The sequence below is a fragment of the Esox lucius genome, chromosome 5, assembly GCF_011004845.1.
Source record: "Esox lucius isolate fEsoLuc1 chromosome 5, fEsoLuc1.pri, whole genome shotgun sequence".
In the NCBI taxonomy this organism is placed as follows: domain Eukaryota; kingdom Metazoa; phylum Chordata; class Actinopteri; order Esociformes; family Esocidae; genus Esox; species Esox lucius.
In genome coordinates, this window is record NC_047573.1 from 5,516,166 (window position 1) to 5,588,254 (window position 72,089).

Consider the following 72,089-nt stretch of genomic DNA (forward strand, 5'->3'; position numbering starts at 1 on the left):
GATAATACAACATCCAGTATTAGTGGTTCATGTGTGGTTTAGGTAGAGATTATACAACATCCAGTATTAGAGGTTCATGTGTGGTTTAGGTAGAGATAACAGATGTGATGGCAATTTCTAAAGTCCAAATAGACAATATCCCCCACATTCCTCTACCTATCTAAACAGTGGGACTCAGTCCTTTAATCAGTGAGAATACATTGTATAAAGAAATTTCCACAACACAGAACATCCAGAATTAGTGGTTCATGTGTGGTTTAGGTAGAGATAACAGAACATCCAGAATTAGTGGTTCATGTGTGGTTTTGGTAGAGATAACAGAACATACTGTGGCAGATTACAAGGAGAGGTGAGGGGAGTGGTGATTGAAGGAAGGTATCTTGCGGCTCGTTGGCTCCACCCCCGAGCCTTATATGGACTTCCTCTTCCGACACAGACAGGCTGGGATCAATTGGGTAATTAGGTATTGGAGGGTAAAAGGGAAGCAGCTGGTTTTAGGGAGAGAGAGAGGGTAGAAGAAGGTGGGACAGTGCGAAGAGGCGAGAAAATATAGAACTGTGTGACTACTTGGTGTGACCCGGACTGGCTGACTAACCCCCTGTGTACCGAACTGATTTGGATGAGAACCTGTTGGTGGATTACCTGTGGACTCCCCGAGGATAGAAGACGATGAGAATGGAGTGTGGACCGTGAAGCAGTGGACGGTGAAGTAGTGACAAAATCCCCTCCTAAGCTGTGAATTGTGCTTAATAAACTTTTCCAACTGTGTTCAACTGTACTCCTGGTGCCGGCTTGTGTTATTGTGCTGGTGACGTGGAAGCCCACACCCCTGGGCTTGCCACAATACATACTTCTGGACACTCATCTAGTATCCGTTTCCTGTGTCTCTCCCTGTTATAATAGTATAACCAGACACTCTGAGGCTTCAAAACGTCAAAGGATTAAAGGAAAAGGGGCAGAGCAGCGTTTGATCAACTGGGTTTTATCACTTGCCTTTTCCAAAGCTTCTTGTAAAATGCAGCCTTCCATAGTTGTTCAATACCTGACCACTTCCAACATTATAATTTAGAGAACATTTTCAGTTCAAACAACTATTCCTTTTAGCGTATCACATGTTACTCTTGCCCTGGTCCAAAATATTAGAACATATGCAGAGTTTAAAAAAAGGAACTGGAAAGGCAAGAGGAACATAGGATAAAGGTCCCTGCATTCCAATTCCGCTTTGCTAAGCGCACATCTTACCATTGCATCACAAAGTCTTGTTGAATGTTATGCAAAAAGCAGAGACGGGCACAAATCCATTAACTGTTATTTAAGTTCATTTTTCTGTTAACTCAAGTACGCTAAACCAAAAACTTCATAAACATACTTTTAAAAACCTCTAGAATCTAAGCCAATTTGCTTCAGTCAGTGGGGAACGAGACCAAATCTAATGCTTGCTGACAGTAATGGCTCTAGCCATTTGGGGCCCCAAAGATACATTTGATTTAGGGCCCCCTCTCCCCTATCGGTCTAGGGCCCCCTAGCTGTCGGAGGGCCACTTATGTTGCTTATGACTGGAGCCGGCCCTGCTTCCTGTGCTGAATCTTTTGGGGAATAGGGAGTGTGTAGGTGGGGGGCATAATATGGTCCTGTTGGTTGTCTGGTAACCTATGACTCTGAATAAACACGGTCTGTGATTGGTTTTCTACATTGTCCGTCATTGTAGAATAAAGTTGAGTACCCTCTGCATAGAGAGTGATGGTACTCAACTGTTTTGAGAGGGGGCCTTGTAGATCAATTAACCAAAATGCTCCTTTTTTCACTGGAAAAAAATAAGTCTTTAGGTTCAACCATTCGGGAGATATTAGGCACTATGTCACCTTGAAGACTGTAGTTGTTAAAAAAGAAAATATTGACTTCAATTGATGTTGAAGCCACTATGAAATCCGCCTCTTTTGACTGTTAAGCAAAAAGCTATAGTTTTTGGATTCTAATGAAAGCTCTTAAAGATACCTAAAAAGGCTTTTTTTGTTTTTAGGTGTTTTTCCAGCAAAATAATAAATCAGTTTTTTAATAAACAATTTGCGTTAACGTTTATCGCTAACTTCTGTTACATTTTTACCGATTTAACTGATTAACGGTTTTCGAAGTTAACTTTTTGGTGAATGGATTAACGGTTAACAAAGTTCACTTTCTGAATAACCGTGCCCAGCTATGCAATAAAGAAAACTACAATACATTTTATCATATGATATTTATTTCTGATAAGTAGTTACCACTTTGCAGTGAGCCTCGAGAGAATGAACCCTTTATCAGACCAATTTGACAACATTTCCAAGTGCTTCAGAAAGCCCTAAATGCTCCAGAAAGCCTTGATTTCCCATCCCTACAATTTCTGGCTACGTGGTTAGGTTTTTAGGGTAAAACAATAGGAAAATAATTCTATGACAATTTCTTGGTTACACTCAGGCTTATACTAGGGTTTGTATTACTAGAGTCACATACTACATATAACTCATATGCTAAAACTTGCACTCAATGTTGGCATATATATATACATTTAGTCTTATAATCTTCTATGGAATGTATGTAATATAGTAGAACATAATGAACCAACACTGAATCGTAGGAGCTTAACTACAAGCTATGTAGAAATTGGACGGAAGAACCCAAAGTACTGCATACCTGAGATGTTCGTAGGTATATAAAACGTCTACACACCCCTGTTAAAATGCCAGGTAATTGTGATGTGAATGAGACAAAGATAAATCATGTCAGAACTTTTTCCATGCTAATAGACTCCTACCCAAAAAGACAGTGCTGTAATAAAATAAAATGGAGCTTCAACAAAGTATTAGTTTAAGGGTGTGCACACATGCAACCAGGTTATTGTGTGTTTTTTATTTTTCCCCCTCAAAGATTTCAGTTTGTTTTTCAATTGAATTGTTCATGTTATAGGTCACATTAAGGTGGAAACATTTCTGACATGATTTATCTTAGTCTCATTCTTCTACATCACAAGAACCTGGCATTTTAACCATGCCACGCTCAAAATTGCTTAAATCACCTTTCTTTCCCATTCTGACATTCAGTTTGGAGTTCAGGAGATTGTCTTGACCAGGACCACAACCCTAAATGCATTGAAGCAACTGACATGTGATTGGTTGATTAGGTAATTGCATTAATGAGAAATTGAACAGGTGTTCCTAATAATCCTTTAGGTGAGTGTATGAGAGGAAAAAATAGGATATATTACTGTCGGATTTCCCGTAATTATACAATTTTACTTTGCACTCTGCAGACCTACAGGGACATATACCAAAAAATGCAGCGTGAAGGAACGTTGGTGCAGTTCTGTGCTTATCAGGTGGGTTAGCCAATGTATTATGGATGCAAAAGGAGAAGAGTGGGTTTATAATTCCAATATTTATACTAGTTTGACTGGCTAGCTTCGCACGTGCACAACTAGTGAAGTTGTTTATTGAATGTTAATCATCATGTTTAATTTTGTTTTTACATTATAAAAATATAGCCTAATAATTACAACAAGAATAATACTGCACACAGATGAGAAGTGTAAATAAAAATCTGCATGCCTAGACAATTACATGAACTATTTAAAATGAACACAGAAAAAATACAATTTGCTTGGCTTTCATTTTTATTTAATTTACAAAAACATACAACATCTGTAGGTGAACTTCTAGACGACATACCAAAACATAACTCCGCCAGATTGGTGTACGGTAGACGGGTTTTTCTCGCGGTGCAGTTCGCTTACCACGGCCCGTGTGTACGCACCTTTATAAAGAAACTTAATATAGCGTTATTCATATTTTTATTTTACCACCAGAAAAAATTCTACTTTTATTTTTGTTGATGGTTTGCTCTTCCCTCCCCACCTGAGCCCCTCAAGTACTTGGTACTAAATGTGTAGTCAAAACAGGAAAGCCTAGCGCCAATATTAGCATAAATCACTGGTGTAGCCCTAGTACCGGGGTAAAGCACCAGTGGAAATGCGGCACAAATGCCCCCTTCAGGAGGTTGGACCCTGTCCAACGATGAGCAGCAGCAGTTTGGAAAACACAAGAACACAATAAAATATGCAATGAAATCCTAAATAGCTAATTTAATTTCTACTTAGTAGTACTGCAATAGTCTCTGATTACAATTATTACAGAGATTATTAACACACAGTTACATAAGCACACAGAACAATTGCACACAATAAATGTGGTTAGAAAACACAGTGATCTAATGATGGAGGACTGCCTTGTTTGATTTAAAACAGTCAGTCAGTGACATTACAGGACAGATGACCAGTGGGTTGTTTGATTTAAAACAGTCAGTCAGTAACATCTACAGGACAGATGACCAGTGGGTTGTTTGATTTAAAACAGTCAGTCAGTGACATCTACAGGACAGATGACCAGTGGGTTGTCTGATTTAAAACAGTCAGTCAGTAACATCTACAGGACAGATGACCAGTGGGTTGTTTGATTTAAAACAGTCAGTCAGTGACATCTACATGACAGATGACCAGTGGGTTGTCTGATTTAAAACAGTCAGTCAGTGACATCTACATGACAGATGACCAGTGGGTTGTCTGATTTAAAACAGTCAGTCAGTAACATCTACAGGACAGATGACCAGTGGGTTGTTTGATTTAAAACAGTCAGTCAGTGACATCTACAGGACAGATGACCAGTGGGTTGTTTGATTTAAAACAGTCAGTAACATCTACAGGACAGATGACCAGTGGGTTGTCTGATTTAAAACAGTCAGTCAGTAACATCTACAGGACAGATGACCAGTGGGTTGTTTGATTTAAAACAGTCAGTCAGTGACATCTGCAGGACAGATGACCAGTGGGTTGTTTGATTTAAAACAGTCAGTCAGTAACATCTACAGGACAGATGACCAGTGGGTTGTTTGATTTAAAACAGTCAGTCAGTGACATCTACAGGACAGATGACCAGTGGGTTGTTTGATTAAAAAAACAAAAAAACATCATCAAGTTTCAAATATCCCTTAACGGCCTCCCAGCGTGAGTTTTTTTGCAGCTGATTTCAGCACTCACTCAGTGTTCTAGAATTTAATTAAGATTTAATTAAGTCACAACACATTTCATCCACAGTTGCCCAAAAACACCACACTGCTTATTAGTTATGTTTCTAATTTCTAATTTTGACTGGTTAAAATTATATTAGCAAACTACTAATATAAGCAAACTACAGCAGTAAAGGTACTGGCACGCTTCACTTGTTGTAACAATAAAACATACGCTAACTATCAAACAATATGTTGTGCGTTAATCATTTATTTACGTTATTATTCAGACGCTCTCAAAAGTTTGACAAATTATGGATTCCAGTTCATATTTAGTAATAGACAAATAATTGGTTTTTGAAGGTTACATTGATTTACTGTCTATATTGAAGGTTACATTGAATTACTGTCTATATTGTCCCGTATGCGCAGCCATTCATTTGCATTGCACTGGATATTGGGAGTCGCAAGCAAATGTAAATGACAATCCGGTCGCAGAGTAACTAACTCATCATTTTATCTTTATCTTTGGTTGATAAACAAACTTGGCAGTGCCCACAAACGTTAGCTACCTTCGGGTATGTAACTTCTAGAACGTTTTTACACAATGATTTTGACCAGTCGTCAGCTGACATCTACAGGACAGATGACCAGTGGGTTGTTTGATTTAAAACAGTCAGTCAGTGAAATTTACAGGGCGGATGACTAGTGGGGCTGAGTTTTGACCATCATCATTAAGACCAGGGGTGAGGAATGGATGGAGTTTCTCGGTGAAGGTGCAGCCAGTGAAAGAGTAGATGTGACACCTGGCCTCCACATTGAAGAAGGAGACCTGTCCCGCCTCATAATCCACAAATACCCCCACCTTCTGGGGCTTCTTTCTCAGGGAGAGGGGGACCATGGGCTCAGCGATAGCCCTGAACTTTCCATCCCTCAGCCTCACAATCCAGAATCCATCCTCAGGGTTCACTGTAATCCACCCTTTTCTCTTGACAAACTCTTGGGCCACTCCTACAGTCCACCAACGCTTCCCCTTCACCTGAACCTCATAGTAGAATCTCCCTGAGGAGAAGCCCTCCTTACCCAGGACACTGGGACTGTAATCAAACCTCTTTGGGATGTCAGGGAGATCTTGTTTTATTTCTCCAAGTCTCACTTGTTTCCCGTCCTCAGACAGGATGAGTTTGGGATGTGCAGTATCAGGGTCTAGAGTCACATCCACTGGGGAGAGAAAAACATACACTATGGTAAATACAATGACATCATGACATCAACATCAACTTACCTGTTCATGCTGACAGCTGTTAAAGACACATGGCTGTTGATCAAAGTACAACATTTAGGTAAAAAATAATGATAGTTAAGACAGGTTAATACTCTGTATTGTAGAGTATTTATGTGTTTAGACCAGATGGTCCAGAGGTCAGTATGAATACAGTCACATAGTAACTCTGGTGGAGAGAAACACACTGACCTGCATGTCTTCTGATGTCTTGAAAAACTGAAATATAAATAGTCTGTTGGTTATGACAATGAGCAACATAATGATGAAGGACATTATAAACTACTGTGTTCATAATGAAATATAAACTACAGTGTTTATATTGATTAATGGTATTATAAACTACGGTTTTCATAATGATAATGATTTTATAAACTACTTTGTTTATATTGATTAATGATATTATAAACTACTGTTAATGATGTTATAAACTACTATGTTCATCCTGATTAATGATATAATAAACTACTGTGTTCATCCGGATTATTGATATCATGAACTACTATGTATTTGTGTCTTGCAATCCAGACTATAACTACTTTGAGTGCTCTTACCCAAGCAATTTACAGTTCACACATTTATCTAAACGGATCAGTACAGTTAAAATAGTTCTCCTGTTACTTTTCATGGTATGAAAGCAAAACAAAATTCTTGAAAATAATGGTGTTTTTTGTTGGCGTAAAAATTATGGAATTTCAGTTTCTTCAGATAGGATTGAAATTCTGCTCCACAACATGACTTCATGTAGTCTGTTTAGTAAATCCTTCCAGTAATGTGTGTATAATCTGGGTTAGAGACACTGAAACACTACTGACCCAGCTGTTTGAGTTAAACTATGGTCACACCAGTTTGTGTGTGTGTGTGTGTGTGTAATTCATGTCGTAATATTTAAGATCGTTACGACCTGACAATTTGGTGCTCTGGCTATTTTTAGATTTTTTAGATTTAGGGTAAACCTTACAATAAGAGTTAGTAGTAATTTTTGCTATAATGGCTAGAATTAGGGTTAGTTTATTTTTAAGTTTATGTATACATTGACATTAGAAATAGGATGAGGTTAGCGGATAGTGAAAATAAGTCAATATTTCTTCTGATACCCACATCACTGGAAAAACCAACCTGTGTGTTTGTCATGCTACTTTCAAAACTGCCGAAGCATTCTTATGTACAGTCATGGTCAAAAGTTTTGAGAATGACAAATATACATTTTCACAAAGTCTGCTGCTTCAGTGTCTTTAGATATTTTTGTCAGATGTTACTATGGTATACTGAAGTATAGTTACAAGTATTTCATAAGTGTCAAAGACTTATTGACAATTACATTACATTTATGCAAAGAGTCAATATTTGCAGTGTTGATCCTTCTTTTTCAAGACCTCTGCAATCTCCCTTGGCATGCTGTCAATTAACTTCTGGGCCACATCCTGACTGATTGCAGCCCATTCTTGCATAATCAATGCTGGAGAATTTGTGGGTATTTGTTTATCCACCCGCCTCTTGAGGATTGACCACAAGTTCTCAATGGGATTAAGGTCTGGAGAGTTTCCTGGCCATGGACCCAAAATGTGATGAAAAACACATTTTTCATCACCAAACTGTTCTTGGAAGGTTGGGAGAAGTTGCTCTCAGAGGATGTGTTGGTACCATTCTTTATTCATGGCTTTGTTCTTAGGCACAATTATGAGTGAGCCCACTCCCTTGGCTGAGAAACAACACCACACATGAATGGTCTCAGGATGCTTTACTGTTGGTATGTGTTATGGAAATGTACTTACTCCTTTCAAGAGTTCCTATAGATGGAATTACCATCACACATGACACAGGACTGATGGTAGCGCTCCCCTTGTCTTCTCCGGACAAGATTTTTTCCAGATGCCCCAAACAATCGAAAAGGGGATTCATCAGAGAAAATGACTTTACCCCAGTCCTCAGTAGTCCATTCCCAATACCTTTTGCAGAATATCAGTCTGTCGCTGATGTTTATCCTGGAGAGAAGTGGCTTCTTTGCTGCCCTTCTTGACACCAGGCCATTGTCCAAAAGTCTTCGCCCCCTGTGCGTGCAAATGCACTCACACCTGCCTGCTGTCATTCCTGAGCAAGCTCTGCACTGGTGGTGCCCGATCCCACAGCTGAATCAACTTTAGGAGATGGTCCTGTCGCTTGCTAGACTTTCTTGGCTGCCCTGAAGCCTTCTTCACAACAATTTAACTCACTCCTTGAAGTTCTTGATGATCCAATAAATGGTTAATTTAGGTGCAATCTTACTAGCAGCAATATCCTTGCCTGTGCAGCCCTTTTTTGTGCAAAGCAATGATGACGGCACGTGTTTCCTTGCAGGTTACCGTGGTTAACAGAGGAAGAACAATGATTCCAAGCACCACCCTCCTTTTAAAGCTTCCAGTCAGTTATTCTAACTCAATCAGCATGACAGTGATCTCCAGCTTTGTCCTTGTCAACACACTCACACTAACGAGAGAATCACAGACATGTCAGCTGGTCCTTTTGTGGCAGGGCTGAAATGCAGTGGAAATGTTTTTTGGGGATTTAGTTTGCAATTCATCTGATCACTCTTCATAACATTCTGGAGTATATGCAAATTGCCGTCATTAAAACTGAGGCAGCAGACTTCGTGAAAATTAATATTAGTGTCATTCTCAAAACTTTTGAACACTACAGTAGTATCCCTGTTCTTGCTGCCCCGGATTTCGAGCAAACTTTTAAACTGGAAGAAGATGCTAGTGCCAGAGGTGCTGGTGCTGTTCTGCTACTGGCAGACCAAAGTGGAGTGGACAATCCTGTCTGTTATTTTTCTCGGAAATATAACAAGTGTCAGACTAACTATTCAACCAAAGAGAAAGAAGCTCGCTTTGTTGTTATCTCTGCAGTACTTCGAAGTCTATGTTGGTTATAGTGCACTGCCAATGATAGTGTCTATGGACCATTACCCCTTAGTTTCTCTCCACCGTAGGTGCAACCAGGACCAACGGCGTATGCATTGGGTGCTAATTGTGCAAAATTATAATTTGGAGATCCGTCACAAAAAGGGTTCTGATAGTGCGCTGGCTTTTCTATCATGTGGATGCCATTGCTCTTTGAATCTGTTCTGTATGACACTCGAGTCGCAAACCATTGTAGGTTTGCTCTTTTACAGGTGGGAGTGTTACGCATGCAGTATGTGCGTTTATGTTTTTCCCCTCCTGCCGTTTCTCCAGGTGTCCCTTATGGTCCTGATTGTGCTTGTTGGTGTTTCCCACCTGTCAGTCGTGAGAGCATCACCTGACTGCTGAGGTGGACCAATGAGTGGACACTCCTCCTGATTGCACCACCTGTTCCTTTTATCCATTACCCAATCATATCACACATCCCTGGTTTAAAAACCCAGTCATGGTATTTTTGTATACTTAGCAGTGACCTAAGCGGTTCGTGAGGCAGGCAAGATCCGTTTACGGGTTTTTGGAATTCATTAATTAATTACTTGAGTCCAGCTCAGCCACTTTTCTCAAACTGTTTACAGTGTGTTCATAATAAACGTTTTGTGTTTGACTGCAGCGTTAGTTGTTTGTGTATTTTGTTCTCACTGTTCCTTTACACTATTACCATTTGCATGATTTATGTTACAGGTCTCTTCACCATCCACCCTAGTCTTCTAGAGCCACAGGGCTCGTAACAGTGTATGTAAGATGCTACTCACCGTACTTCCTGAGGTCAACTGTAATGTATAACATAGACGAAAGACAGAGAGAACATCATAATGTCAACCAGTAGGTGTAGTTTGTTTCTTAAATCCTTACAATCATTAGTGAGTAATCTGGGTCATCAAGGACATTAAAACACTACTTACACAACTCTTGTTTTAGTTCACCTGTGGTCGGTCACACACACACAGACACACAAACATAAAAAAAAACATTTGTTAGTAGTGTAAACACAATCAACTACAGATGTAATACACTAGACTTTGTCCATAGAATATAATGGGTTGAAAAATCATAGCACACAAATTTCAAACAGATAAACATTAATCTCATGCCTCCATTACCTTTCTTCATATGTATCCCGTATACAGTCAGAGCTGACCCAATCACAGTGATGACTCCCAAACAACATGACACAATGAAGGACCGTCTCCATGTGGTTGCGTAATCAAACAACTCACCTAAACACACAAATCATTAGACCTGAACAACACGGTTTTACTTTAATACACCACATCAGTAGAAGTGTATTTGATATACTCAACTACCATCTTTGTCTTAATATTTCCTGTTCTCCTGTCACATGGACGTTCATCTCACTCTTTTTCCCATAATTCCCTGTATGTTGGTGGTAGCGACATCATTTTCTTTCACTGTGGGCAGCAGTATTTTGTGAATCTGCCAATGTAAGCCATTCACCTATTGCATTGCCAGAATGCAGCATCTTTTTGCAGAGTTAGACTCCCAGAAGTGACATTGATGTCTGCAAATATCTAATCCTATTACAGACGTACAGTGCTGCTAGAAAGTGGTATGTGAACACGACAGGGATGGTCATTGTTTTTGTATAAAATATTAAATTAAACCCATAAAATCCTTATCTAATCACCAATTTGTCATGAAGACTTTCCAAACAAAGGACACAAACAAAAACACATGCTACAGTATATTTGCATTGTTTATTTACCAAAAGTGGTTAACTTGAAATGTGTGCAAAGTTTTTTTGGTGGTAGGCACCAGGTTTGGGATTTCGTCATTTTAGAGGCAAGGCCATTTGGGCTTCGGTTTCACAAAAATGTTTGCGGCACAGAGGCCACATGCCAGGGCACAAAGGCCGTTGAGTGAAATAAGAGCATTTGGAGCTTACAAATAAACAACTTGACTTGTTGATAGGAAAAAAACAAGCATGGCATAAAAACATACATTACTAACTTTTTTAATATCATGTTTTGAATAATAACTTATATCACAGAGCAAGTAATTCTTGTTTTCTAATCTTTCTTCACAAACGCTGCCATGTCAAGTAATGTCAAACCTAACATTACTTCTCTGAGTTTTCAAAAAGTGTTCAGGTGTATTCTCCCACACGGAGATCGGATCTTTCCCACCTCCCAGTTCCTCATGAACGCACCTCGCAAAACAGAGAGGTTTGATCAGCTATCTATTAATAACTAGTTAGCTTGCTTGCGAGTTTTTCAACCAGAGCAACGGGCAAAGACGGCCATGGCCATTGTGGCCGCAGTACAATTCCTACGCTGGTAGGCAGGGTTGCAATCTTTGTAAACATACAGTAGCGGTTTTGATTCTGATCAAAAAGTTTACTTTTGGACTAATCTGACCAGTGAAAAATAGATTAATAAATCTTCAGGTTTGTCCAGGAGATAAGATAGGCAGCTTAGTTTTATTTTTGACAGCAAAGGTTTCTTCCTAGCAACCTTCCCATGAATGCCATATCGATTCAGTGATATTCCTATTGTTAAAGCACACACAGTAACCTGAAATGCATCCAGGGAGGTCTGTAAAAGCTCCAGATTTAGTGTGGGTTGGCATTTAGCAGATTTATAATTTTTCGAGTGACTCTTGGGGATATTTTGGAAGGGCGTCAAAATCTTGTCCGAGTTGCTGTAATGTTGAAATTCTCTGCATTTCTAAATGATTTGTCTTTCAGTGGACTGATGGAGCTCAAATCTTTTTGATATATGATTGTTTAGCCATCCCCAGACTGTTGTGCTCTCACTAACCAGTCAATAAATCAAATTTATTTTATAAAGCTTCTTTACATTAGCATTTGTCACAAAGCGCTTTTACAAACACATCTGCTACACGCACAGGGTCCAAAATTAGCACCCGCCAAGTGTCAAATGCAGGTAGATTTTCCATTTGGTGAGTAAATCTCTGAGGGCTATTATTAAATTACCATGTTTGTACCAAAATGGTAATTTAATAAAAAATATGTCTTGATGGCTTTGAGGAAACTCCTCATGTTTGCATTACATTGAAATCCAGCATTACTTCGGTGAGAAAATATGCATGCATTTTTGAAGGAATATGGTATGGAGCGAAGTTGGCTGTCTGATAGCTAATCCGGTCTTAAACTTGTTCTTCTAAATCTTGAGCAGAATTCTCTGGTAGCTGCTATAGCTAGCGCCGTAGTAAGACAGATGTTTCTGTACTGACAGTGAAACGGTAAGGGTATTTGAAGTGAGAGAAATCTCCCAGACTGAAGCCTGCATTAGCTACGTTGTCTATACGTTTAAAAGTTAAGTATGGTAATGCTACCCCCCATGTTTTAGTTTTGTGAATGATTAGACAGGTATCTAGATAATGGGTTCATATTTTGCCTGTAAAACTATGGAAAAGGGGCAAATAGCGTAATTCTTCCATTCTCAGAGTAAGAGGCCATGAATAGAAACAACGTTAACAAGGTGACCAGAAATCATAAACATTTCACTGTCAAACATTTTTAACAAAGTGTTAAATATAAAGGAATAATATTTTTATCATTTCAATAACCCCCGGCAACTGCTTTATACAGTTCAAGTAAGTTTTTAGTTTTGGAAAATGAATTGTAAACTAGTGAGCCAGTGACTGAAGCGTTAGTCACCGGGAATGTAACTCTGGTTATATGAGTGGAGCTCCACCCCCTAGAGGGAATGTAACTCCGGTTATATGAGTGGAGCTCCACCCCCTAGAGGGAATGTAAGTCCGGTTATATGAGTGGAGCGCCGCCCACTAGAGGGAATGTAACTCCGGTTATATGAGTCTTCGTCTAACGATTCACTTGACAAGAGGGAAAAAAAGGTAGCTCATCTTCTCTAGCTACGCAAAATAGAGTGACTCAGCCAACAACGTGATGCAGCTCCATGTATGGGAATGGAAGATCATAGCAATTACAATACTTTGGCCCTGTGCATCTTAGGTGGGCAACACATGCAAAAGGTACAAGTGATTTAACAGGCTCAGACACCGCCTGAGTCTACACAAAACCACAACTTACACCCAAGCAACGTTTAGCTTGTTTATTGAAAGGAAAAGTTAGTCGGGCCAAATCTGCGACGCCGTCAGACTCGGCCATTTCTCTGCTGAGGGAGGAAGAGACGGGGGCCGTGAGGGAAACGTTGCCGCTCACAAGCAGGAAACACACGAACGGTGAGGGACCTGATCCGGTGACAGGTCGGTGCAATGGCGAAACATTTCTTCATTATGAGATGTCGAACTAAAGAATGCAGACGAAAAAGTAATCAGTAGAACTCAGCAAGCGTTTGCCAAATAAAAAGGGAGCGCATTCTCTGGGCTCACGGGTCCTATATAGGGGCGCTAACTCTAGGGGGCGGAGCTCCACGACATATAACTAGGGTACAGTGTACTCATGATTTTCCGTACACTCACGGTACTCCGTAGAGTTAGCCTTGTGTACGTCAATAAAAAAAATTATAGAAATGTTGACCTGAGAAGCAATATAGAAATGTTGACCAAAGAGTGTCACTTTATGATTTGAATAATGGAAAAACAATTCCGTAATATTCAAATCTTTTGAGATGTACCTGTACTTTTAAGCTGCACTGTATTTTAACTATGGTATCTGGAACAAGGTGGTGTTTTTGCTCTATGATGGCCACAGCTGATCTACAAAGGTAAAAGTAACCACATAATAGAAATTAGATAAAAAAAGTAAAACAAATGTAATTATTTGGATACAAAATGGGCAGTACTTCTAAATAACCTTTTTGTATATTCTCATTTTCCATTATTTTTGCCGGAAATCTACATATCAAATTTAAATGTTTTTTTTGTTTTTGTTATTCTAAACAATTACAATTAAATTAAACAATAACTAAAATGACTGGTTTATTCAGTAACATTTAGGTATGAATATATTTGGACAATTCAAAATGTTGGCTCTATACGCCACCCCTATGAATTTGAAATGAAACAACAAAGATGCAATTGAAGTGCAGACTTTCAGCTTAAATTCAGTGGGTTGAACAAATATTGTATGAAACGTTTAGGAATGGCAACCATTTTCATACACAGTCCCCTTATTTCAGGTGCTCAAATGTAATTGGAAAAATTAACACAATCATGAATAAAATGTAAATTTTTATAACTTTGTCGAGAATCCTTTGCAGGCAATGACTGCTTGAAGTCTGGCACGCACGGACATCACCACACGCTGGGTTTCCTCCTTTGTGATGCTTTGCCAGGCCTTTACTGCAGTGGTGTTCAGTTGTTTGTTCATGGGCCTTTCTGTCTTAAGTTTTGTCTTCAGCAAGTGAAATGCATGCTCAATCGGGGTGAGATCAGGTGATTCACTCTGCCATTGCCAAATATTACACGTCTTTGCCTTAAAAAACTCCTGGGTTGCTTTCGCAGTATGTTTTGGATCATTGTCCATATGTAAAGTGAAGTGCCATCCAAATTCACTGAGTTTTTTTGTCATCCTGTTCAGACAGGAAACACCACATATGAGTTTAACCATATATTAGAGAACTTGTGTACAGCCCTGTATATGCAAGTCTTGCCGTTAGGTTCTGCTCCTTTAAGGTAACTAATTGCCATCACACCACAATAACATACCTTGTTATTATTTATGCAACTCCCATGGCAATGAGCAAGGTAAGCAGCACCGACCCCCCCCCCCCACAAGGATCAAAGAATCGAACTGGTGAAGGCAGGGGTGGTGGTGGGGGGGGTGCACCCGCTTGCTAGTACAAGCTCAACAAGCGACTGAGTGAGTACCTGATGGTTATATAGACAGGTTGCAATCTGACATGAGAAAAGAGCAATCCTGCAAACGCTGATGCGTTGCTGTCCAATTACCACTCGGGTTCCCTGGCTGAACTGGCTACGCTAATTCTTTTTAAGGTGTATTTAATAAATAGGCACTCAGGCATCACTTAATGTAACTTCATCCAGCATTCCTTGTTGTGCTCCATTTCAAAATATATACTACAAATTAAACATCAAATTATCTGCAGTGTTTCATGTCACCTAAATAATCCAATGTTGTGTTACTCACTAGGGATGTGAACCTCTGTCACCACCTCCTCATTGATTATATTGTATTACTCACTAGGGATGTGAACCTCTGTCTCCACCTCCTCATTGATTATATTGTGTTACTCACTAGGGATGTGAACCTCTGTCTCCACCTCCTCATTGATTATATTGTATTACTCACTAGGGATGTGAACCTCTGTCTCCACCTCCTCATTGATTATATTGTGTTACTCACTAGGGATGTGAACCTCTGTCTCCACCTCCTCATTGATTATATTGTATTACTCACTAGGGATGTGAACCTCTGTCTCCACCTCCTCATTGATTATATTGTATTACTCACTAGGGATGTGAACCTCTGTCTCCACCTCCTCATTGATTATATTGTATTACTCACTAGGGATGTGAACCTCTGTCTCCACCTCCTCATTGATTATATTGTGTTACTCACTAGGGATGTGAACCTCTGTCTCCACCTCCTCATTGATTATATTGTGTTACTCACTAGGGATGTGAACCTCTGTCTCCACCTCCTCATTGATTATATTGTGTTACTCACTAGGGATGTGAACCTCTGTCTCCACCTCCTCATTGATTAGTCTCTGTTGGACTCTGCAGGTAAAGCGGTTGGTGTCAGTCTCCTGGACAATGACATGTTGTTTGACTGTGTAGAATCCCTTTAAGTCTCTGTGTGTCTCAGGAGGTCCAGCTGAGAGACTGACTCCTTTACTGTCCAGCCACACCAGATCAGGTTCAGGGTGCCAGCCTTCAGATTGACACACCAGACCCATCCCTCCCTCTCTGTGTCCTTCAATGGACACCACTGGCCTGGATCCTACAGCTACAGACACACAGATAGACTGGATGTTAACTGATGACAACAGACTCAGACTGTATACAGTATTATAAAGGAATTATGTGGCAGTCATTGTACTATAGTAATTATATGAATAATGAATCTCACCTTTAACAAAGACTTCCATTTTAACGCCATCATACCAGCTCGTTGTCTTAGTAAAGCATTCATAACGCCCTTCATCAGTGACTTGTACCCTGGTAAGCTTTAAAGAGATGTTTCCCCTCCACAGTTCCTCTTGAAAAAGTGATGTTCTTCCTCTGTAGGAGGGAACCTGATCCTTTTGTATAATTTTGCCATTTTGGTAGCTATAGAGAAGATCATCTATGAAGTCAAGGTTACGCCAGTCCACTGTCATGTCTTCAGCACTGATGTTGGGTTTGAGGTAACAGGGTAGAATGATGTCATCACCAGTCACAGCAACAATGGGTTCAGTTGGACCAAGAACCTCAAACCTTTCTGAACAGAAAAGAAATATAAGGAACATTCTATGTTATACATAAGGATGTACGGAAACACGTAACCACTCCAACACACAAAACGAAGTGATTTGTAACATCAAAACCACTGGCATGTAAAGTGACACTAACTAAAAAAAACTTTGAAGTTTACATTTGATGTTTTGAAACAGATAATCTTTTGAGGTTCTTAAATATATCACTGTCTGTTGTAACACCACTTAATAAAGTGTTGCTCAAGTGTTGGACATTTTCACTTTTTCACTTTTGTACTCACTTTTGTTGCCAGCGGTTTAGACCTTAATGGCTGTGTGTTGAGTTATTTTGAGGGGACAGCAAATTTACACAAGCTGAAAACTCACTACTTTACATTGTAGCAAAGTGCCATTTCTTCAGTGTTGTCCCATGAAAAGATATACTCAAATATTTACAAAAATGTGAGGGGTGTACTCACTTCTGTGAGATACTGTATATGTCAGCGGCCGTCACTGAAAATGTATTATGCACATGGCTCAGCCAATCGGGGCACACCTGCCCCTATAAATGACCATCAGTCCCGTGCACACCCTCTCTTTATCTCCACATCAGCTGAACGTCACTTTGCACTACCAAGATATTTTAGCGCCGGTTTTCTTTACACCGAGGTCTTGGAATTAATCACGAAGACATTTTCCGCCGCTGCCTGCCGTTGCGCTGACCTGGTCTCGAGTGAGGACACCCTCAACCTGCGTGTGTCCTGCTTGGGTCCCTAACATGCACGGGACAGACTTACTGACTCTCCGGCGTGCTCCAGCTGCGCCGCGCTGCACCTCTCAGTATGTTAACGTAGAGCCCTTGTGTTGGCTTGACTCCACTGGCCCAGATACCCACACCCCCCTAGGGGGTTTGAGTGGCAGGATTTATTTTCCTGAAAATTGTCAGATCCTGACTATGTTTATTTCCCTAATGTGAGTTAGGGGAACTCTGCAGTCCCTCCCTCCTTGGGGTTTGTGGAATGCATTGTTTTTTTCCACAAAACTCCTTCATCGAGTCCAGAGGTCTGAGTCTATGTTACTGTCTGCTACCCATGATGGGGACAGTTTAGCACTTCCTTGGGTTCCTAGCGTCGCACCGGTTAGCTCCCTACTTGTTAGCGACCAAGGTTCCCTTGGATATGAGCAGCGGCATTCTGTGGACAGGTTTCTTCGCACACGCCCTTTAGCTTAGGCCTGATGAACCCCGATTGCTCTCGTTGCCCACGTAGTGGCGTAGTGAGTAGTTTCCCTGACTCCTGTGTGGGAGACTGAGGTTTGGATCCCCAGTGTGGCTCTTTCCCTCCCTATCTGTGGCGACTACGGTTCCTTTGGGCATGGGCCATGAAGCTGTGTGTGAACAAGTTCCACACACAAGCCCAGTAGCGTTAGGTCTCATGAACCTGCCACCGATAGCTCTCGTTTTCTCCCCTTTTCGGCGGAGTGAACATAAGTAGGTGATCGCCGGTAGTTCAACGTGTGAATCTTTACGGGGACGTTATAGAAATAACTGTCTCTGAGTGCACTACACCTGTCCAATCAGATAGAGGACAACACCAGGCAATGGGCTCTGCAGCTGGAAACGGCGCTGTTAATTGGCTCAGAGCCACGTCGCCATAACTATGGCTTGTGCGGACTGGTTCAGAGCTTCGTTGCCTAGGGAACGTGCCTGCACCAGCTGTAAAGCAAGCTCACATGACTTTGCCTTATTGCCATTCACTCTCATTGACTGCTATGCCATCATTGTTACAGACAGTGTGGTGGAGTAATGGGTAGCATCTCTGACTCCCATCTGGGAGATCTGGGTTCGCGTCCCGAGTGAGACTCTCCTTTTCGATAACACGGTTCATTTCATTACGTCGCTCTTCACAGCATTGTGTGAATCAGTATGTGTAACCGCTGTTCCGAGCAGTGTGTAACCGCTGTTCCGAGCAGTGTGTGCGGACCAATGCGGATCAGTTAGCTTCAGTTATAGACATAACCGTTGTGGCGTGATCCCCATTGCTCATTTCAGCGCCTACTCCCACGCCTTGTGGCATTATAAACCAGCTCAGAAGCTTTAATTTCCTCCCGCCTGGGGGTTAGACAGACAAGAGTGAAAGGGTGCTTCATGGCACACTACGGTCTGTGTCTACTGACAGCTTGTTACAAGTTAACGGCTCCTGTAGACATTGGTGTTCTTTCTCGGGCTTGTCAGCAGAATAACACTGTTTGACAAGCGCTGTCTTCAGCCCTGCTTTTCAGCACTTTGTTGTCATGGAGTGGTTGTTATGCGATTTCGTCAGATTCTGCCGGGCTGTCTCTCTCCCTCCAGAGCTGAGGCCCATGGCTAAGGCCTCAGTGGGAGCCTCAGTGGGAGCTGTCCAAGATGCTGCAGTTTGAAACTAAACTCCTCTCCATGAAGACGGCTTAACACCTCGCTCTGTGTTCTGTCAAGCGAGTGAATGATCTGCGAGCGCTGTCTGTAAACCCTTGAATATGGGATTGATATTCAACTGTAGGTTATAACAGGCTGGCAAATTCATAAAACAAAACATGGCAACAAAGAAAAAAATGCCCGGTATAGCATCAAAGACAGTGAGCAGTCTTTTTTAATTGTTGTCTATGAGGCCCCAAATTCTTGCAGGTGGTACAGCTGCCCATTGATCTTGGCAAAATGCCTCCAGGTCCAGTCTTTGGTCGTCTTGCATGAACCGCACATTTGAGATCCCCCCCAGAGTGGCTTGATGATATTAAGGTCAGGAGACTGTGAAAGCTACTCCAGAACCTTCACCTTTTTCTGCTGTAACCACTGAAGGGTCAACTTGGCCTTGTGCTTAAGGTCATTGTCGTGCTGGAAAGTCCAAGAGCGTCCCATGTGCAGTCAGTACTTGGTACCTCCATTGATACAGACTATACCGTACAGTATCAGTAAATTACGTATTTTTGCCTTAAATCAATTTGTCAGTGTTGCAATTTGGGAGTACTCACTCGTTAACTGCCATAGCTTTTCTAGTTACCTTTACTGTTGACAATTTTTGAGTTTTCGAAATGGTATCTAGTTCAATTGGAAAATGCGGGTAGGGAAGCTGACCTCAGGACCCGTAGCCAGTTAGCTAGATTTCTCATTTAAAACCTTTCAGCTTTCATATGGCCAAGAGTGGATCATACCGTACATAGCTTGTTATTTTAATACAATATTGCAATGTTGTGGTGTAAATTGGTCATCTTAGTTGCTCTTGTACTATAAATTACTGAGTATACTGTATTTTTTGTTCTTCATAGACACCAATGATTGGTCAGACCTATAGACAGTAAAGTAAGATTTACTATAAAGTCCAGAAACCTCTGGTTAGGATGCAAGAAACTGGGTAGGTTAGAATAGATCAAAGACTTAATTTCCAATGCATCTACATGGTGATAGACAGGGATGGGCAGTATTTATGATGCCAGTATTTATTTCAAATACAAAATAGAACTTTGTCATTTGTATTTGATGAAAATCCAAATCCACAAAAGCATGGCTTCACTAGAAGAAGATTAAAATTTTAGAATGCCCCAGCCAGAGCCCAGACCTGAATCCTATTGAATATCTGTGGGGTGATCTGAAGAGGGCTGTGCACAGGAGATGTCCTCGTAATCTGACAGATTTGAAGCGCTTTTCATCTTGGCAAAGAAGAGTGGGCAAATATTGCCACGTCAAGATGTGCAATGCTAATAGACTCCTACCCAAAAAGACTGCGTGCTGTAATAAAATCAAAAGGTGCTTCAACAAAGTATTAGTTTAAGGGTGTGCACACTTATGCAACCAGGTTATTGTTTTTAATTTTGTCACCCTCAAAGATTTCTGTTTGTTTTTCAATTGAATTGTTCACGTTATAGGTCACATTAAAGGTGGAAAACATTCTGACATGATTTATCTTTGTCCCATTCTTTTACACAAGAACCTGGCATTTTAACAGGGGTGTGTAGACTTTTTATATCCACTGTATATTCTGCATCTCTCAATAGATTCCGTGGTTGGAGTTGGGTTAATAATCCTTGACAAGTTCTATTGCTACTTTCTGATTACATTTCTGGCTACATTTAAAATCACAACATACTGATCATTTAAAAATTGTTGACAAAGTGCTGAAATGCTTGTTTTCAACTTCCAAATAGGTGTCCAATGATTGATAAATAAATAATGATGATGGTACCCTAATTGTGGCTGTTAAATATCCTATAGAAAATTTGCTGTTTAACAGGATCATGATTTTGCATACCATTGCATGAATGACTGCCTGACACATAATTTATTATTAGATTCAAATGATGAATTACTTACTTGCTATGAATAAAGGTGTCATCAGTTGTCTTCATAGGAATTAATTTGAGTCAGTGTTGCTGATGCAAAGTAGGCCCTTCATTACCAAACACCAAGTAACTAAATTAGGATACAATTTTGAGTCATTAGCAAAATCCCAGGATTTTCACTCTTTTCCAGGAGGGTCACGTTGACCTGCCTGTAATATTGGGGGGGTCATGTCCCCCCGTCCCTCCTAAATCTATGCCCCTGATTACAGTATACCCATTTCTCCGGGTACCACTACACCACTGGGTAAGCATAGTCAGAGGTGCAGGCTTCGGTCATAAACAGAATGGCACAGACACAGGCGGAAGTACACAAGGGCTGGGCAAGTCTCAAAAACACAGGCAGGCAAAAAGTTAAAACATGGCAGTCCAAAAGGCAGGCAAAAGTACAGACAGGCTAAACTAGGAGTCAAAGGAAAACTAGGCTAAAGCAGGTCAGTACACAAAAATCCAACAACGGTAGTAATTATGAGAGACACTTTGCAAAGACTGAAGTGTTCATTCTGATGAATAATTTGAATAAAAACATTTGTTACATCATAGCGTTTGTGTTTTATTGCTGTTTAAATGTAGGCTAGTATATGGCTAGGCCTATTTAAAACATATGCCCGGTAGCTGATCTATACGGACGGAATTGGTCGTCAAAAAAAGGTATAGCCTACACTCTGCACTGAGGTGGAGCGTGAACCCAGCTTCAAATTCCTGGGTGTTGTCATCTCCGAGGACTTCTCCTGGACCCTCAACCCTGGTCAAAAAGGCACAGCAGTGCCTGTACTTTTTGAGGAGGTTGAAGAAGGCCCACCTGTCTTCAAAGATCCTTGTGAACTTTTACCACCGCACAATCAAGAGCATTCTGACTAACTGCGCCAATGTGTGGTTTGGCGGATGCTCCATGGCTGACCGGAAGGCCCTGCAACGGGTGGTGAAAACTGCTCAGCAGATCACTGGTGCCTAGCTCCCAACCATCATTGACCTGCCTTTGTAGCAATGTCTGCAAAGGGCGTGGAGCATCATTAGGGACCCTTCACATCCATGTCACAAACTGTTTGCCCTCCTACCGTCAGGCAGGCGGTACAGGTCTCTTCATTCCCGCACCATCAGGCTCAGGAACAGTTTCTTCCCTACTACTGTAACCCAGCTGAACTCTGAAGACCCAACACCCGCCCACCCACCGCTTAGTACTGCCTCTCAGGTACCTTGTTGCAATACTCTCCTTGTATTTCTTGACTCTCTCACTGCTTTACAAAGTCTGATAGGGACGTTTTTCAGTTGCTACTGTTGCTACTATATGCAGCTCCGGAAAAAATTAAGAGACAACTGCACCTTTTTCTTTCCTTTCCAAAAAAGTCTAAAAGGAAGGTTTTGAGTGAGAAACTGAAGGGTTAAAATTAAGAAACCACTGCAAATTGACACTTCTCAAAACTTTTGTTCTTTTGGATAGGAAAGAAAAAGTGCAGTGGTCTTTTGTTTTTTTCTGGAGCTGTATGTCTACCTTGAGAACCTTTTTCTGCTATCCCTGCATTTCAGTTGCACATGCTACCTTCAATTTGCCTTCACTGCACAGCTATTCACTCACCTAAAGGATTATTAGGAACACCATACTAATACTGTGTTTGACCCCCTTTGCCTTCAGAACTGCCTTCATTCTACGTGGCATTGATTCAACAAGGTGCTGAAAGCATTCTTTAGAAATGTTGGCCCATATTGATAGGATAGCATCTTGCAGTTGATGGAGATTTGTGGGATGCACATCCAGGGCACGATGCTCCCGTTCCACCACATCCCAAAGATGCTCTATTGGGTTGAAATCTGGTGACTGTGGGGGCCATTTCAGTACAGTGAACTCATTGTCATGTTCAAGAAACCAATTTGAAATGATTTGAGCTTTGTGACATGGTGCATTATCCTGCTGGAAGTAGCCATCAGAGGATGGGTACATGGTGGTCATAAAGGGATGGACATGGTCAGAAACAATGCTCAGGTAGGCCGTGGCATTTAAACGATGCCCAATTGGCCCTAAGGGGCCTAAAGTGTGCCAAGAAAACATCCCCCACACCATTACACCACCACCAGCAGCCTGCACAGTGGTAACAAGGCATGATGGATCCATGTTCTCATTCTGTTTACGCCAAATTCTGACTCTACCATCTGAATATCTCAACAGAAATCGAGACTCATCAGACCAGGCAACATTCTTCCAGTCTTCAACTGTCCAATTTAGGTGAGCTCGTGCAAATTGTAGCCTCTTTCCTATTTGTAGTGGAGATAAGTGGTACCCGGTGGGGTCTTCTGCTGTTGTAGCCCATCCGCCTCAAGGTTGTGCGTGTTGTGGCTTCACAAATGCTTTGCTGCATACCACGGTTGTAACCAGTGGTTATTTCAGTCAAAGTTGCTCTTCTTTCAGCTTGAATCAGTCGGCCCATTCTCCTCTGACCTCTAGCATCAACAAGGCATTTTCGCTCACAGGACTGCCGCATACTGGATGTTTTTCCCTTTTCACACCATTCTTTGTAAACCCTAGAAATGGTTGTGCGTGAAAATCCCAGTAACTGAGCAGATTGTGAAATACTCCATCAACCATGCCACGCTCAAAATTGCTTAAATTAACTTTCTTTCCCATTCTGACATTCAGTTTGGAGTTCAGGAGATTGTCTTGACCAGGACCACACCCCAAAATGCATTGAAGCAACTGCCATGTGATTGGTTGATTAGATAATTGCATTAATGAGAAATTGAACAGGTGTTCCTAATAATCCTTTAGGTGAGTGTACATCCCACTTGCAACATATATTATACTTAATACTTGTAAATGTTCTGCCCCCTTCTATTGGCACTTCTGCTTAGATGCTAACAGCATTTCGTTCTACTGCACTTGTACGGTTCAATGACAATTAAAAAAAAAAGTTTAATCTAATCTAATACACTGATGAGCCAAAACATTATAACCAACTGCCAAATATGGTGTTGATCCTCCACAAGCCGCCAAAACAGCATTGACCCGCCGAGGTAGGGACTCTGCAAAACATTCGGTCCATCTGGCCTCAAGCAGATCCTTCAAGTCCTGTATATTACGAGGTGCAGCCGCAGTGAATCAGACTGAGATCTGGGGAATTTGGAGCCCAGGGCAACACCTTGAACTCTTCATCATTTTCTTCAAACCATTCCTGAACAATGGGTGCAGTGTGGCAGGGTGCATTATCCTGCTGAAAAAGGCCATTACAATCACAGAATACCATTGCCATGAAGGGGTGCATGTGGACTGCAAACAATGTTTAGATAGGGGACATGTGTCAAATTGACATCCAGATGAACGCCCGGACCCAGGGTTTCCTAGCAAAACAATGCCCAGAGCCTCACACTCCCTCCACCGGCTCGTCGTCTTCCCACAGTGCATCACTTCCTCAGGTAAACGGTGCACACGTAAACGGCCGTCCACGTTATGGTAAAGAAAATGGGGCTCATCAGGCCAGACAACCTTCTTTTACGGCTCCAAGGTCCAGTTTCGAAGCTATTGTGCCCATTGTAGGTGCTTTCTATGGTGAACAGGGGTCATCATGGGCACTCTTACCAGTCTGCGGAAACGCAGCCCCATACACAGCAGGGTGTGATGCACTTTGTTTTGCGACGCATTCCTCCTGTAACCATCAGTAAAATGTTATGTGACTTGTACCACAGTACACATTCTGTTGGTTCGGACATGACGGGATAACCTTCATTGCCCTTGTGCATCGATGAGCCTTGGGCGCCCAACACCCTGTCATTGGTTTGTCCCTCCTCGGGCCACTGTCGGTAGGTACTCGCCACTGCTGACTGGAGGCACCCCACAAGCCTTGCCGTTTCAGAGATGCTCTGACCGAGTCGTCTGGCCATAACAATTTGGCCCTTGTCAAAGTCGCTTAGGTCTTAACTCCTGCCCATTTCTCCTGCATCCAACACTGAGTATGAGTATTGTTCGCTTACCATCTAATCTACCCAGACCTTGACATGTGACATTGTCAGGAGAAGATCCACATTATTCGCTTCACCTGAGTGGTGATAATGTTTTGGCTCACCAGTGCAAGTTTTGGTCAGGGACTGATTTACATTAAGCTATGGAATGAAAAGGCTACTGGTAGGAGACTTAGTGTGAGCTCAGTCTGAAATGTAGATGTTTCCCAGAAATGGTTTTGAGTGATGATTCTTTATATTTGTATTGATTGTTTTGATATTCAGCCAAATTTAAGAATGGAGAATTTGAAAGAATACACTTTTGCTTGTGGATGTGATTGGATCTTTCCTGAGTAAGCCTGCTGGGTAAACTAATATGTTCATGGTAGGTCTATGACGTGCTTCCCTAAACACTCTTAGTATAGGTTAGACCAGCAAAATGAAAAGTTTGCTAAAAATTAGATCTGTATATTAACTTGTTCAGAGAGCCCCCAATGTAATCTGTAGACAGGGTCATATCAGTTCATAAATAGGTGGACAATTATACATCAGTATTGATGGTGCATAACTATCTAGTACCTATTCAACATTTAACCAGAGAAAAATACCATAATTCAATGCCTGTCACAATAAGAATTAAAACATTTTAGTATGCCATTAAACCGGTAATAATTTAAATTTGCTTATACAAAAAGACATTATTAATGTCATAACTTCCTGGTAATGACACTTAACACAGGCTAGTAGAATTGTCCCTATAATGATAATTTTCCTGTGCCAGATATACAGAATTAAAAGGGTCAAAGTTCTAAATGTCCAGGAGACTCTCCAAAGGATGTCAGTTGAGTCTGGCCCACCCAGTACTATTCATAAAGGATGCTACATGTTCTCACATAGATACAATTATTACAGTCTAACATTTTAAATGTAAAAAAGGAAGGACTGTTCAACATACTTATTGCAAACCAATACAACAATAACAAAGTCTTTGTCAATGCAATAACTCTCTATGTTTACTGACACATTAAGTGGAACAGCTAATATATAAACAAAGAGAAGTAATGGCTGTAGTTACCAGACTCAGAGGTTAAACTGTAGAGGAGAATCAGCAGAGTCACAAACAGACTATCTGGCCCAGTTACCATTATTCCTGAAGGAGACAATTGGCCTAACAAAGAAACAGACATCATGAAGATCAAAAACACATCAACCAACAGAACTAGCATTATTAGCGTGCCTCTGCCCCTGTCAGGAAACACCATGTACTTTATTATTCTGTAGCCTGAATGATTTCACTATGTAACAACATTTTTGTTCCTGCCGACTCCTTATCTAGAGCTCTGACAAATTGTTTCATAAGACCCAATTTGATGTGCATCAGCACCTTCTGGGTGTCCACCTGACGTTCCTCCCCACAGAGAACTCTGTCTGCTGTGGCCAGTCCGGCCTGTGGTAGCGCACCTTGGAGTCCCTGCTGTCCCAAAGGCAAAGACAGCAGGGAAACTTGGTAAAACCGGCTTGGAGACCCATCAGGAATGCCACCATTTTGAAGTTTCCTATGCCCCCGATTTATGTTACTGGAATTTATGTTACTGGCTCTATGAATGTATGTTTGTCTTATTTTGCCAATAAGGAATTGCTTATAAATATTTAAAAACCCATACCGTCATTACAGCACGTCGGTAAAGATCAGTGAAAATGAAAGTAACAGACCACCTCAGCCAACGCCGCATTAAATTGGGTTTTAATGTTAGATATTCTAAGTTGGTCAACGGCTCTCTCACGAGAGTGATATAGATAGAATCAGGTGAATATAGAGAGCAGAGTACTCACTTTGGCTCTACAGTTTCGTTCCGTTTTCTTCAAATCTGCTGTGGCCTGAATTGGTGCAAAATGTCAGCTGACTACAGTTGACCAATGGGAATTTAGGGGAAGGTATACGTTTAACACGTTTAGCCAAGAATTCGATACGGCCAGAATGAGGGAGGGAGGGAGGGAGGGAGGGAGGGAGGGAGGGAGGGAGGGAGGGAGGGAGGGAGGGAGGGAGGGAGGGAGGGAGGGAGGGAGGGAGGGAGGGAGGGAGGGAGGGAGGGAGGGAGGGAGGGAGGGAGGGAGGGAGGGAAAATATGTATATATCTGACTTTACTGCCACTATTTACACATTAAGTGTTTCAATCAGAATGATAGTCAAACTGGAAATGTCCCTGCTTTTCTCCCTTTTTGGGGATTATGTTCCCATTTTTGATCTCAGACGTCTGGTCACTTTATATCATATATCTGAATATTCTATTACTGTTAAGCCCACTATGAATTTTAAAATACGCCGAACCATGTGCCCTGTATCATAGCTACATGAATGACCTTTCCAACAAAAAAACCCGCGTGAAAATCAGTAAGGTATTCCTTGAGGTATGATTAATTAAATGCGCTGACAGCTCATTTCACCTGCCAAAATAGATTTCACTTGAGTGGAGCGGCTGAGCGGTCCAAGATAGCGGCCCCATGGCTCGTCAGCGCCAGTAGGCAGTAACGGTCGATGCCACGTCTACTCTTTAGTATGTCTATGGATTGAATGCCCCTGCTTGGAGCAGTTTAGAAATGCAGCGTAAGTTGCCATGACAACATACCTCGGGTAAAACGTATTCACCTTTTGTAGGACGGATTAATTGGGAAGTTACACCCGACGTCACCAAGTTACTCCTGAGTTACCTCGGTAAGCCAGTTACCTCGCTTTGTAGCATACCCCTCAGAATTGTTCAATCTGTTTTTAAACCTTAAATTAATTTAACTGTATATTGATTCTTGAAAGATTTTAAGAAATACCATATATAAATAACTAATTTTAAGTTCAACTGTTACATTTAATCAGAATAGAAAATATGTGCTTTTTATTCTGCATTGTGGAAAACTAAGACATGGTTACCTTAAAACAATTATTTGGTTTTATGGATGGTCAGTCCTTCTCAAATAGCTCCCTCTATATGTTTCATGTATAGTCAGTCCTTCTCAAATAGCTTCCTCTATATGTTTCATGTATGGTCAGTCCTTCTCAAATAGCTTCCTCTATATGTTTCATGGATGTTCAGTCCTTCTCACATCCCTCTATATGTTTCATGGATGTTCAGTCCTTCTATCCATATCTCCCTCTATATAATTGAATGTATCTCTCCACTGACTTGACTGGGTACTCATTTTCCACTATATGTAATTGATAAAGTTACAGGTGGTGCTGGGACCATTACATTCCCAATGCCTGAGAAATTCAACATTCAAACTGAATTGAGTTGTAGAAATAATTTTTTACAGCATTAAATATAACCTCATTAAAGGAAAGTAATACCACTAGGTCCCATTTGACCATCTGGCTACAGTATGTTATACTGGTGCACAGTACAGTCTGTTTTGGAAAACTATGGACTGTCAAATATAAGGGACTTGAATAGCACTTGAGCACAGGGATGAGAAAGAAAATATGTATAATCTGCTAATTAAAATAAACACTGAGAAGCTCTCTTTCCAAAATCCTGCAATCCAATCATGGTAGTTATACAAGACTTTCATCACAAAGATAATTTTGTGTGGTCTCCTTTTTTAGTAAAAAAAAAAGAAAAATATTTTTCAATTTTGTTGTTGTCTTTTCTGGATCTGTTTAGTAATTGTCTCATCAACTGCCACTGAAAATTTTTAATTTTAACAAACATTTTCCTCACTATTTTTGTTGACAAAATTAACACTGCATAACACACATTAACCTGACAACAGAAACAATATAAAGTATGGATACTAGAAACATCCAAGGTTTTTGCAAATCTGAGAACTCATTTGCAAATGAATGTTCCCTCATATTTCATCGTCTTGCCAACTGTCTCTACCTCCCTGGTTTGATTTAAAACAGTCAGTCAGTGATATCTACAGGACAGATGACCAGTAGGTTGTCTGATTTAAAACAGTCAGTCAGTGACATCTACAGGACAGATGACCAGTGGAGCTGAGTTTTCACCATCATCATTAAGTCCAGGGCAGAAGAAAGGATAGAGTTTGTCAGTGAAGATTTGTCTAGTGAAAGAGTAGATATGACACCTGGCCTCCACATTGAAGAAGGAGACCTGTCCCTCCTCATAATCCACAAACACTCCCACCTTCTGGGGCTTCTCTCTCAGGGAGGGGGTGACAGGGGTGTGTGCACAAGCCTTATACACTCCATCCCTCAGCCACACAGTCCAAAATCCATGATAAGGGTTCAGTGTAACCCCCCCCTTCCTGTTGATTGACTGTCTGACCACTCCTAAAATCCATTCAGTCTTCTCTTTCACCTGAACCTCATAGTAGAATCTCCCTGAGGAGAAACCCTCCTTATCCAGGACATTGATATTACGTGTAAACCTCTTTGGGTTTTCAGGTAGATTCTGGTATTTGTCTCCATGTCTCACTTGTTTCCCGTCATTAGACAGAATGAGTTCTGGATGTGCAGTATCAGGGTCTAGAGTCACATCCACTGTGGAGAGAAACACTATGATAAATACAATGACATCATGACATCAACATCAGTGGAGAAAATACAAGTGGAGGACAACATTTACTGTGATGATCTCTGACACATGAGTCTTCCAGTATTAGTGGTTCATGTGTGGTTTAGGTAGAGATAACAGAACATCCAGTATTAGTGGTTCATGTGTGGTTTAGGTAGATATAACAGAACATCCAGTATTAGTGGTTCATTTGTAGTTTAGGTAGAGATAACAGAACATCCAGTATTAGTGGTTCATGTGGGGTTTAGGTAGAGATAACAGAACATCCAGTATTAATGGTTCATGTGTGGTTTAGGTAGAGATAACAGAACATCCAGTATTAGTGGTTCATGTGTGGTTTAGGTAGAGATAACAGAACATCCAGTATTAGTGGTTCATGTGTGGTTTAGGTAGAGATAACAGAACATCCAGTATTAGTGGTTCATGTGGGGTTTAGGTAGAGATAACAGAACATCCAGTATTAATGGTTCATGTGTGGTTTAGGTAGAGATAACAGAACATCCAGTATTAGTGGTTCATGTGTGGTTTAGGTAGAGATAACAGAACATCCAGTATTAGTGGTTCATGTGTGGTTTAGGTAGAGACAAGAAAACATCCAGTAACAGGTAGGTCTTGGGTGAAAGCCTCTTATGTTAATATATTATTCATTATTACTTGACCATGCTGACAGCTGTCAAAGACCCATGACTGATGATCGAAGTACAGCATTTAGGTAAATAAATGATAGTTAAGACAGGTTTTTAAGAGTTCTGACCAGATGGTCCAGAGGTCAGTCTTACTACCTAATATATGGTAACGGTCACTCTGATAGGACGTAGGACACTGACCTGCATGTCTTCTGATGTCTTTGAATTCTGAAATATAAAGAAATAATTCATTTCAGTTTTACATAGAGAATTTTAGAATGCGCGTCTTTCATGCACCCAAATTCTTGGCATTTTAGGAAATGTTGGGAAACTCTATTCAACTATTACCCATGACCCTTGAGACATGTTCAACGTGTTCGAACTTTGAGAACTCTATTCAACCACCACATTCTCAAAAGGACGGCGCACGTTGATGATTCTGCACACAATTCTGACACAAATTGGATGTGGTCCTTTTCACATTTCCATAATTTCATAGAATATTGTGAAGTATTGCACTTGTGAGATTTCTAAACTTGAAAAATGTATGCGTGTTTGGACAAATAATAGACAATGTACTGAATAAATGAATGAAGAAAAATGAAGAAAAACATGTCAGACAGGAACCCTACATAGACCTGTGTCCCACAGAGGTATGGAATATTATGATTTTCAGGGAAAGGCTACTAGGCCTTAAGGGGCCGTCTAACTTGTCAGGGCACCCTAAGGCCAATCAAACCATATTGCCAATTACATTGCTGTTAAACAAGAAAAAACATTTCTGTTACCAATTGCTGTAGAAAAGTGATTTAATAAAGATTGTGTAGGGCCCCATGTCTTAGTGACTAAGACACAATGACTTCTATTCTGTCCTTCTTCTGCTACACTTTGTACGGGTAGGACAATCAACTAGAGATTACGACCATCTACCAGGACACTAGGACCATCAGTCAGGATGCAAAGACCATGAGTCTGTCAATAAGACTTACTCAGAACTTTCCAAGATGTATTTTTGAACAAGACAGTCTGCATGCAAAAGGGCACTGTGCCTAGTGCTGGACAAACAAGTCTGATCCACTGCGGCTCCACCTCGCAAAGTACAGGACTTAAAGGATCTGCTGCTAACATCTTGGTGCCAGATACCACAGCACACCTTCAGAGGTCTAGTGGAGTCCATGCCTCGACGGGTCAGGGCTGTTTTGTTTTTCAGGTGGTCATAATGTTATGGCTGATCGGTTTATGCTACTGTATTCAACGTTTTGAAAAATACAAAATATATTTATATATAACGTTACATTTATATGAAAATGTAAAAACAAAGTTACAACCTTTGGCTGTTCTGAAACAATGAATATACGCGGATAGAATATATTTCTGTGATATAGCATTCTAGAATGCTGCGTTCATTCCACCAAAAAAAGACTAAGACCATGAGCCAGGAATATAAGGACCGGTTTCACAGACAAAGACTAAGCCTAGTCCAAGACAAAAAAAATCAAGAGAGGTGGTGTTTGCCTACACAAAACACAGACTTTTGTTACAGTTCCATGGGGACCTTAGGAAACAGCAGCGGCCTCACACAGCACATGATTGACGCCCAATCAGACACAACCGTGGGCACCTGGGAAATAATTGTCTGTCACCCTATCCCCTGTAATAGGTGCCCATTCCCAGTACACGTAAGTGATTTTTTCCATTACTAGAGAGAGAATAAAATGCAAAATAGATTTATTAAAGTTTGCATAATCATTTCCATAGGGTTTGATTTTCAACTGGCATGTTAGAAAATGTACCATTCTGGATTGTGGGTGTCAATTGAGGGCACAGAAACAGTACATATCTAGGGCCGAATGGGGGCAGTAATTATTACAGAGGAGCCAACATCTGCTAGAATGGCAGGTGGCAGGTGGGTAGGGAAATGGCTTTTAAAAATTCAGTATGGAGTAAGACTGCTATTTACATTAACTGAAGGACAATAAAGTGATGCCCAGCAAATATGCGTGTGTAACCCTGTTACAAATTTGGATGATAACAATAAATATTTCTTTGAATCCGTCCATTAAGATTTTCCAATGGATCAAGTTCCGCCTCTGTTTGAGGATGATTGGTAGCTCTCACATGCCTAGCTAGAGAATTTCGACCTGTAGAAACAGAGACTAGTGATGGGAAGTTCCACTCTTTTTAATGACTCTGATCTTTTCGAGTCATTCAGTAAAGAGTTTTAATCTTTAGAGTAATTTCCTTCATTTGAGTCAATAATGCACATAACGCCCTCCCCTGTTCCTGCCTTGGTCAATTTTTCTCTGCTGATTGACATTGATCGGATAACTGAGCTGGAGGACCAGGTATGAAACAAAGGATCATGTTGTAGAAATCCGCTGCTAAATGTTCGAATGAATGATACAATTGAACGAGTCAATAGAAACAAAAGACTTGTGAGTCCTGAGTTACCAAATAGATTAATTCAAAATGAACAAATCGTTTGTGAACTGCACATTCTAACCGCCAGATTGTGAGTAGTGAACGGTCAGATAAAACTCAGTAAAAGTTGACAAAAGTTAAGAAAACATCATATTCAATTCAGGAAAACGTAGTGGAGCTAACACACTGTTGAGAGTTTGGATGAAGTCCCGGTTGAACATTCTTTCACGAGAGTAGAGCTTCCATCTGTCTTGGAGAGTAGTCGAGCAGAAATTAACCTTCTTAACTGAGCTTGCCGTATTCTTACTTGAGGTTAGCTTCTCTAATATATATATATATATATATATATATATATATATATATATATATATATATATATATTTGGAACTTATGGGAAGCATTGAGAATTGTATTTAAACATACAGTTTAAGTACTTATTGCTACGTTAGTAGAATGTTTACATCGGTTTTATAATCTGAATTATTTTGTTACTCACAATGCCATGTGAGGAAAGTCATGTTAATGATAGCATTTCCATGTGGATTTCCGCAGGGCCTAAGGCTACACGTAGCTGAATCATTTGTTTCAAGTGCAATATTTTCTTATCAAAACTTATCAAAAATCCTTCATATGGATTACATACTAGATATGAATGTGCTTTTATGCCATATTGTAATACTTTTCTTTTCTATGATTAATACAGTTTATAATGTTACTTTCTCCTGTAAATGGAATGGTTAATTCAGTCAATTTATTCATGAAGTCATTTAACAGTAACTAAGATATTGATTGATAAGTGAAGAATACAACTAGTGTATGACTAACAGGCCTGTATAATGTTATTCTCTGGTATTGTTGTACAATGGATGATTAAGCCCTGTTTTGTAAATACAGGTCAGGTCTTATAGAGACCCCATCTTTGAGACTTGAATTTATGAGAGCTCATTTATATTTTTAGTATATCAAGTATATCAAAGGCCTTTTTTATATATTTTATATTTTCTATTCAAATGACTTAGTGATTGTATATTTTCATGCTGATCCTAATTTTCTCACTAAAGAAATATTGTTTTTATTACTTTTCAAGTTTGGTTTCTCTGTCATTCATTTGCAGGATATTGTCTTCCCTTAACTCCTCCAAACCTTCACATGGATTTTTACGTGGAAACAGTTTATGACAACAACAACATGGTTGTCATAAACATCATCCTGGTATATGGGGTAGGGGAATGACTTCCATAAAGATAAGAATCTAAGGACACTTCTAGCTATATTCAAATAAAAGTTATTTGCTGAAGTGTTACAGTGTCTGAGATAAAAGGAAGGCTATCTTGAGCTATCAATATCTGCAAGTTCACACGACAAAAGAATCTAGCATCTCAATCTTCTTCGATATTGTCTGGTCTTGACTATTGGTATGCCTCTAGGCATCTCTGCGTTGTGATTTTGGTTGACCCTAATTTGAGGCATCTCTGCCCTGTGTTGCCTCTATTTGGGGATCCTATTTAAGTTCGGTATTTCTTCACTGCTGTGTGTATCATTGTTTGTGCAATTTTTGGCCACCTTGCTATTTTGTTGGAAAGCCCCCTAAAATAGGTCTAGCGACGTCCCTGGTACTCACCCTTCTTCATTAGGTAGCCTGTAAATACACATAGTATACAGAATACAGTCAGAACATCATAAACATGTCAACCAGAAGAATTTCTGCTTAGTAAATGCTTCCACTCTTGTGTAATCTGGGTTAGATACACTAAGAATACTGACCCTGCTGTTGTTGGATTTGACGGATTATTGCACCTGCAAATTAAAATGTCCATGTAATATAACCACTATGAAGTAATAATGTGTTAAGGTGGGAAAATAATAGAAAACATTTATTTAAAACAATTAAACATTTATATAATGTTTACCTTTCTTTTTATGTATGCAGTAGACTGTGAGAGCTGAAGCAATCACAGTGATGACTCCCAAACAACATGAAACAATGAAGGACAGTCTCCATGGAGTGGTGTAATCAAACAACTCACCTAAACATACAAATAATTAAACATCAAACCACTCACTTCAACACAGAGCCTTATACATCAACGACTCACCTAAAAACTAGTGCTGTCAAATGAGAATTATTTTGTTGTTTAAAAAGCAGTGCGTTACGTTAAATACATACTATTTATTTTTGTAAATTATGGACTGTTCTTTACTTTAAATTAAATAAGTGCAGGACCTGTCTTTTTCCAAGTTGGTCCTAGAGGGGGATTTTTCATAAGAATGCAGTATACTCTCACACTCAATGAATATATCAGTAAGTTCACATAACACATAAGACTAATTAGTATAATCATCAATATACAATGTATAAGTCTCCAGAGTCTCAAGCAAGCCTCCAGAAAATTGGAGCGAAAGTGGCACTCCACCAAGTGGGAAGTATTCAAACTAGTCTGGATAGACAGTACACTACAATACCGAAAATCATTCACATCTGCTCGATCAGCTTATTTCTCCAACCTGATTGAGGCGAACAAAAACAATCTTCAATACAGTTGCAAAGTTAACAAAAAAGCAGCAATCAACAAGTGAAATGGGTCTTCACTTTAGCTGTAATGAATACATGAACTACTTTGATGAAAAGATCATACCATTAGAAAACAAATAACTGACTCCTCCTTAAATAGTTATGGTCCTCAAAATCTCAGTTGTCCTGAGAATGTCCTGAACCTCCCTGACCAGGTGTCAATGGGGACACTTGAATTTTTTGATACCGTATCGCTCGACACATTTACCTAATTTGTAATGAGTTCTAATCCCACACACTCTCAGCTAGACCCAATTCCAACAAATTTACTTAAGGAGCTATTTCCTGTGCTAGGTCAGCCAATGTTGAACATAATAAATTGCTCCCTTTCCTCCGGATGTGTACCAAACTATATAAAAATAGCGGAAATTAAGCCTCTTCTAAAAAATATTGAATCTGGATCCCGACATATTAAACAATTATAGGCCAATATCAAACCTCCCGTTCCTCTCAAAAATCTGTTGTTGAGAAAAATGTGTTTCCCAACAACTGAATGCCTTCCTAAAGACAAATAACATTTATGAAATGCTCCAGTCCGGTTTCAGACCCCATCTTAGTACTGAGACTGCACTCGTGAAGGTAACAAATTACCTTCTAATGGCCTCAGACAAAGGTTCTGCATCCGTCCTGTTGCTTCTTGATCTTAGTGCTGCTTTTGACACTATTGATCACTCACTTCTCTTAGAGAGACTGGAAACCCATTTTGGGCTACGTGGACATGTTCTAGCCTGGTTTAAATCTTATTTATCTGAAAGATATCAGTTTGTTAGTGTGGATGGCATACCCCCTGACAAGTCAAGGTACATTTTGGTGTTTTTCTTTATGAGCGCAAAAACATCTGTTATCGTCATGTGTTACCTGGGGAGGTGTGAGACATTGGGAAGGAGGTCGCCTTTGAGTTTTGAATGCAGAAAAAAACCTGTATATAGATACAGTGGATCTAAAAAGTCAACACACCCCTGTTACAATGCCAGGTTATTGTGATGTAAAAGAATGAGACAAAAATAAATAATGTCAGAACTTTTTCCACTTTTAATGTGACCTATAATGTGAACAATTTAATTGAAAAACTAATGCTAGTAAGAGTGACTGCATAATACGCAACAGATGATTTCTACCCGCATTTGGTGGGAGGGAGGGTGGGTGGGTGCTAATGTCAAGCCCTGACTACAACCTTATTATAATATCCCTATCTGTTAAGTTTTTGACAGACTGTTCCTGCTGACAGTGTGATCAAATCCTGTATTGATATTCTCAGTCACCTGGGAAAGATTTGCTCTACTCTTTTTTTTCTTACATATCGTAGTAATGCATGGGCATTAGGGTCATTAAATGCCCACTTTCGACCACAATTTCTGACCTAATATACAGATGTCTTTCCCATCGATCTACATGTAGCTGTAAGTGTAGTCACTGCTTTAGTGGTCAATTTACTGAATGGATTGACATGATGGATTGATGGATTCCACAAATGTATAGAGGAATTATACGTCGAAGTTTTGAGTTTTAGTACAGACTCATTGTGTCTCGACAAGAAGTGGAATGGCGGAGGTGTTGGCAGTGTTGTATACTGTATGTGGGAAAGGAAGAATGAGGTGTTGATGTAGATGTAAACATTTTGTCAAAGTGGGGGTAAGGACAGATCAATGAGTTTTAGGACAAAAGATAAGGGATAAGGAACGTGTTGTTTTCACAGAATGTCTATGCAAACTCCTACCGCAACGGTTCTTGCAATACTGGACTAAACTGGAAATGCTAATAGTATTTTCATGTCTTGGCCTGAGTGTACAGCAAAAATAGCACATTTGACTTTATAACTGTTGTTATAGAAATGTATTGAGCTGAAATATTTTTGGATTCTACAAAAATTTATAGAGGAATGCTACAGGAGGTCTGGTCCTCGTTTATTTGTGACACATGTCTGAATGATATCTGTGGATCCTTGGGTCCTCTGACAGTTTGCTAACCTGAATAAACCATCAGTGTGTGTGTTCTTTGTTTTTCAGGAATGTGGCCAGCTGTCTTGAAAAGGTCATTTGCAATGTTTAAGAATGTTTTGATCTCTGCCTTACCTAGAAGGAGTTGTAATCGGTAAATTTATACCACACTGTCCAAATTCTTTTGGAGGCCACTGTATGTCTTGTTTTTCAAACATAATCATAGTGTATCTTCAGTCTTTCATGTCACCAAAATATTATGTTACGTTACTCACTTGGGATGTGAACCTTTGTTTCGAAGTCCTCATTAATCTGTTTCTGTAGAACTCTGCAGGTAAAGAGGTTGGTGTCAGTCTCCTGGACAATGACATGTTGTTTGACTGTGTAGAATCCCTTTAAGTCTCTGTGTGTCTCAGGAGGTTCAGCAGAGAGACTGACTCCTTTACTGTCCAGCCACACCAGATCAGGTTCAGGGTGCCAGCCTTCAGACTGACACACCAGACCCATCCCTCCCTCTCTGTGTCCTTCAATGGACACCACTGGCCTGGATCCTACAGCTACAGACACACAGACAGACTGGATGTTAACTGACAACAACAGACTCAGACTGTATTCAGTCATATAAAGGTAAGAGGTGACAGTTATTGTACTGGAGTTAGTTTTACATGAAATATGAACCTCACCTTTAACAAAGACTTGAATAGTTATGTCATCATAGTAGTCTTTTGACATGATAAAGCATTTGTAACGTCCCTCATCAGTGCCTTGTACCCTGGTCAGTTTTAAAGAGGTGTTTCCCTTCCACAGTTCCTCTTTAAACAGTGATGTTCTTCCTCTGTAGGAGGGAATCTGATCCTCTTCTATGATTCTTCCATTTTGGTAACGATAGACACGTTCATCTATGTAGTCAAGGTTACGCCAGTCCACTGTCATGTCCTCAACACTGATGTTGGGTTTGAGGTAACAGGGCAGAATGATGTCATCACCAGCCACAGCAACTATGGATTCAGTGGGACCATGAACTTCAAACTTCACTGGAGAGAAAATGCATAAATGAAGGAAAATATGTAAAAGTACTAGGGCTGTCAAAAGTAACGTGGCAACACATGCAAAAAAATAATAATGCGTAACGCCATGGATTTTTTTTTGGCACCATTTACACCTTTTTCTTTCATTGAGCTTCAGAACCATAGTTAGTCCTTGACTTGAGCGGGAGCTGTCACTTAATCATTTGCACCAGTGTACGGGAAACTTTATTTGGCACTTGACATTATGTAGCATTATGTGGGTGCACTTCATGAAAAACACTGAAGGGGGGATGGGTCACGTAATCAGGTCATGTTACTTTATGCCAACATTCCAAACATTTGTTTCAAAATACCCCTCCAAGAACTGCCACCTTAACGTGGTGGAGGGGTTTGAGTACCCGAGTGACCCTAGGAGCTATGTTGTCTGGGGCTATATGCCCCTGGTAGGGTCTCCCAAGGCAAACAGGTCTTAGGCGACGGGTCAGACTAAGAGCGGTTCAAAACCCCCTTAATGAAGAAAAACATTTGGAGTACCGTGACGTCGCCCGGTATGGCGCGGCCGGGGCCCCACCCTGGAGCCAGGCCCGGGGTTGGGGCTCGTATGCGAGCGCCTGGTGGCCGGGCCTTCCCCCATGGGGCCCGGCCGGGCTCAGCCCGAACGGGCGACGTGGGGCCGCCCTCCCGTGGGCTCACCACCCACAGGAGGGACCATAAGGGGCCGGTGCGAAGAGGATCGGGCGGCAGTCGAAGGCAGGGGCCTAGACAACCCGATCTCTGGACACGGAAACTGGCTCTAGGGACGTGGAATGTCACCTCGCTGGCGGGGAAGGAGCCTGAGTTGGTGCGTGAGGTTGAGAGGTTCCGATTAGAGGTAATCGGGATCACCTCTACGCACGGCTTGGGCTCTGGAACCTCACTCCTTGAGAGAGGATGGACTCTTCACCACTCTGGAGTTGCCCATGGTGAGAGGCGGCGGGCTGGTGTGGGTTTGCTTATAGCTCCCCAGCTCTGCCGCCATGTGTTGGAGTTTACCCCGGTGAACGAGAGGGTCGTTTCCCTGCGCCTACGGGTCGGTGATAGGTCTCTCACTGTTGTTTGTGCCTACGGGCCGAACGGCAGTGCAGAGTACCCGACCTTCTTGGAGTCTCTGGGAGGGGTGCTGGAAAGTGCTCCGACTGGGGACTCTATTGTTCTACTGGGGGACTTCAACGCCCACGTGGGCAACGACAGTGACACCTGGAGGGGCGTGATTGGGAGGAACGGCCCCCCGGATCTGAACCACTCGGGTGAAGAGAGGGGCGGAGCTGTCAACTGATCACCACCTGGTGGTGAGTTGGATCCGATGGCGGGGGAGGAAGCTGGACAGACTCGGCAGGCCCAAGCGTACTGTAAGGGTCTGCTGGGAACGTCTGGCCGAGTCTCCTGTCAGAGAGATCTTTAACTCCCACCTCCGGCAGAGTTTCGACTGGATCCCGAGGGAGGTTGGAGATATTGAGTCCGAGTGGACCATGTTCTCCACCGCCATTGTCGAAGCGGCCGCTCGGAGCTGTGGCCGTAAGGTCTCCGGTGCCGGTCGAGGCGGCAATCCCCGAACCCGGTGGTGGACACCGGAAGTAAGGGATGCCGTCAAGCTGAAGAAGGAGTCCTATCAGGCCTGGTTGGCTTGTGGGACTCCTGAGGCAGCTGACGGGTACTGACAGGCCAAGCGGGCTGCAGCCCGGGTGGTTGTGGAGGCAAAAACTCGGGCCTGGGAGGAGTTCGGTGAGGCCATGGAGAAGGACTATCGGCTGGCCTCGAAGAGATTCTGGCAAACCATCCGGCGCCTCAGGAGAGGGAAACAGTGCCCTACCAACGCTGTTTACAGTAGAGGTGGGCAGCTGTTGACCTCAACTGAGGATGTCGTCGGGCGGTGGAAGGAGTACTTCGAGGATCTCCTCAATCCCGCTGACACGTCTTCCATTGAGGAAGCAGAGGATGAGGGCTCAGAGGTGGACTCGTCCTGGACCAGCTCTATACCCTCTACGGGGTGTTGGAGGGTTCATGGGAGTTTGCCCAACCTATCCACATGTGTTTTGTGGATTTGGAGAAAGCATTCGACTGTGTCCCTCGCGGCATCTTGTGGAGGGTGCTTGGGGAATATGGGGTCCTGGGTCCTTTGCTAAGGGCTGTCAGGTCCCTGTACAACCGAAGCAGGAGCTTGGTCCGCATTGCCGGCAGTAAGTCAGACTTGTTCCCAGTGCATGTGGGACTCCGGCAGGTCTGCCCTTTGTCACCGGTTCTGTTCGTAATTTTTACGGACAGAATTTCTAGGCGCAGCCAGGGGCCGGAGGGTGTCAGGTTTGGGGACCACACAATTTCGTCTCTGCTCTTTGCAGATGATGTTGTCGTGTTGGCCCCTTCTAACCAGGACCTTCAGCATGCACTGGGACGGTTTGCAGCCGAGTGTGAAGCGGTGGGGATGAAAATCAGTATCTCCAAATCCGAGGCCATGGTCCTCAGTCGGAAAAGGGTGGCTTGCCCACTTCAGGTTGGTGGAGAGTGCCTGCCTCAAGTGGAGGAGTTTAAGTATCTAGGGGTCTTGTTCACGAGTGAGGGAAGGATGGAATGGGAGATTGACAGACGGATCGGTGCAGCTTCTGCAGTAATGCAGTTGATGTATCGGTCTGTCGTGGTGAAGAAAGAGCTGAGCCGCAAGGTGAAGCTCTTGATTTACCAGTCAATCTACGTTCCTACCCTCACCTATGGTCATGAGCTTTGGGTCATGACCGAAAGGACAAGATCCCGGATACAGGCGGCCGAAATAAGCTTTCTCCGCAGGGTGGCCGGGCGATCCCTTAGAGATGAGAAGCTCGGTCACCCGTGAGGAGCTCAGAGTAGAGCCGCTGCTCCTCCACATTGAGAGGGGTCAGCTGAGGTGGCTTGGGCATCTTTTTCGGATGCCTCCGGAACGCCTTCCTGGGAAGGTGTTCCGGTCCCGTCCCACCGGGAAGAGACCCCGGGGAAGACCTAGGACACGCTGGAGGGACTATGTCTCCCGGCTGGCCTGGGAACGCCTCGGTGTCCCCCCAGAAGAGCTAGAGGAAGTGTCTGGAGAGAGGGAAGTCTGGGCATCCCTGCTTAGACTGCTGCCCCCGCGACCCGGCCCCGGATAAGCGGAAGAAGATGGATGGATGGATGTTTCAAAATACTAAATGGCAGTGTGTGGACAAAGACACTGGCCATGAGGTACGTTTCGTAACTTTTCACATTTCATATGCTCTTGTTGAAAAATAATTAATTACCTTTTTACAACTTTGATAATCAGGTATTGAATGTCTGTATCCGGATACAAAGCCCACATTAGGGTATAAAACAGAGATTATCACTATGTTTTGAGGCCTATACTCTACACATAATAAGAAAAAGGTGTGAAATACCGATTACTCCATTTTACTCTTTAATGTGTGTTATTGATAAATTCAGTAGCAAATATCATGCCAATCAGGAGGTACAAATGTTTATCCAGTATGCTCCACACAGTCCCAAGTGAAGATTGCCTGGTGAAAATAAGGCCTGTACTTGACGACATGAAGAGCAAGTGAACCGGTGTTCAATTGACAAGATGATGGTTCCTCACAAAAGCAAAAAAGCTGGAAGTCTGTGGCAGTATCTACCCAGCAAACCCCAACTATTGGGGTTCAATATCTTTGTGCTAGCTGGTGTGTCTAGCTTTGTGTTTGAATTCATGTGTTAAACAGGGAAGTCTACATGTGATGGTGCGACCCCAACTCTATAGGCAAAGAGTTTGGGTTAGGTGCAAATGTTCATCACAAACCGCTACGACTGAGTTGTCTACTATCTCTGAGTTTGATAACTCATCTGAAAGAGTCTGTGGACATCAGAAGTTTGGCCACCGTTCGAAGGAAACGCTTGATGGGTTGTAGTTTGGAAGTAGATTGAGACCTCCTACGAAGAGGCAGCTCTGACATTCGTGTAGACAACGATGCAAAGTTCTCCGTGGTGGAATGAGCAGACAACAAAACAGACTCCCTGGTGAGCTCCTGCACTTCTGACCACCCAGTATCGCACTCCAGGAGTGGGAGTGGGACCAGGTCCCACGGGTGGCACCTGGGCATATTTTGACAGATGGTTGACATTGCTGTCATGGCTTCTCCACTGGGGTGATGCAGCAGCACTGGGTCAGAAATACCAGCATCTGAAGGACTTTAGGTTGGATGCTGCGGGGGGTCATCAACATCCCAAAACACACAGCCAGGGCAACTTAGGAGTGGCTCCGTAAGAAGCATCTCAAGGTCCTGGAGTGGCCTAGCCAGTCTCCAGACATGAACCCAATAGAAAATCTTTAGAGGGAGCTGAAAGTTCCGTATTGCCCAGCGACAGGCCCGAAACCTGAAGGATCTGGTGAAGGTCTGTATGGAAGAGTGGGCCAAAATCCCCGCTGCAGTGTGTGTAAACCTGGTCAAGAACTACAGGAAACATATGATCTCTGTAATTGCAACCAAAGGTTTCTGTACCAAATATTACGTTCTGCTTTTCTGATGTATAAAATACTTATGTCATGCAATAAAATGCAAATCAATTACTTAGAAATCATACAATGTTATTTTCTGGATTTTTGTAAGTGGGAAAGGAGAAAAACGTGTAAAATGTTCAAGTGATCCTGTCATAAACAAATATCAGCAGTAACAGACTGCATGGTCTGTTTGAAAATGATTTCTAAATATTTGTTCTGTGACAGAAGGTGAGAAGAGAGAAATCGTAACCTCTAGATAGTGAAGGAGATGGTAAAGAAAATTTTTAGAGGACTATAATCCAGGCACAGGAAGTAATCATTCACTACCAGACAAGAGAGACTGTGACAGTGGTGAGAGACACTAAACAGTCAGTTGATTCATTTGACTTTCAGTCAGTGTTACAGACATGAAGACACATTTACCAGCTCACTGAGAGAGGTAATGAGTGTCTCTGTGTAAAGTAGTGTGGTTAGAATGACAAACATGCTGAATCAATCCAGAATAACCTGTTTCCTCCTAACCTGCTCCTGTCAGCCCCACCCAGAGTTGGCAGAACTCCACCATTACACACTGACAAATGAACCACCTCTGTTGTTGCTTGGTCTTTGGGGTTTCAGACTGGGTATCTGTAAAAGCACTTTTTGACAACTGCTAATCAATTGAACCACCTCTGTTTTGTCTGTAAGGGGTCAACCTACACGAGGACCCAGTAACCCACTTCCTCTTCATCCATAAACCACAGACCATCAACACCATAGACTCTCCTTCTTCCTGAGAGGGAAACTGAACAGTCTACATTATGAGAGCAGTGTGGGTCTAACTCAGAAAAGGAGGTAAAATATGAGTGATCTTCGAAGTCTAAACTCTGGGATGTTACCTGAGTTTTATAGTAGGAACTCCAAGGTTAAAGAAATTACTTGTAAAACTATATAATCAACATTAAACAGGTTAGTAAATTTGACCTGTCATGGTATTTTAATGTTAATTTCTCTGAAACAGATTTAATATCAAAGGTTAAAGGCTTGGGCACATATACAGTAGGCACTTGGTTTACGTTCAGATGTGACAGAAATTAGCATGTTGTCTCAGTTAGCGATTGTCATGTTCACACTGACTACTTCTCAGCAGCGAACACTATGTACACAGCTTTGCGCACATGCAAGAAGTACAGTACCTTAACCCTAAACTTAACCAAGAATGCCTGGACCTTAAGGTAACCCCAATTCTAACCCTAAAGTTATTGTAAGTTTGACCCTTAACCTAAACCCTGAGCCGGAAATTGACTTTTTTTGTTTCGTGGGGACCCGAAATATTTCCCCACAAGTTACATTGTTCAAGTTTTACTATACTTATGTCCCCACAAGTGATGAAAACAAGATCACACACACACATCTTACCAAGCTATTTAAATGGGCACACTGTTTACTAGCCTTGAAAAAAATCCCAAAATTAATCTAACCACAATCCCCAAAACCTAAACACAAACACACACACATAGTTATTAGCTAATATATACACACAGACAGAAGAAATGACCGTAGTTACCAGATTCAGAGGTTAAACTGTGGAGGAGAATCAGCAGAGTCACATACAGACTATCTGGTTCAGTCACCATTATTCCTGCAGGAGACAGTTGGTTTAATGAGGAAACAAATCCTAGTGATCAATACCAACAAACAGCATGTTTAAATATTGACGATTGATTATAATACACACCAAGATTCTTACCCTCTTTAAAGCAAGTCCATAGGGAAGAATGTATAGGAGTGAAAATGAAAATAACAGATATGACCTCATCCAACAAGACATTCACAGATTATTCCAACAGAAGAGTGCATTCCCACAATCACTGGCTGAGAACTGGAGTTCTTTTATGTAATTTGTTTCTTACTTATTTAAGAGTCTTTTTCTTCAGTAGCTTCATGACTTTATAACATGTAATAAATAATTAAGCAAAACATTTTTTTTGCTAAATTCCTACTGTAGGCTATCAGTAGGAATTCATTATTTTATATTTAATCTATGAAGTAAAAAAGTGGACCGTAAGTGCTTTTCTTGCACTGCATATAATTGAAGGAGGAGTCTGTATGTTACAGCTGATCTTTCCTGTTATTCTGGTTGTCCCACAAAATGTATCAAACACATTGTGCAGGAAATAATGACAGAAATAGTATTGAAAACAAGCCTATTTCAAGAAACTATATAAAAGAGTATCCAGTTAATTTTGATTAAAGACATTATTTCTATAATAAGGTCATTCAGTTGTGATTGTGGCCTAAGAAGAGCTTTTTTAGAGTCATAATCTCTGACATAGTACAACCGAATACCAAAGAAGTTGGGATGCTGTGGTAAATGCAAAGAAAAACAGAATGCAATGATGTGCAAATAATTCAAACTCTATATTCAACAGAAAATTCTACAAAGACAAAATATAAAATGTTGAGACTGAGAAATGTTATTGTTTCTTGAAAAATATATACCCTCTATGAATTTGATGCCAGCAACAGCAACAAAAGCTGGGACAGCAAATTAATGAAAATGTTGTGTAATGCAAAAAAAAACATTGAGGAACATCACATAACTAAGTAGGTTGTTAGGCAACAGGTCAGCTACAGGACTGGGTATAAAAAGAGCATCTCAGAGAGTCTTTCAGAAGTAAAGAGGGGGAGGGGTTTACCACTCTGAAAGACAGCGCAGGCAAGTAGTGCAAAACTTTAAGGATAACGTTTCTCAACGTTAAATTTCTAAACGTTTGGGGACCTCATTATTTACAGTGCATAATATAATTCAAAGATTCAGAGAATCTGGAGAAATCTCTGTACACAATAGACAAGGCTGTATTGGATAGCCTTGATCTTGATCTTCTCTGTTTTGGACATCACTGCAAGGGCTCAGGAGCACTTCCGAAAACCCTTGTCTGTAAACACAGTACGTTGCTGCATCCACAAATGCAAGTTAAAACTCTACCATGCAAAGAAGATCCATATATAAAAAAAAGATCCAGAAATGCCGCCGCCTTCTCTGGGCCCAAGCTCATTTAAGATGGACTAAGGTAAAGTGGAAAACCGTCCTGTGGTTTGACGAACCATTACTGCTAAACAATATATACAGGTTTTGGAGAAACATATGCTGCCATCCAGACAATGTCTTATATTATATGCACATTGTTGCATTCTCTTCTTAATTGCATTTTTTGCAGCGTCCCAACTTTTTTGGAAGCAGGGTATATTAATACCAATTCGATACGTTTCGTTTTGAGGAATTCATGCGCAAAAAACACTCAAGCATGTTTAACATATTTGTACTAATAGTGTAAGTCAACCTTTTTTATTATTTCCATCCATATTTCCTTATTTGAAAATGCTCATTAAAATGCATGGATACAAATATCTGTGGTCCTTTTTCATACTAACTTTTGAAAAAGAAAATTATTTTATTTATTGAGCGTTGAAACATGCCTTGCTATTTCAAATAACTAGGCTATAATATTTGCAGAAAAGCAAGAGGTGAAATGTCATGATGCGCAGATATTCTTTTTACTGTCATTGCTTTGCGGTTGGGTTTTGTAAAGAGCAGTCATTAACATTGATGTAGGGGTAATTCGCCAAACCCAATATACATAACACTGTACACGAGGAGCAGTTTTATGAAAATAATACTGTAAATTAGTAGCAGTTTTAAAAAAATAATACTGTAAACTAGTAGCAGTTTTAAGAAAATAATACTGTAAACTAGTAGCAATCTGGGTGGTAGTAGTAAACATTTAGATGGGGCAAGTATGGCAGTAAAATACATAACTAGCAGCAATTGATAGTTATTGAATATTATAGATACATATTGTAATAACCTTATGTATGGTGGCATATCATTACAACTACGTAGTGAGAATTTAAGAAGAAAAATGTGTACACAGCAAAAATATAGCAAGAAGATAAAGCAATATTATACAATATTATAACACTATACATAGCAACAGTTTTGAACAAGTACTGTAAACTAGCATTGGTAGTAGTATTATAGATACGGCAAGTATGGCAATAAAATACAGTACATAATGTAAACTAGCATACATTTTTCAAAGAGTAGGATGGGGAGTATGAACAGTATGGTAAAATAATGAGTATTTGCATAAGGTTGAAGGTGACAGCCTCTGAACAGGTTTTATATATTTTTTTGTAGCGGGAATTAAACATGCATTAAATACAGTCAGCCAACCTGACATTAACCTTCGCTGCAACTCTTCCATGATTCTTGCGCTCCTTTGTGAAGTATGCTACTCCAGGTACAGTGAACAGCACTGCACAGCAAACGACAAAACAAATTGGACATATTTTTGGCTTAGATGGAACCCTCAACTTTATAACAAAAGCTATCATCCCACGCACTTACACGCATCCGTTGGCTTGTGCCCGTTTTGTGTGTGTGTGTGTCACTAACAGTCAGGCGAACGTTACTTGGCTGATAACCGTTATAACGTTAGATAATAAGATAGCTAACGGTAATTAGTTAGATAATAGTTAACTTACATAGCAAGGCATAGCTTTACTTCTAACTTAATGATACTGTCTCCATAACCAGGGTCTTCATCCTAATGTCACTGTGATTCTTCCTTTAATGATACTGTCTCCATAACCAGGGTCTTCATCATAATGTCATGGTGATTCTTTCTTTAATTATACTGTCTCCATAACCAGGGTCTTCATCATAATGTCATGGTGATTCTTTCTTTAATGATACTGTCTCCATAACCAGGGTCTTCATCATAATGTCATGGTAATGCTTGTGGGTAAAGCGGATCATGTGACCATGTTTGTTGATTATTTGTTTTATATATTATTTATGTTTTGTGTGTTTGAGGTTTATGTTTATTAGTTAATCTCACCTGTTCTCAATGCCTTCATTCATAATTGTACAGAGGATGAGGTTTTCCCTAATTACAGATCCCCCATATTTACCATTTAGTAAGAACATTTCAAAACAGACCCCAGATCAGTTTCTCCAGCTAGATACAAAGACAGCTTCATTAGTGATTATCTGACTGATGGACATTTACTTGTGAGAAGTTATATAATTACACATTTATATACACTGATGAGCCAAAACTTTGGAATCAAAACATGGACTCTATAAGACCCCTCAAGGTGTCCTGTGGTATCTGGCACCTGACCCAGTCTCCTTGCCATTACAATTTGGCCCTTGTCAAAGTTGCTCCTTTCATTACCCCTGCCCATTTCTCTGTTGACAACGAGAAGTCATTGTTCACTTACCATGTAATCCACACAGACCTTGACATGTGCCCTTGTTAGATGATAAACATTATTCGTTCCACCTGTGAGTGGTCATAATGTTTTGGCTCTGACTCAGTGAAAAGCTAAATATATTAAGATTTTGTAAAGACTGTACATTGAACAGCAGTGTTGTACAGTAGTAGAATAAGTCTGACAGTTTACAAAATAGTTTAGAAATAGTTTATTTAAGAAAAGTTGTAAACAAATTATTATTTATAAACCAACAAACAAAATGTATTGTGCTGCTGTTAGAAACACAACAGAACACATGCACAACAAACACTGTTATAAATCACTGTGAACTAAAATGTTATTATTATTCTGCCAACAGAAACAATTTGAAATATGTAGTATGAGGTGTTTTGTAAATCTAAAATCTCAGTAACACTTTACAATAAGGATACAGTAATAATGATGATTAAATGCATTAATTGACATGGTTTCATGACTTGTTAATGCATCTATAAAGCCTTGATTATGTGTGCATGTGTTAATAAACATATTAACTAAGTATTACTTAACTGTTGGAACAAACATTAACTAATACATGAAAACACAGTGTAGACTAATAGTTACTTAATGCATCTACAAATAATGAACTGTGTGTGGTTGTGTCAATAAACATGTTACCAAATGAATAGGTAACTAATAAAAGACATGTTAAAAAACATCTATCAATAGATCAATATATTGCAATCCAAATCTTAATTGATGCAATTTATCATTGGTGTGCATGTGTTAATAAACATGAATATATCTAGCTAACTGTTGAATGGCCCAATAGCAAACATGAATTCATACATGAATTTAAATGATTTCATGATGACATAATGCAACTACAGATTTATGATTTGGTGTCCTTCATCATAGCGAAAACAATTAAATGTTTATTATTGAACATAATCAGTTCAAATGAAGTCATTTCTTAGAAGGCAACATATAGAATAACCCTAATTCCTTTAACAAACTACACCTTTCCCCCAACTACTGTCATTTGTTTCTGATTACTGTCCAGTCACAGAAGCCAGGCTTTTGTCCTTCGTGAACATTACCTTACTTGTTACTCAGTAACCTGTTGCTTACTTACTTGCTTTTTCTTGTGTCCATCATGAACAATAATAGCTGTTGTCAATCCTGTGTATTATTTCTTCTTGATATGTCATGAAGTTCAAGAACTCATGTGTCACACTCCTAATGTATTGCTTAATTATCACATGTATAATTCTGCTGTTTCAAGAATCTGTTATATATATACTTTAAACATGCTTGAATGTTCTCACAAAAAAATGCATTTCATTAACTCCAAAGTAATATTACCCAAATGTCTGATGCTTTTTATAGTATTTTGTGTAAAAATGCAGATCTCATTTATTCATGCTAATGACTGTAAAGTAGAAATGTATTGTAAAATGTGTCTGTTATGCTTTACTCATCTATTTCTTAGTTATCTTAAAGTTTATTAATGCTTTTAGATGATTATGAACTGTTACATACTGATAATTAATAATTAGTTAAGGTAATGTGTTATCCTTATTGTAAAGTCATGACTATTCATTTGTTTATTAATTGCTGAATAAAGCTTGCAAATGGGTATAAACTATTAAGTACTGATAATTAAGTATTAGTTAAGTACATTTGTAATCCTTATTGTAAAGTCACAACTATTTATTTGTTTATTAATTGCTTAATAGAACTTGCAAATGGTTATAAACTATTAAGTACTGATAATTAAGTATTAGTTAAGTACATTTGTAATCCTTATTGTAAAGTCATGACTATTCATTCGTTTATTAATTGCTGAATAAAGCTTGCAAATGGGTATAAACTATTAAGTACAGATAATTAAGTATTAGTTAAGTACATTTGTAATCCTTATTGTAAAGTCACAACTATTTATTTGTTCATTAATTGCTTAATAGAACTTGCAAATGGTTATAAATCGATAATTAAGTATTAGTGCAGTACTTATCAGACAGACAGATTTCAGATTTTTTTTTTTTTATTACAACAGAACAACATCAACAAACAAGAAAATAGGGCATGAGCATTGAATCTGAAATAAATAATGGTCCTGGTAAAAATAATAGATAAAAACAAATAATTGTGCCCTATATTTATCAACTGCTTAAACAAAAATTTCAAATGAACTCAGCTTCTAAAGCTAATTGTTTGTTTTGTTAGGTAACAGCTTCCTTTCTGTCTTCATGTTCTTGACAGCAGCCGAAATTTCGGCATCCTCATCTACAGCTTTCTTGCACCTATTCGCAAACACTGCAAGTTTGTCTTTGCCTTGAGCTTCCAGGAGGGCGCTGTACTTGTTAGGTGCCGCAATGGCCAACTCTGCAATTGGTGCAGTAAGAACAATGGTGTTTCGGTCCACGCCATACTTTTTAAATGCACCTGACATGCTTTTACCCTTACAAAAAATTTTCTGAACATTTTTGTATCTTGCCACAACCTCTGCAGGGCTGCCAACTGAAACAAGAGAGAGAGTTGTTAAAAAAGTGTACGTTTTAAAATGTGTATGGCTTGCATATAATTTTTTTTTTACTTGAGATATACCCCTTTGTCAGCTTGACCCAGCATCTTTTCCCTTCCTAGATTTCTTCTTTCTCTTCTTTTCTTTCCTCCCCTTCTTGGAATACTTCTTTTTTTTCTTTCTGTCTTCAGAGGAAGAATCAGAATTGGAGGATTTGGAGAGTCAGATGATGACTCTGACTCCTTGATGGTTGATTCTTTCTTTGTCAGTCAAAAACGAACTCTCCGTGTTCTTTGCTAAAAGAGACACCAAACTCACTTACACATTTTGAACGCTACATCACAATTTTGACAACTGGTTTCATTCATTATGAAATTGGTTATTAATTTTGTACATCATAACAAAACAATATTTAATGAATAAAAAACTCACTGCCTGCCAGCTGAGCTCTCAGAAAATCTCTCTCATTTGTAAGGTCTTGCACTTTTTCCTGCAGGTTGTGTGCCTTCAGCTTCCACAATTCCACTTCAGCTTTTGATTTAGCCAATACTGCATGGAAGGTGGGTGCTGCTGCAGCCTGTGTACCTGCATATATATTTTATATAGTCAAATGTTGTGACCTCAACCAGGCTGTTTTTTAAACCCTTGATGTTCCACTGAGAGGGTAATCGTCATGACATTGCCACAATGCAAAGTAAGAAGCTTATATACATATACAGTATCTCACAAAAGTGGGTACACCTCTCACATTTTTGCAAATATTTGATTATATCATTTCATGTGACAAAACTAAAGAAATGACACTTTGCTACCATGTAAAGTAATGAGTGTACAGCTTGTATAACAGTGTAAATTTGTTGTCCCCTCAAAATAACTCAACATGAAGCCATTAATGTCTAAACCGCTGGCAACAAAAGTGAGTACACCCCTAAGTGAAAATTTCCAAATTGGGCCCAATTAGTCATTTTCCATCCCTGGGGTCATGTGACTCATTAGTGTTACAAGGTCTCAGGTGTGAATGAGGAGCAGGTGTGTTCAATTTGGTGTTATCGCCCTCACACTCCCGGGTCACTGGAAGTTCCACATGGCACCTCAATGCAAAAACCTAATTGTTGCTCTACATAAAGATGGCCTAGGTTATAAGAAGATTGCCAAGGCCCTGAAACTGAGCTGCAGCACGGTGGCCAATTGTCATGGTGCGGTGAGCAGCAGCGCCACCGTGCCATATTTCCACAAGTTCCCATATTCTCACGAACACATCCCGGACTGTCACATGTTTCCCATCTTCCACACCAGGTCCCAATCTAGCTCGTTTGTATGTGTATATATGTTTCCCCTCTGCTCCCCACATTGTGGATCATTGTTGCTGTCGCTGTCATTGTTGCTGTTTGTGCATTTAATCGGTGAGTGTTATTGAATGTACTGTTTGAATGTTAATTGTTAAGACGCATGTTGCGCACTTTTATTTCATTCAGTCATTAGTATTGTTTTTCCGTTCGTGTTTGGTTTGTTTGTTGTTTTAATAAATCCCACGAACGAGAGTACTGCCTGCGCCTGGTTCCCTCCAACACTACACCTTGACAAGTTGTTACAGAATGATCCACCAAACCTGGAACCAGCAGGCAGTCCCTCCAGAGAGGGTATATACCTGGAGGGGCGATTGGGGGTCTGACTCCCTCTCCTCAGATGACGACGAAGCGGTCTATGAGAGAGTGGAGGAGGATCCCCTTGGGGAGCAGTGCTGGGGGTTGCCCCAAGACGGGTTCGGGGTGCCGCTGTGGGGCATGGACTATGGAGTGGTCAAGCCCCTCACCAAAGAGCAAGGGGAGCTGGTGAAGGGTCTCCTGCAGGACATGCAGGAGGCAGGAAGGACAGGACGCAGGCAAGGCCGGAGGAAGAAGAGGGCGAGGTGCCCAACGCTTGGTCCGAGGTCCCCCCAGGAAAATTTTAGGGGGGGGCTGAGTGGGTGCCCGGGGGAAGTCCCGACGGCGCCCCCTCTATGTCCGGTGCCTCCTCGACCCCGTGCAGGCTGGCCAGGCTGTAGGCTGGCAATTAGGCGCACACCGCTTCCTGCTCCGCGGCCTTCCGCCGCCCCTGTCCCTGCGCCACGGCGCCGATTGCCCACTGCTGCTTTGGAGCAGCAGCCAGCGCCTCCTACCTGCCAGCAGCGGCAGTCAGCGCCCCCTGCTGCATTGGAGCAGCAGCCAGCGCCTCCTTCCTGCCAGTGGCAGCAGCCTGCACCGCCTGAGGCCGAGGAGGAGTGGCCTGCACCGCCTGAGGCCGAGGAGGAGTGGCCTGCACCGCCTGAGGCCGAGGAGGAGTGGCCTGCACCGCCTGAGGCCGAGGAGGAGTGGCCTGCACCGCCTGAGGCCGAGGAGGAGTGGCCTGCACCGCCTGAGGCCGAGGAGGAGTGGCCTGCACCGCCTGAGGCCGAGGAGGAGTGGCCTGCACCGCCTGAGCTTGCCGGGGTTTGGCTGCCACCGCCCCTTCCTGTCCCGGCCGACCCGGTGCCCCTTCCTGTCCCGGCCGACCCGGTGCCCCTTCCTGTCCCGGCCGACCCGGCGCCCCTTCCTGTCCCGGCCGACCCGGCGCCCCTTCCTGTCCCGGCCGACCCGGCGCCCCTTCCTGTCCCGGCCGACCCGGCGCCCCTTCCTGTCCCGGCCGCCCCGGCGCCCTCTCCTGTCCCGGCCGCCCCGGCGCCCCTTCCTGTCCCGGCCGCCCCGGCGCCCCTTCCTGTCCCGGCCGCCCCGGCGCCCCTTCCTGTCCCGGCCGCCCCGGCGCCCTCTCCTGTCCCGGCAGCCCCGGCCCCTCCGTCGGCTCTTCCGGCTACCGACCCACCGTCGGCTCTTCCGGCTACCGACCCACCGTCGGCTCTTCCGGCTACCGACCCACCGTCGGCTCTTCCGGCTACCGACCCTCCTTCGGCTCTTCCGGCTACCGACCCTCCTTCGGCTCTTCCGGCTACCGACCCTCCGCCGGCCACCGACCCTCCGTCGGCTCTCCCGGCTACCGACCCTCCGCCGGCCACCGACCCTCCGTCGGCTCTCCCGGCTACCAACCCTCCGCCGGCCACCGACCCTCCGTCGGCTCTCCCGGCCTCTGACCCTCCGCCGGCCACCGACCCTCCGTCGGCTCTCCCGGCCTCTGACCCTCCGCCGGCCACCGACCCTCCGTCGGCTCTCCCGGCTCCTGACCCTCCGCCGGCTCCTGATCTTCGGCCGGTTCTGCCTCCCCGGCCTGTCCCGACGGCTCCGCCACCCTGGTTAGTCTCGGCTGTTCCGCCCCCTCGGCGGGTTTGTGCCGATGGGGGTACTGTGCTGCCCCGCCCCCCCTCCCTTGGGCTGGGGTTCGTCTTGGCCCGTCCGGTGGCCGGGCCTTTGGGGGGGGTACTGTCATAGTGCGGTGAGCAGCAGCGCCACCGTGCCATATTTCCACAAGTTCCCATATTCTCACGAACACATCCCGGACTGTCACGTTTCCCATCTTCCACACCAGGTCCCAATCTAGCTCGTTTGTTTGTGTATATATGTTTCCCCTCTGCTCCCCACATTGTGGATCATTGTTGCTGTCGCTGTCATTGTTGCTGTTTGTGCATTTAATCGGTGAGTGTTATTGAATGTACTGTTTGAATGTTAATTGTTAAGACGCATGTTGCGCACTTTTATTTCATTCAGTCATTAGTATTGTTTTTCCGTTCGTGTTTGGTTTGTTTGTTGTTTTAATAAATCCCACGAACGAGAGTACTGCCTGCGCCTGGTTCCCTCCAACACTACACCTTGACAAGTTGTTACACCAATACCATACAGCAGTTTAACAGGACAGGTTCCACTCAGAACAGGCCTCGCCATGGTCGACCAAAAAAGTTGAGTGCACGGCTCAGCGTCATATCCAGAGGTTGTCTTTGGGAAATAAACGTATAAGTGCTGCCAGCATTGCTGCAGAGGTGGAAGGGGTGGGGGATCAGCCTGTCAGTGCTCAGACCATACGCCGTACACTGCATCAAATTGGTCTGCATGGCTGTCTTCCCAGAAGGAAGCCTCTTCTAAAGATGATGCACAACAAAGCCTGCAAACAGTTTGCTGAAGACAAACAGACTAAGGACAAGGATTACTGGAACCATGTCCTGTGGTCTGATGAGACCCAGATAAACGTATTTGGTTCAGATGGTGTCGAGCGTGTGTGGCAGCAACCAGGTGAGGAGTACAAAGACAAGTGTGTCTTGTCTACAGTCAAGCATGGTGGTGGGAGTGTCATGGTCTGGGGCTGCATGAGTGCTGCTGGCACTGGGGAGCTACAGTTCATTGAGGGAACCATGGATGCCAACATGTACTGTGACATACTGAAGCAGAGCATGATCCCCTCCCTTCTGAGACTTGGCTGCAGGGCATTATTCCGACATGATAATTACCCTAAACACACCTCCAAGATGACCACTGCCTTGCTAAAGAAGCTGAGGGTAAAGGTGATGGACTGGCCAAGTATGTCTCCAGACCTAAACCCTATTGAGCATCTGTGGGGCATCCTCAAACGGAAGATGGAGGATCGCAAGGTCTCTAACATCCACCAGCTCTGTGATGTCATCATGGAGGAGGGGAAGACGCCTCCAGTGGCAACCTGTGAAGCTCTGGTGAACTCCATTACACAAGCTGTACACTCACTACTTTACATTGTGGCAAAGTGTCATTTCTTCAGTGTTGAAAAGATATAATCAAATGTTTACAAAAATGTGAGGGGTGTACACACTTTTGTGAGATACTATATATGTATATAGCATATATATCTGTGGTAGTTAATGGAACATTATCTTGACAGAATGGGATTTCATACAATTGTAATATATATGTATATCGCAATTGATGGTAAGACAACTTTGATCACAAAAAATTTTAACAGAATTTTACGGAAAACTGGAAAGCCTCGCAAACTTAAGCTGCAGGCAAGTTGATGCTACTGTCAGAATTACCTGCATTTTCGGCCAATTCCTCCAAACCTCGCTTTTTCTGCCTTGTCTGCGGGCGATTGTGATTAAACTTATTGTCCTCCATGCTCAAGTTTGTTCCGTAGGTTCGTGTGTGCAACTCGTTGATACGTACGCAGATGCCGGCACAAGGACAAAACGAGAGCGTTCGCGTAGTAGACCGCACTTTTTTGGAACATAGACGACACTGGTATGAGTGGGAGTTTGTCGGGAAGTGATGTAATTAATTTGAACGGTATAGTGCCGAGAAAGATCAGCTAGGACATTAGGGGCTCAAGATGGCGCCGTGAACGGTCGTGGTTTTGCAAGCTGAGAAGAAACATCGGGTATTTCCCCACAAATGATGATAAGTTTTTTGTAGAGTTGCTAAATAATATTTCTAGGTTGTTATGGGTTGCAGCATTTGATTACTTTTTGATATTGAAGCGGTGCAAACAGTAACATTTAGTCTATTAAACTACTAGAGCATCAACGTTTGTTACACAGCTTGAAAAATGGATGCTATTCTTGATGTAGAGATGGAGATTGAGACTGTAAAAGAGAAGAGAAACTTCAGTGATACCCACTCGTATGCCTGTAAAGTTAAAAGCGTGTCCAAACACACCAAGCAAAAATAAGCAACCTTCGAAAAGGCAAAAAAATTTTGTGACCTGCTCTGCCAAAGAAAGTGAACTCTCTTTAGGTGAAGTACAGGAGAATATCATTAGAATTCTTTCTGAGAAGATTAACGAGAGATCCGACCAGATAGAAATAATGGTAAAGGAGAATTCGTCCAACATTGAAGCTCTGGGCAAATCTCTTACCTCAGTTCACGATGATGTAATGGAGCTGCAGAAAGAAAATAAAATCCTAAAGAATGCAAATGCTCACCTAGGTAAAAAAAGTCAAAGAAATGAACACGAAAATTCAAGACCAGGAACGTTACAGCCGGAGATGGTGTCTGCGTTTATACGGACTGTCTGAGCAATCCAATGAAAACGTGAAAACGAGAGCCATGGAAATATGCAAACAGCGGACAGGTGTTTGGTAAAGGATGCCCTGGATGTGGCGCATCGTCTTGGCAGACTTAAAACCTCGGATGATGGCAGAAAAGTTCCACCAAGACCCGTGATCATGAGGTTTATTTCTCGCACAGCCAGAGATTTGATCTGGAAAAATTCAAAAAACAACGAGTATCTGACCACCAAGGGGCTGCGGTTTAAGGAGGACTTGACTGTTTTTGACATTGAAGCACGGAATCGTCTTTGGCCGGCTCTACAGAAATAGAGAATATCCCAGTTAAACACCAATTAACATATTTAGGTGTAGTAATCTGTAAAAATGAAAAACAAAGGAGTCAGTTGAATTTTGAACCAATTATTGAGAGAACAAAAGATAAATTTAATCGGTGGTTAATGAGGGATATATCAATAATTGGGAGGGTATTATTGTCTAAGGCGGAAGGTATATCTAGATCAGTATATACATCTTTATCATTAGATATGCCTCCTAAGGTGGTTAAGGAATTAGATAAGATATTGTATGACTTCATATGGAGGAAAAAGCCGCATTATTTAAAAAAGGAGGTATTATGTAACATCAAAGAGCAAGGGGGACTTGAGGTCTTAGATTATAGTACACTTAATGACACTTTCAAAATTAAATGGTTGATAGAGTTTTTGAACAATAGAGAAAGTCTTTGGAATGTATTTCCAAATTATATATTTAATACTCTTGGAGGCATAGTTTTTTTTTTGAAATGTAACTTTTCTGCTGACAAAATTCCTGTAAAATTGGCCAGTTTTCACAAACAAGCCTTGCTAGCATGGAAATTGGTATATAAACAAAATTTTTCACCACACAACTATTTCATATGGTATAATAAAGACATACTATTTAAAAACAAATCACTATTCTATCACACTTGGTTCAATGAAGGTATTATATTAGTGAGACAATTAATTAATTCAAATGGATATTTATTATCATATACTGAGTTTCTACAAAAATTTAAATTACCTGTTAAACCGAGAGACTTTGCTATTGTTCTTGACGCAATTCCAAAGAGTGTGATGTTACTCTTAAAAGACACTGATTCAGTAGAAATCAACATAGACAATCTTTGTGATAAAATTTTCATTGATAGTATTGATGTTTTAAAACAAAATTGTAGTAATAAGATTATAAGGAATGCTCTTGGTTCTGTGTCTTTTCCTGCAGCAAGATTCTTTTGGTCTTCTTTATTTGGGGAAATCTCTTGGGGTAGAGCATGGAAATTACCAAATAAGTTCTGTGTAAATAACAAAATTAAAGAAGTATCTTACAAAATACTTCACAGAATCTATCCTGCTAAAAAGGTTTTGGAAAGATTTAAGCTAAATATTTCATATACGTGTGAATTTTGTGCACTAGAGAAAGAAACGATTTTGCATCTTTTTTTTCATTGTATTTACTCAAGATTATTTTGGAAAGATTTAGAAGCCTTTGTTAATAGGAAACTAAAGTGTAAGATGGAAATTTGTGTTTTTGATGTGCTTTTTTATACTCAGAAAGATAATTTGGAATGTAAAGAACAGCATATTATACAGTTATTCATTTTATTAGGAAAATACCATATACATAAAAAGAAGTGGGCTCAAGAGAAACCAAATTTTCCACATTTTATAAATGACTTTACCTTATATATACATCTTCTGCAACAAACTAAAAACAAAAAAGCAATGAAAACATGTAATGTTTTGAAAGCTCTGGATTATCTGTAAAATGTATTTCTCTCTCTTTTTTAGAAAGCAAAAAAAAAACATCTGCTCCAGGCCAAAATGAGGTGCAGAAGATGCCACTATAGAATGAAGTATAATTACAAATCTGGAGGTTAATGAACTAAATGTAAACAGTTCTATTACCACATGGGCAATCTATGAAGTGATTTATTGTAAGTGAAAATAACTGGGTAATGTATTTGTTAATAAACATAATAACCATTGATAACTATTATATTCTATGATAATTTCTTTTTACATTTTTTTAATTATTAAAACACTGGTTACTCTAAATCACCAATTAAAATTGATGCATTTGTTGGTGGACCAGGGTCATAATAAACTGTCCGCTTTACAAAAGTAGAAATAAAGAATGAGAAGTAGCAGAAAGCTATAATTATATAATTAGTAGAAATTAACATGATTGTTTTATACCTCAATTAATTGTTTGTAGAAATGTTGTCCCAGTAATTGTTGTTTATATTCCAGTAATCTGTTGATTTTCTTCAGGGTCTGCAGAAGGCAAACACACATTTCTGAGGAAATGCACATGCGTGATAAAGCTTTTTCCTGAAAAATTGTCAAAACCTTTTCCTGCACTACCTACTAGGATTTTGCAACAGTGGGCTCTTGCAGAAGTCTACTAGTAGCAAACTTTGTTATTGGAAGCAATTACCTCACAGTTCCTACATCTCTCTCAATCATACACCATCTCAGTAAGGTCAAGTGTAATGTCTTCAACCACAATAATAAAACATTGTTTTTCTTTCAACAGATTTGCACAAGGGCTTCGCTTGAGGCAAATTGATATGCTCAGGGAAGGGATTACTGGAAGTTCTCGAACACTCTCCAAGATGGCAAAAACACTGAGGAGAGTCTGTCGCCACTCAATGAAGGCATATGTCAGAAGAAAGGGCCAAGTCGTTGGACGACACAGGGAATTTGTCATGATTGATGAGAGCAACTTCCATCATAAACGAAAGGTAGGTAACTTTCTACTGTATAGTATGATAACAAAATTATGTGATTATGATAACAACAAACTCTGCTTTCTTTACTCCATTTGCATCAATTACAGCCTGGCAGAAATTTGGGATGCTAGTTGTCAATATGTATTCTAGAGATTTCCCCCATGCTTCCTGAAGCACCTCCCACAGGTTGGATTGGCTTGATGGACACTTATAACGTATCTTATGGTCAAGCTGCTCCCACAGCAGCTCAATAGGGTTGAGATCCATTGACTGTGCTGGCCACTCCATTATAGACAGAATACCAGCTGAGTGCTTCCCTAAATAATTTGTGCGTAGTTTAGAGCTGTGCTTTGGGTCATTGCTCGGTTGCAGGAGGAAATTGTGTCGAATCAAGCATCGACCAAAGGCTATGGCATGTCATTGCAAATTAATGATGGACTTCCTTCAAGATCCCTTCCACACTGTACAAATCTCCCACTTTACCACTACCAAAGCACCACCAGACCATTACATTGCTTCCACCGTACTTTACAGATGGCGTCAAGCACTCTTCCAGTATCTTTTAATTTGGTCTGCGTGTCACAAATGTTCTAAGTGATCTGAACACCTCACTTATACTTAGATTTGTCTTTCCATAACACTTTTTTTCCAATATTCCTCTGTCCAGTGTTTGTGATCTTTTGCCCACCTTAATCTTTTCTTTTTATTTATTGTTTTTATCAATCTGAGATAAGGATTTTTCTTTCCAACTCTGCCTACAAGGCCAGCATCCAAAGACGCATCTTTACTGTTGACATTGAGGCTGGGGTTTTGCAGGTACAATTTAATGAAGCTGCCAGTTAAGGAACTTTGAGGTGTCTTTTTTTTCAAACTAGGCACTAATGTATTGTCCCTTTGATCAGTCCTACCCCGGGGCCTCCAACTCCTCTTTCTATCCTGGTTAGAGACTGTTGTGTGAAGGGAGTAGTACACAGCATTGTACAAAGTCGTAATTTTCTTGGCAATTTATTGCGTGGAATAGTCTTCATTTCTCTGAACCAGAATTGATGAATAGAAAACCTTAACGTTAGCTCTGGTGAAAACTGTTGTGCTGAAAGAAGCAATACAGCCAGCCTTATTTAGGTTAGTTGAGAATCTAGCGAATTGGCAATTGTGGGTTCAATTACAAAATGGCCAGAAATAAAGAACTTTCTTCTGAAACGTGTCAGTCAATTAGCCTTTAATTAACTTGTGTTAGCAAATCCAGCAGGATGAACGAAAAGGATAAACTTGAATTTGCAAACACAATGTGCCATTGAACACAGAAGTGATGGTTGCTGATAATTGGCTTCTGTTTGCCAGTGTAGAAATTTAATTAAAAGTCAGCCATTTCCAGCTACAGTAGTCATTTACAACATTAACTATGTCTACACTTTAATGGAAAAATTTGATTTTTAAACAAAAACAAGGTAATCTGTACCCCAAACTTTTGAACAGTAGTGTATAAATATGTATAGTTGACTTTCACTTAAAAACGTTTTTAGATGTTTTTAAACCCATGACATATACATTTAGAATATTTGTTCATGCCTGTTTTTTCCCCCAGTATGGACGAGGAAGGTTTGCACATACATGGGCTAGAAGAAAGTGGGTGTTCGGGATTCTTGGCGTTTCACAAAGAAGAAGGAGGCCCCTTCTGAGACTGGTTTAGCGTAGGTCTAGACGTCACCTGGTACCCTTAATTGAGTGGCATGTGTATCCTGGAAGCCAAATCATCAGTGACGAATGGCGGGCTTACAGAGGCATACTCACCAGGCTTGGCTTTCGACATTTCTCTGTGAACCACAGTCGATGGTTTGTGGACCCAAGAACAGGAGGCCATACACAAAATCTAGAGAGAGCATGGTCTACTTTCAAAGGGTATGTATGGCGGATGAGAGGGAACAGAACTGAGTCCATGCTAAAGGAGCACCTCTTCCTAATTGAGTGGACTTATTGGCTTGGCAACCGCCACAGAGATGGTCCACTTGGGAGATTGTTGAAGGACATTCGGCACATGTTCCACTTATAAGGTGTTTCATTTGTAGATCATGCATGTAATGCTAGGGAAATTCTTTAGCTTTGTTGGGTTCTGTTTTTGCTCGGTTTAGATTTTGCTTTTGTTTTTTACCGTGATCTGTTTGGCTTTGGTCCTTTGATTTTGAATGCAGCTTGTCCTTTTGTATTATTTTTTTAAGTCTGTTTATTAAAATACCTGTTTGTTTAAGCGACCTTCGTGTGTGCCTGTGTCCTGCTACCCCTGTTGCATTGTGACAACCTTACTATAAAGATCTTTTAAGCTATGAAAACGTAGTTGTCTTTACAGTTTACAAGGATCACAAAGCTACTTAACTAATAATTAATTATCAGTAGTTTTTAACCATTTGCAAGCTCTATTCAGCAATTAATAAACAAATGAATAGTCATGACTTAACAATAAGGATAACACATTACCTTAACTAATTATTAATTATCAGTATGTAACCGTTCATAATCATCTAAAAGCATTAATAAACTAGAAGATAACTAAGAAATAGATGAGTTAAGCATTACAGACACATTTTAAATACAATACATTTCTACTTTACAGTCATTAGCATGAATAAATGAGATCTGCATTTTTGCACAAAATACTATAAAAAGCATCAGACAGTTGGGTAATATTACTTTGGAGTTAATGAAATGCATTTTTTTGTGAGAACATTCAAGCATGTTTAAAGTATATATATAACAGATTCTTGAAACAGCAGAATTATATATGTGATAATTAAGCAATACATTAGGAGTGTAACACATGAGTTCTTGAACTTCATGGCATATCAAGAAGAAATAATACAGAGGATTGACAACAGCTATTATTGTTCATGATGGACACAAGAAAAAGCAAGTAAGTAAGAAACAGGTCACTGAGTAACAAGTAAGGTAATGTTCACAAAGGACAAAAGCCTGGCTTCTGTGACTGGACAGTATTCAGAAACAAATGACAGTAGTTGGTGGAAAGGTGTTGTTTGTTAAAGGAATTAGGGTTATTCTATATGTTGCCTTCTAAGAAATGATTTCATTTGAACTGATTATGTTCAATAATAAACATGTAATTGTTTTCGCTATGATGAAGGACACCAAATCATAAATCTGTAGTTGCATTATTTCATCATGAAATCATTTAAATTCATGTATGAATTCATGTTTGCTATTGGGCCATTCAACAGTTAGCTAGATATATTCATGTTTATTAACACATGCACACCAATGATAAATTGCATCAATTAAGATTTGGATTGCAATATATTGATTTATTGATAGATGTTTTTTAACATGTCTTTTATTAGTTACCTATTCATTTGGTAACATGTTTATTGACACAACCACACACAGTTCATTATTTGTAGATGCATTAAGTAACTATTAGTTTACACTATGTTTTCATGTATTAGTTAATGTTTTTTGATATGTGTTCCAACAGTTAAGTAATACTTAGTTAATATGTTTATTAACACGCACACATAATCAAGGCTTTATAGATGCATTAACAAGTCATGAATCCATGTCAATTAATGCATTTAATAATCATTATTACTGTATCCTTATTGTAAAGTGTTACCGATATTTTTGATAGACAGATCAGACAAGGCCCCAATTATACCAGTGTTATGTCATTAGCTGACAAAATGTAGGGTTTTGTGAAGATGGAGCACTGGGCAGGTTTACTAGACATAATTTACTATTACTTTATTCACTATTACTTTATGCATTTCTCAATTGACCTGTGGCTATCTACAGACCTGGATGTGAGAAACTACAATCTACAGGACAGATTACCAGTGGAGCTGAGTTTTCAGAATCATAAATAAAACCAGGGCTGAAGATTGGATAGAGTTTCCCACTGAAGGCTTGGTCAGTGAACGAGTAGATATGACACCTGGCGTCCACATTGAAGAAGGAGACCTGTCCCTCCTCATAATCCACAAACACCCCCACCTTATGGGGCTTCTCTATAATGGGAAGGGTGACAGGGTGAACATTGAGAGCCTTATAAGTCCCATACCTCAGCCCCACATTCCAGTATCCATCCTTAGGTCTCTCTGTAATCTCCCCCTTCCTGTTGATGGAATCTCTGGCCACTCCTAAAGTCCATCTGTTTTTGCCCATCACTTTAACCTCAAAGTAGAATTTCCCTAATGAGAAGCACTCCCTACCCAGGACATAAGGTACCTGATTAAACCTTTTTGGGTTGTCAGGGAGATCCTGTTTTGTGTCTCCCAAGCTCACTTGTTTAATGTCCTCAGACAGGATGAGGGAGGGATGTGCAGTATCAGGGTCTAGAGTCACATCCACTGTGGAAAGAAACACTATGATAAATACAATGACATCATGACATCAACATCAGTAGAGAAAATACAAGTGGAGGACAACATTTACTGTGTTGATCTCCGACACATGAGTCTTCCAGTATTAGTGGTTCATGTGTGGTTTAGGTAGAGATAACAGAACATCCAGTATTAGTGGTTCATGTGTGGTTTAGGTAGAGATAACAGAACATCCAGTATTAGTGGTTCATGTGTGGTTTAGGTAGAGATAACAGAACATCCAGTATTAGTGGTTCATGTGTGGTTTAGGTAGAGATAACAGAACATCCAGTATTAGTGGTTCATGTGTGGTTTAGGTAGAGATAACAGAACATCCAGTATTAGTGGTTCATGTGTGGTTTAGGTAGAGATAAGAGTACATTGAGTAATAGTGGTTCATGTGTGGTTTAGGTAGAGATAACAGAACATCCAGTATTAGTGGTTCATGTGTGGTTTAAGTAGAGATAAGAGAACATCCAGTATTAGTGTTTCATGTGTGGTTTAAGTAGAGATAACAGAACATCCAGTATTAGTGGTTCATGTGTTGTTTAGGTAGCGATAACAGAACATTTAGCAGGAGTAAGATCATCAGTGAGAACCAATTAAGTTAATAATACATGATGTATCCTTACTTGACATTTAGGTAAATAAATGATATTTAAGACAGGTTAATACTCTGTATTGTAGAGTATTTATGACTTTAGACCAGATGGTCCAGAGGTCAGTATAAATACAGTCACATAGTAACTCTGGTGGAGAGAAACACACTGACCTGCATGTCTTCTGATGACTTCAAAATCTGAAATATAAAGAAATAATCTGTTAGTTATAAAAGTTTGTAGCATAATGATGAAGGATTTTATAAACTACTGTATAAAGTGAGGGAAAACATGAGTTGATCCCCTGCTGATTTTGTACCTTTGCCCAGTGACAAAGAAATGGTAATGGTAGTTTTATTTGAACACTGATGGTAGTGATGGTTATGGTAGTTTTATTTGCATTTTTAATGAGTGAAATAATTATTCGACCTCTCTGCAAAACATAACTTAGTACTTGGTGGCAAAACCCTTGTTGGCAATCACAGAGGTCAGACATTTCTGACCTCTGTGATTCGCCATCAGGTTTGCAAACATCACAGGAGGGATTTTGTCCAACACCTCTTTGCAGATTTTCTCCAAGTCATTATGGTTTCAAGGCTGATGTTTTTCGCAACTCAAACCTTCAGCTCCCTCCACAGATTTTCTATGGGATTATGGTCTGGAGACTGGCTAGGCCACTCCAGGACCTTAATGTGCTTCTTCTTGAGCCACTCCTTTGTTGCCTTGGCCATGAGTTTTGGGTCATTGTCGTGCTGGAATACCCATAATGACCAATCTTCAATGCCCTGGCTGAGGGAAGGAGGTTCTCACCCACAATTTGAAGGTACATGGCCCCGTCCACCGTCCCTTTGATGTGGTGAAGTTGTCCTGTCCCCTTAGCAGAAAAACATCCCCAAAGCATAATTTTCCACTGCCATGTTTGACAGTGGGGATGGTGTTCTTGGGGTCATAGGCAGCATTCTTCCACCTCCAAACACGGCGAGTAGAGTTGATGCCAAAGAGCTCGATTTTGGTCTCACCTGACCGCAGCACTTTTAATCAGTTCTCTTCTGAATGCTTCAGATGTTCATTGGCAAAATTCAGTCCGGCCTGTACATGTCCTTTCTTGAGCTGAGGGACCTTGCAGGCGCTGCAGGATTTCAGTCCTTCACGGCGTAGTGTGTTACCAATTGTTTTCTTGGTGACTATGGTCCCAGCTGCTTTGAGATCATTGACATTGTCCTCCTGTGTAGTTCTGGGCTGATTCCTCACCGTTCTCATGATCATTGCAACTCCATGAGGTGAGATCTTGCAAGGAGCCCCAGACCGAGGGAGATTGACAGTTCTTTTGTGTTTCTTCCATTTGTGAATAATCGCGCCAACTGTTGTCACCTTCTCACCAAGCTGCTGGTCTTGTAGCCCATTCCAGCCTTGTGTAGGTCTACAATCTTGTCCCTGACATCCTTGGAAAGCTCTTTGGTCTTGGCCATGGTGGAGAGTTTGGAGATTGGCATACCAGGCAATTTTGGCACAAAACCTTCAGGCGTCCATTAGAAAGCTGAAGATGAAGTTCACATTTCAGCACAACCACGACCCAAAGCTCACATCCAAATCCACAAAAACATGGCTTCAGCAGAAGAAGATTAACGTTTTGGAATGGCCCAGCCAGAGCCCAGACCTGAATCCAATTGAACATCTGTGGGGTGATCTGAAGCAATCTGACAGATTTGGAGTGCTTTTGCAAAGAAGAGTGGGCAAGTATTGCCACGTCAAGATGTGCCATGCTAATAGACTCCTACCCAAAAACACTGAGTGCTGTAATAAAATCAAAAGGTGCTTCAACAAAGTATTAGTTTAAGGGTGTGCACAGTTATTCAACCAGGGTATTGTGAGTTTTTCATTTTTCCCCCTCAAAGATTTAAGTTTGTTTTTCAATTGAATTGTTCTGTGACAACTGCGACCTCTGCTGGTTCACCTCCCCCTGCAGCGGGCGGGCCCCAGCGGTCGACGTCACCTGCTTTCTGACGCCACCGTCTTCATCATACATTTCACCTGTGTCTCGTTTGTGCACCTGTTCCTCATCATCGCTGTTTCCCCCGGTATATATGTTCCCTCTGCTCCCCCTGTCTTTGTGTGTAATTGTCTCTACTAAATGGAAGAGCTGTTCAACGCTTTGTTATACCTGTACTGATTTCTCTCGCTGAGAAACATTAAACCTTCATTCCATCACGCCTTCTCCGGTTCCTCCTTGCTCCTCTCAACCCCCGAAGCCGTGACAGAATTACACACCAAATATACAACAGCAAGGATATGGAGCCCACGGGAGCCACAGGCGAGGTCGGTGTTGCGGAGGCGGTCCAGGTACATTCAACGATGCTGGCCAGCCTAGGCGCTGCAATGGACAATGTCTTAAAAGCGGTGCAGCGCCTAGAGCTGAGCCAGCAGACCCCCGCAGCACCGGCCGTTTCTCCGCCTGCCCCTGCCGTGCCGCCGAGCATGGGGGCACTGCATCTCCCCTTACCCAGGGATTTCGACGGGGCGGCGGACCGCTGCCAGGGATTCCTTCTACAGCTGGACATCGCGCTCCAGGCGATGCACCCTGCGCCGACCGAGGCACAGAAGATCACCTCGCTCGTCTCCTGCCTGTCCGGAAAAGCCCTGGAGTGGGCCACCGCCGTCTGGAACACCGAGCAGCCCACCCAGGGCAGCTACGCCGAGTTCACCCGCCGCTTCCGAGCCGTGTTCGACCATCCACACGAAGGAAGAGAGGCGGGTGAACGGCTGTTCCACCTACGGCAGGGGACGAGGTCGGCGCAGGAGTTCGCACTGGAGTTCCGGACCCTGGCAGCGGGATCAGGGTGGAACGAACGGGCTCAAATCGACCATTACCGTTGCAGCCTTCGCGAGGACGTCCGGAGGGAGCTGGCTTGTCGAGACGTGTCCCTCTCCTTCGATCAGCTGGTTGACATGTCCATCCGTCTCGACAACCTGCTGGCTGCCCGAGGACGTCCCGGAAGAGGCCCGTCCGTTCCACCCTGCCAACCTGACACCGCCGTCCCCATGGAATTGGGGACGGCTGCACTGCCGGGCAGACGTCGGGGAGGGCAGGTGCGGAGTGCCTCCAAGGGGCGACGAGGCCGTACTACTGCACCACACCGCACCTCCCTCCCTGAGTCGAGAGGCGACAGGCATGGCACTTCCGCGTCACCCCAGGTAGCACATGCACATTCGCCACTAACCTCTTCCCTCTCTATGTGCACTGTTCCTGTTAGGTTCCCCGGCTTTCCGCTGATTTCCCGGTGTAAGGCGCTGGTAGACTCAGGCGCAGCTGGGAATTTCATGGATAGGTCTTTTGCCCTGCGGTCACGCATACCCCTCCAGGTCCTCGCCACCCCCCTGCCCGTGAGAGCTTTAGACAGCCGGCCACTAGGGTCAGGTCTGGTCACGAGTTGCACTGTTCCCCTCCTCCTGATTACCGACAGCCGACACAGCGAAACCATTTCATTTCACATCATCGACTCACCCACGTTCCCAGTCGTTTTAGGTTTCCCCTGGTTGTCCCTACACGACCCCTTCATCTCCTGGTCTAGTCGACGTCTGTCGGGGTGGTCGCGGAAGTGCCAGGGTAGGTGTTTGGGTGTTTCCGTTGGCTCGACCTCGGTGGAAAGTCCAGACAGTGCGCCCGCCGTGCCCATTCCCCCCGAATACAGGGACTTGGCTACGGTTTTCTCCAAAGCCAAGGCTGCTGTGTTGCCACCACACCGGCTGGGGGATTGTGCGATAGACCTCGTTGATGGAGCCGCACTCCCGAAGGGTCACGTGTATCCACTGTCCCGCACCGAAACGGAGACTATGAACGCCTACGTTACGGAAGCGTTGGAACAGGGCTACATCAGGCCCTCCAAGTCACAGGTCTCCTCGAGTTTCTTTTTTGTGAAAAAGAAGGACGGTGGTTTGCGCCCGTGCATCGATTACCGGGCGCTGAACAAGATCACCATTCCGTTCCGCTACCCTCTCCCTTTGATCTCTGCGGAGGTGGAGAGGATGCACGGGGCCCGCTTTTTCACTAAATTAGACCTCAGGAGTGCCTATAACCTGGTGCGTATCCGGGAAGGAGACGAGTGGAAAACCGCTTTTAGTACCACGTCTGGCCATTACGAGTATTTAGTGATGCCGTACGGGTTGATGAATGCTCCTTCAGTCTTCCAGTCATTCGTCAACGACGTATTCCGGGACTTGTTGTGCGAAGGAGTGGTAGTGTATATTGATGACATCTTGATATTCACTGCCACCCGCGCCAAACATGTCTCGTTAGTGCGCAGAGTGCTGGCTCGACTGCTGGAGCATGACCTGTACGTGAAAGCCGAGAAGTGTCTGTTTTTCCAGTCGTCTGTGTCCTTCCTGGGATATCGCTTTTCCAGCACAGGTGTGGCTATGGAGGAGCCTCACATTGACGCCGTGCGTAATTGGCCGACCCCAACCACGGTTAAGGACGTGCAACGTTTCTTAGGCTTCTCTAATTACTATAGGAGGTTTATCCGGGGCTTTAGCCAGGTCGCGGCTCCGATCACCTCCCTTCTGAAGGGGGGGGCGACCCGGTTGCGGTGGACCGTGGACGCGGAGCGGGCGTTTGTGGAACTGAAACACCGTTTCACCACCGCTCCGGTCCTGGCCCATCCCGACCCGTCGCTCCAGTTCATCGTGGAGGTGGACGCGTCCGATTGTGGGCTCGGTGCCATCCTCTCCCAACGGACGGGGTGTCGTAACACGCTCCGTCCCTGTGCCTTCTTCTCCCAGAAGCTCAGTGCGGCGGAGCGGAACTACGACATTGGTGATCGTGAGCTGCTGGCCGTGGTTCGAGCTCTGTCGGCGTGGAGGCACTGGTTAGAGGGGGCTAAACACCCTTTCCTCGTCTGGACTGACCACCGGAACCTGGAGTACATGCGGGCAGCGAGGAGGCTGACCCCTCGCCAGGCAAGGTGGGCTATGTTCTTCACCCGGTTTGTGTTTACTCTCACCTACAGGCCGGGGAGTAAGAACGTCGGGGCTGACGCGCTGTCCCGCCAGCATGACACGGGGGAGAGGCCAGTGGATGATGCTCCCGTGCTCCCGGAGTCATGCATCGTGGCACCGGTGGTATGGGAACTGGACGCGGACATCGCCGGAGCGCAGCGCGACGAGCCCTCTCCGCCCACATGCCCTGAGGGCCGTACGTATGTGCCGGCGTCTGTCCGCGACCGCCTCATCTACTGGGCGCATACATCTCCCTCCTCCGGTCATCCTGGCATCGGGCCAACAGTGCGCGCCCTGGCCGGTAAGTACTGGTGGCCCACTTTAGCCAAGGACGTGAGGGTATACGTCTCTTCCTGCTCGGTGTGTGCCCAGAGTAAGGCACCCCGGCACCTACCTGTGGGCAAGTTGCACCCCTTGCCCATTCCACAACGGCCATGGTCCCACATTTCTGTTGATTTCTTGACGGATCTCCCCCCTTCCCAGGGCCATACCACCATCCTGGTCGTTGTGGATCGGTTCTCGAAGTCCTGCCGCCTCTTGCCTCTGCCCGGCCTTCCTACTGCCCTACAGACCGCGGAGGCCCTGTTCACACACGTCTTCCGGCACTATGGGGTGCCCGAGGACATCGTGTCTGACCGGGGTCCCCAATTCACGTCTAGGGTGTGGAAGGCATTTATGCAGCACCTGGGGATCTCGGTCAGCCTGACCTCGGGCTACCATCCCCAGTCCAACGGGCAGGTGGAACGGGTCAATCAAGAAGTGGGTAGGTTCCTCCGGTCCTACTGCCAGGACCGGCCGGGGGAGTGGGCAGAGTTTCTGCCGTGGGCAGAATACGCACTGAATTCTCTGCACCACTCCTCCACGGGCGTGACGCCGTTCCAGTGCGTCCTGGGCTACCAGCCGGTCCTGGCGCCGTGGACGCCGAGCCAGACCGGTACCCCTGCGGTGGACGACTGGTTCCGGCGGGCAGCGGGCACATGGGAGGCAGTACAATCCCGCCTCCGGCTCGCTGTCCGCCGTCAAAAGACCTATGCAGACCGCCACCGCGGGGAGGCCCCGGTGTATCGGCCGGGCGACCGGGTCTGGCTCTCGTCCAGGGACCTGCCCCTCCGCCTGCCCTGCCGGAATCTGGCCCCGCGGTTTGTGGGGCCTTTTAAAGTCCTGAGGAGAGTCAACGAGGTAACATATCGGTTACGCCTTCCCCCCGACTACCGTATTAACCCCTCGTTTCATGTGTCTCTCCTCAGGCCGGTGGTGGATGGTCCCCTCCAGGGGTGTGAGGTGCGGGAGGTGCCCCCTCCCCCTCTGGACATCGAGGGGGCCCCGGCGTACTCTGTCCGCTCCATCATCGACTCGAGGCGCCGGGCGGGGGGCCTCCAGTACCTCGTGGAGTGGGAGGGGTACGGCCCGGAGGAGCGGAGCTGGGTTCCGGTGAAGGACGTCCTGGCTCCCGTCCTTGTCCGCGACTTCCATCAGCGTCGGCCGGACCGCCCTGCTCCGCGCCCCCCGGGTCGGCCCCGAGGCCGGTGTCGTCGCGCGGCTGGGGCCGCGCGTCAGGGGGGGGGTACTGTGACAACTGCGACCTCTGCTGGTTCACCTCCCCCTGCAGCGGGCGGGCCCCAGCGGTCGACGTCACCTGCTTTCTGACGCCACCGTCTTCATCATACATTTCACCTGTGTCTCGTTTGTGCACCTGTTCCTCATCATCGCTGTTTCCCCCGGTATATATGTTCCCTCTGCTCCCCCTGTCTTTGTGTGTAATTGTCTCTACTAAATGGAAGAGCTGTTCAACGCTTTGTTATACCTGTACTGATTTCTCTCGCTGAGAAACATTAAACCTTCATTCCATCACGCCTTCTCCGGTTCCTCCTTGCTCCTCTCAACCCCCGAAGCCGTGACATGTTCACATTATAGGTCACATTAAAAGTGGAAAAAGTTCCGACATGAGTTGTCTTTGTCTAATTCTTTTACATCAAAAAAACCTGCCATTCTAACAGGGTTGTGTAGAGTTTTTATATCCACTGTATGTAGAAGTACAATATACAACAATGATTTTAATCTTGTCACACAGACTTGCGTGAAATTAAATATAAAAACACAATTCATAATTATTCCATTCAATAAACAATCACTAATTAAACATTGATGTTTAAAAGAAAAAAGTAATAGTAAATAGCTGTCTGTCTGTGCATGCATTTGTGTGCATTTTAAAAGGATACTAAGGCAAATATCAGTGCCTCACTCTAGAGCGAAAGCAGTTTCAGAGGGTTATATTTCACTCAACCCACTAATGTGATCTGGTAGCACTGTGAACTAATGGTTATCTACGTGAAAAAAGATTTTCTGTTTTCACATTCTACCATGGAAACGTATTGTACTTAAATTAAACACATAGACCATCATTTTCCACATGGCAGTGTCTGGGTATGAACGTCAATAATTAGGTCATCTTTTTGTGCCCAATTGTGTGTTGGTTTGCTGTGCCTGGATTCAAGAAAATAAAAATGAACAAATTTGTATTAAATTCCACAGGTAGCCATATAATGACAGTGATCCCTGTAAGAAAGTGCTTATAGCCACACTAAACCAGGATTATGGTGTCGGTACCGGTTCTGAGCATATTAGAGGATTAGACATTGGAGATGTGAGTTATTTTTGACATAAAGGATATTGAGGTCAGGTTAGGGGTATTAAGGGTAGGGTCAGGATATGTAAATGTTGGTTTTGGATATCAACATGTCCCCATTTATATGGTTAACTAAATATATTTCCTGATGTCATCTGTAATGTAGCGTAAAAGGAAGACATTGATAACAAATATCTCAACTAATTCTTACAGTGCTTGCATAATCTGGGTTAGAGACACTAAAACACTACTGTGGAATCTGAGCATTAACAATTGCAATATGAATGTACGTTTCATTGGAAGTGAATGTGCCTAGATAATGAGAACAACAGAAACATCTCTGTTTTGATTATCTCTCTGTAGGTTGTAATGACCATAGCAATGTTTACGATGGCCATATGGCATGGGGGTTGACTTCTAAAAACATGGTATTTGCTAGTTAGAAACGCCCTTAATGTATAGGCTAGCTTGTAACCAACATTACAGTGAGAAGATAATGGAACGTTCACCTAATGACATCTGTGCTGCAATTTTCCAATAAACTTAGGGGACTTC

General features: G+C 42.3%; 3 protein-coding genes across 9 annotated transcripts; all 3 read right to left on the reverse strand.

The window, feature by feature from the left end:
* Nucleotides 1-4,887: 4,887 nt before the first annotated feature.
* LOC106024307 (butyrophilin subfamily 1 member A1-like) lies at nucleotides 4,888-26,827 on the reverse strand. Of its 5 annotated transcripts, none has more exons than XM_034292506.1 (9): nucleotides 25,948-26,692; nucleotides 16,253-16,603; nucleotides 15,848-16,129; nucleotides 10,353-10,469; nucleotides 10,155-10,175; nucleotides 10,005-10,022; nucleotides 6,506-6,532; nucleotides 5,662-6,252; nucleotides 4,888-4,933 (listed from the first exon to the last, which is right to left on the reverse strand). In XM_034292506.1, the coding sequence occupies exons 1-8, from the start codon at nucleotides 26,132-26,134 to the stop codon at nucleotides 5,708-5,710; spliced, it is 1,548 nt and encodes a 515-aa protein (XP_034148397.1). In that variant the 5' UTR covers nucleotides 26,135-26,692; the 3' UTR covers nucleotides 4,888-4,933; nucleotides 5,662-5,707. The 5 variants fall into 5 exon arrangements, with proteins under 5 accessions (XP_034148397.1, XP_019901999.3, XP_028975984.2 ...); XM_020046440.3 differs by adding an exon at nucleotides 20,920-20,995 and having other exon boundaries at nucleotides 4,920-6,252; XM_029120151.2 differs by adding an exon at nucleotides 20,920-21,018 and having other exon boundaries at nucleotides 4,920-6,252; nucleotides 25,948-25,975.
* Nucleotides 26,828-27,060: 233 nt separating this feature from the next.
* LOC105030743 (butyrophilin subfamily 1 member A1-like) lies at nucleotides 27,061-44,452 on the reverse strand. Of its 3 annotated transcripts, none has more exons than XM_020046436.2 (9): nucleotides 44,228-44,452; nucleotides 44,045-44,119; nucleotides 37,641-37,955; nucleotides 37,233-37,514; nucleotides 34,359-34,475; nucleotides 34,213-34,245; nucleotides 34,070-34,087; nucleotides 30,229-30,255; nucleotides 27,061-29,367 (listed from the first exon to the last, which is right to left on the reverse strand). In XM_020046436.2, exons 2-9 carry the CDS (start codon nucleotides 44,112-44,114, stop codon nucleotides 28,823-28,825), a joined length of 1,407 nt encoding a protein of 468 aa, XP_019901995.2. In that variant the 5' UTR covers nucleotides 44,115-44,119; nucleotides 44,228-44,452; the 3' UTR covers nucleotides 27,061-28,822. The 3 variants fall into 3 exon arrangements, with proteins under 3 accessions (XP_019901995.2, XP_010903103.2, XP_019901994.2); XM_010904801.3 differs by having other exon boundaries at nucleotides 37,641-37,991; nucleotides 44,228-44,451; XM_020046435.2 differs by lacking the exon at nucleotides 44,228-44,452 and adding an exon at nucleotides 44,216-44,219 and having other exon boundaries at nucleotides 37,641-37,991.
* An 18,293-nt stretch (nucleotides 44,453-62,745) lies between these two features.
* LOC117594522 (zinc finger protein RFP-like) lies at nucleotides 62,746-64,435 on the reverse strand. Its single transcript, XM_034292387.1, has 3 exons — nucleotides 64,420-64,435; nucleotides 64,090-64,116; nucleotides 62,746-63,305 (listed from the first exon to the last, which is right to left on the reverse strand). Exons 1-3 carry the CDS (start codon nucleotides 64,433-64,435, stop codon nucleotides 62,746-62,748), a joined length of 603 nt encoding a protein of 200 aa, XP_034148278.1.
* Between the last annotated feature and the right edge of the window lie 7,654 nt (nucleotides 64,436-72,089).

Coding starts and splice junctions, on each gene's coding strand:
- LOC106024307 (XM_034292506.1), bottom strand. CDS start 26,134: ATGGTGTTTCCTGACAGGGGCAGAGGCACGCTAATAATGCTAGTTCTG. Junction 16,604..25,947: donor CAGTTTAACCTCTGAGTCTG/GTAACTACAGCC, acceptor TTTTCTGTTCAG/AAAGGTTTGAGGTTCTTGGT. Junction 6,253..6,505: donor AGACATCAGAAGACATGCAG/GTCAGTGTGTTT, acceptor TTCTCTCCCCAG/TGGATGTGACTCTAGACCCT.
- LOC105030743 (XM_010904801.3), bottom strand. CDS start 44,114: ATGGTGACTGAACCAGATAGTCTGTATGTGACTCTGCTGATTCTCCTC. Junction 37,992..44,044: donor CAGTTTAACCTCTGAATCTG/GTAACTACGGTC, acceptor TTTTCTCTCCAG/TGAAGTTTGAAGTTCATGGT. Junction 34,476..37,232: donor AACAAAGGTTCACATCCCAA/GTGAGTAACGTA, acceptor TTGTATGTTTAG/GTGAGTTGTTTGATTACACC.
- LOC117594522 (XM_034292387.1), bottom strand. Junction 63,306..64,089: donor AGTCATCAGAAGACATGCAG/GTCAGTGTGTTT, acceptor TTCTTTCCACAG/TGGATGTGACTCTAGACCCT.